This window comes from Lethenteron reissneri, chromosome 54, assembly GCF_015708825.2.
Source record: "Lethenteron reissneri isolate LAM-NWPU_2019-01 chromosome 54, ASM1570882v1, whole genome shotgun sequence".
NCBI classification, from domain to species: domain Eukaryota; kingdom Metazoa; phylum Chordata; class Hyperoartia; order Petromyzontiformes; family Petromyzontidae; genus Lethenteron; species Lethenteron reissneri.
This window is the reverse complement of record NC_083832.1, coordinates 2,867,129-2,938,617: the sequence shown is the minus strand read 5'-3', so window position 1 is coordinate 2,938,617 and position 71,489 is coordinate 2,867,129. Positions and strand designations below refer to the sequence as shown.

The window sequence follows — 71,489 nt, the reverse complement described above, 5'->3', positions numbered from 1 at the left end:
TAAGCGACCGATATCTTATTCTCGTTTGGCGTTGTCGCGTGCAGAGATGTCGGATTCGCGGAGAGGCGGAGGAGCCGATGCTGCCCACGCGGAGGTGAAGATGGAGGAAAACAGCGATGAGGGTCCGTTTTTCGCTCACCGGAGTATTTGCCCACAGCTGCTCAGGAGTACGGCCTTAGGTTGTTGCAAGAGGCCCATTTTTGAGTCTGTCACGTTCTCCACAGTAGACCACGGCCTAGGTCAGGGGTCGGCAACCAAAATAACAAGAAGAGCCATTTCTTTCCAATTCGGTACAAAATTCAGTATTTCAAGAGCCGCAATGCATCTGAGTACATACGTACTCATCGTCAAGAAGCAGCCCGTAAAGAGCCGCATGCGGCTCCGGAGCCGTAGGTTGCCGACCCTTGGCCTAGGTCAATAAAAACTATGCAGTATACTGTGGTGGCGTGAGGTGTTACCTAGCTTGCCTGGTATGCCGGATGTCATGGTTTCGATCCTGACCCGGACGCCTGCTGTATGTTTTGAGTTTGTATATTTTCCCCACGGTCGTGGGTTTTTTCTCCAGGTCCTCTGGTTATTCCCTCCATATTTAGAAACATGCATTTAAAGTATTTGGCTGCGATAGATTTCCACATGGTAAGCCACTTCGTTGAGCTGTGATTGGTGGCCAGGTTGCTTCTGCAAAAGAGCTACGTAGCTCAGTGGGCCTTACTTGGTAAAAAAAAAAATTTTGTTGAAGTAGATCCAACATTATACTGCTACCATCAGATCTTGGTAAAAATTAATCCCCGCCATCGAAAAACACAGATGCCAATTCCCAAACTGTCTTGGAGTTCATTAGGCCTTTTGTTGCCTTCATCCTAATTGTTCATAAAGTGAAAGAATGTTGTGATTTACCTGCAGGTAGTGATGAAGTTTTCAGTTTGGATGTTTCACCGGTACACAATGCCCTACGCTTACAAACGATGTTGTAGCATCTTTAAAGGTTGACGCAACTCAAAATAATAAATAATCATGTATACACATGGATTAATCAGAGGTGCGGGGGAAGGACAACAATCTAAACACAAAGTCGTTCTGAAGAGATGAGTTTTCAATCTATATTTACAAAGTATGACGTTAGACTTCTCACTTGTTTCCATAATCGAGATCACAGTTCTCATACCATTGTTTTCCCTGCACGGCAGACATGGGTGAGGTTAGCAGTGGAGCTCCAGCACAGCAGCATCGGTCACCATGGAGATGTGTGGGAAAAGAGGGACCTGGAGTTGGGGAAGAGCTCGAGGGAGGGGACGAGGGATGCGGTGGTGGCGAGGGCTGGCAGGAGGAACCCAGAAACGTCGCTCTCTCCTGCGTTGGTAGGCGAGCACTCACCTCTACACCCTCGCCTCTTACTGGCGACGTCACTGTTACAATCATGCGGCTATCTAGATGATCGATTGCACTACTAGTCGGTTCGATTACTCGACGAATCGGACAACATGAATATACGGGAAAATCCCCAGGTTGCGGAAGACCCAACTTACGGAAATGCTCCCAAAAATCATGTAAAAAAATGCAATACTGTATGCGTAAATGTTTGCATTAGTTACGTAAGCGCAAACAGTGCGACGCGGTGAGGTTGCAGATGAATCCAGCAGAGCGAGGCGTAAGACGGTATTCATAAACAATTGGACACAGTTCAATATATGTTCCATTAGTTTAATTATGGGTAGTGTTAGGGTAGATGTTCGATCAAATGAAAGAATCATAGGAAGTGCAGAGCGTATGTACAGCAATACGATACAGTACTGAGAGAAAACGGTAGGGGAGGCACAACCATTTCTGGATATGCGATTTAATTGTTGATTTTGGGGGGGAAATGTTCTGACATATGGTAAATTCGGGTTGCGATTATTTCTCGGGAACCTAACCCTTCCGTAACCCGGGGACTGCCTGAAGTCGGAAAGACAAAGTCTTCACTCTTTAGTTGAGAATACATTTTATCATTTTATCAACCAATCACGTTCTTCCCAATCCCGAGGGTGAGAGTCCAAGCCACGGTTGTTGCTGTTGCGGCTGCTTAGAGGTGGAGGACGACTGCCCGGGAGATGGAGCTGCTGTGGAGAACGGCAATGCGGAGGAGGAGGGGAGTGGCTGGAGTCATCGCGCACCCATGGTCAATGAGGGCGACGCAGAGGAGAGCAGCGACAGTAGCGATGGTGAGTAGCGGCGGCATTCTTCTCTCTCCCCACGTGTGCGATCAAAGCAGCGTCAAAATTCCATTACAGGTAGTCCTCTACTTACGATGGAGATGCGTTACGACGACCCCATCGTAATTCAAAAATATCGTAAGTCGAAGATGGCCTAGCCTACCCAGGAGTCTTAAAGAATGGTGATAATTTAGCAAAACGGAGCAATTTACAGTACCGTACTGTATATATACTGTATGTATGTATTTATTAATTACAATACTGTATTATTGCACAGTAAAATGTAAAGTAAAAAAACAAGGTAAATTCTGAGCCTACCTATATGAACTGAAATTTAATATAAAGTTTTTGCAGGAAACAATCCTATCTGCTATGAAATTTTTAAACATGCATTCAATGTATGTATCGTATCGTAGTAACCCTAAATGAAATCGCTAAAGCTACGTATCATACATACTTCCTCCAATGGCTCCCACTGCAATCGGATCCCGTTTCAAGATCAAAATCGTATTCATGGGCTCGCCCCTGCCTCTCCCTTCTCGTTCATTCTACTCTCCACACACTGTCTCATCTCTACTCTACTTCCTTCCACACATTTTCCCCTCTCAAATCACAAGACTCTCTGCCACGCACTATCCTACCTCTCACATCTCGTCTCAGTCTCCGAACTGTACAACACACTTCATTGACTGTGCAAATTATGTACGACCACAATCGCCGAGAGACATCGTCTGTGGTCGCGGTGGAATGTGTTTCCCAGATGAGGAGGACGAGGAAAAGGAAGTGAGGCTGCAAGTGTGCGGGGTTTGCTGGAAGGAGTTCCCCCGGCTGTCTTGCTTGAAGCGGCACCTGACGTCGCACACAGGTGAGAAGGCATTCCCATGCATCGCTTGCGGAAAGAACTTCTCCAGCACGTCGTCGCTCAACAGGCACCGCAAAACGCACGAGGAGGTGAAGCCATTCGTGTGCACTGTGTGCGAGAGGCAGTTCTCGCACTTGGACTACCTGAGGAGCCACCAGCGCACGCACACCAAGGAGAAGCCCTACGCGTGCAGCAAGTGCGGCAAGGCGTTCACACGGCTCACGTACGTGAGGGAGCACGAGCAAGCGCACACCGGCGCGAGGCCGTACGCGTGCGAGCTCTGCGGGAAGACGTTTCCCTACAAGACCAACATGAAGATACACATGAAGAAGCACGGCGAGAAGAAGGAGGTGTAACGCCCTTCAAGCCGGGGGCTGGGGAAATTTCTCCTCCCTCTCTTTTCCACTACGCAACCGGGCCGTGCCGTGGCCATGCCATCGCCGGTTGGGTCAAAAGGCGCCAGGTTGTTTTTGCGCTGCCGACGTTTGCGGCAATGGAAGAAGCCGAGACGTGTGTAGATACTAAAACTAAACTTTCTTTTTTTGTCCAGGTAAGGCCCCACTGAGCTATTTCACTCTTTTTAAGAAGCGACCTAGCCACAACTGATTGCTCAACGAAGTGGCTTTATCATGTGGACATTTATAGCAGCCAAATGCTTTAAACGCATGTTGATTCTAAATGTGGAGAGAAAAACCAGAGGACCTGGAGAAAAATACACGCGACTGTGGGGAGAACATGCAAACTCTAATTAAACAAACGTCAGGGTCTGGATCAAACCCATGTACTCCTGCATACCAGGCGAGGTAGCTAACATCTCGCCACTTCGGTGATGCCGTGTCCTCACAGTGTACCGATTGACGTTGCACGCAACCGACGTGTTATTAAACTTATCCCTGGCCTTGCTTGGCTCCGAGCAAGATACAGATGTCTTGTGAATCCAGTGTATCACAGTTTGGTGTCAGTTTGACTCGGAACATAGTGGAAAAGCACTGTATTGTGCTTTTCCACTAACTTGCCGTTAAATTTGGCTGGTCCATTTGTATTTGCCCATTCATCTCATCCGAGGCCTCGACCTGTTGTTTAACTTCCCCAAGAAAAAATCCCGGGTGTCCACCTCCGATATTTTATGGCTATAGAGGTCTGCATAATACTCTCGTGCAACCTCAACAACACCTTCCGTCTGTGTCTGCCTACCAAGGCTAGGGCTATCGAGCTCATGGATGACACTGTTGGGTTTCCTGCACTTTCTAAAAAAGAAACGCGTACACTTTTCTCCCTCTTCCACTGCCCTAACTCGTGCCCTAAAAACGAACTGGCCTGCCTGATTTTCAAGTGACAAGGAAATCTTGTCTTTTAAATCCCTTATTTCGTCAACCATAGGAAAGCCTAATTCCAGCAACCGGTATGCATTCTCCAGCTTGTCATTTAAGCCCTTCATCGCATTCCCAACACTCATCCTTTTGCTGTGTGCCTGATAGAAACCCCTAGTCCGACTTTTAACCATCTCCCACCATTCAGCCATGGTGCCGAAATAACACTGTAGGCTCCTCCATTCTTCATAATGTTGAATGAAGGCCCGCGCCAGCTTCTCATCTTCCAGGAAACTCGTGTTAATTTTCCAGATCCCTTTCCCTAACATTACTCCACCCGGGATTTGAATCCTCGCCATAACCAATTTGTTATCCGAAAAAGAGACTGGCACAGTCTCCACATGCTCTGCTGTAATCTTAGCAGAAACAAAAAGAAAATCAATTCTCGAATGCAAAGATCCTGAGCTACTGACCCAGGTGAAACCAGGAAGTGCTGGGTGCAAACACCTAAAAGTATTTCTAGATTTGAAGCTTTCGTGACTGCAAGGACTCATATTCTTGGGTTTATTCGGTAAAGTCACGTAGGTGAAAAATTTAAATTAATAAAAGTAAAATAAAATAAAAATCACGACGTTTCGGAGGCAACACAAGCTTCCGTCTTCAGGTGGAACCGTCACATCACGCTTGCTGTATCAAGTAAATGAGAAATTCCAAGAGATCCGACCCCGTATATATACTGGTTGAGGGGGGAGGAGCCAGGACAGGCCCCCTTTTTATTATTATGGTAAGGTTGGTGCGGCTGAAACTACAGCTAGTCTACATAACAAAGGACTGAGCCTTTGTTATGTAGACTGGCTGAGAGGGGGGGGTGCCAGAGTTGTTAAAGTGCAACTGCTGCTAATGGGACCGAGCCCCTGCCATGTAGATGGTAAAAGCAAAAAAGCAGGTCAGGAAGAAACAGCCTCCTGCTATGTTGCTTGGTGGGTAAAACTTAAAGCAGGAAACCAGCGTGTGAAAAAAGAAGCTAAACATGATAAAACAAAACTGGCTGTCTATCAGTAAACTGTACAGTAACTAAAGAATAGTCTGTCAAATAAGATGGTCCAAATATGTGTAGTTAAATCTTTTTTGCATGGTTAATAACATCTTTCCAATGATTACTCAGTTTGTACCCATCATCACGGTTGAAATTATGTCTGTGTTTGTAAATTTGTATGGCTTCGTGAACAAACCTTTGATGGTAGCCAGGAGGTTTGCAGAGCACCTTGGTTTCGGAAAAGACAATTTCATGAGAGCCCACAGCGTTGTAGCAATGATCGGAAATGGCGATCAGTCAAATCAAAATCCTTGACTAAAGCACTGAGCTGTCTAGAAGAAGGATCTATCCTCCGACTCCCAGTGGCAGGCAGAACGTCTGATAAGCTGAGTGGGCAGTTGAAATCTCCACCCAGAACAACATGTCTCTGTGTGACCAGCAGGGCAGATATATTTCCCCACAGCTCCACTCACTCCGAACACTGCGTAGGAGCATATACATTAATTAGACGTACTACAGTTCGTCTATATATGGCATCAACATAATGCAGTCGGCCAGTAACAACTTCCTGGGCCTTCTGTACTCCCACACTTCGGCTTCTTATGAGGATGGCAACCCAAGCATCTGTTAGCATTGCTCCCAGACCAAAAACATTGTCCATCCCAGGATTCAGTCAGTTTTGCCTGGTCGAGGGAATAAGGCAGGTGACATTCCTGAAATAAATAAATGTCTCTATTTAGAGTCCGCAAATAATTAACCGTTGCTTTACGTTTAGCTGCTCCCTAGATTCCCCGCATGTTGACCGATGCAACAGAGAGTGCCATAGCTAAGGGTGTTTAGTCCGGCTCAGCAGAAAAGTCTTCCATCAATGAATAGCAATTTTCATCAACAAGATCCAACAAACTCGGCATTCCCAGATTTCGGGAAAGACCCAATCTCTTGACTCAGCTTAGCTGTTATCTCTTCTTCGGATAAAGCCAAGTTTTCTGTTGAAGAGTCAGACAATTGGGGGAATTTCCCGGAAATAGACCATGATGAAGAAAGCACTCGGTGTTCTCCTCTTCCTATTTGCTTTCTGCCAGCCTGTCCTCACGAATGACACTCTCTTGTCAACTTTCTTCTGCCGTTCTCCATCGTCCTCTGCTGTCTCAACTTCCACTGCCCAGTCAGCCACAGTTGGCTCAGAGACTGCCTCCTCCATCACATTGGCCTTGGAGCTTCCTGCTGACTTTGGAGATGCTCCCCCATCCACAGCTCCTCTCTTTTCTCCTGCTCGAATAGTGGCGTTTTCTGGATGACTGTCGCTCCATCAACATCGTCAGTAGCCAAATTATGTGGAGTGTGCTCCAACAAAGGTTCAGCTTTCTCTCTGCACCCTCCATCAGCGGCCTGGTTTTTACACGCCCGGACCATATTTACATATGATTCAGGGCAGTTCCGGTATAAATGGTTTTTGCTTCCACAAATGTTGCATTGCGCTGGGGCTTGGCAATTATCCACTGCATGATCCAGAGACTTGCAGCGGTAGCACACTCGTGCTTCACATGCCGCTGCTAGATGACCCCGTCCACCGCACCTTCTGCAGAGCTTGGGTTGGCCTTCGTAGACAACGAAGCCTTTACTACCACCAATGTTGAGGGTGCTCGGAATGTATTGCAGGGCACCAACGGCAGCTCTTAGCCTCACCCGCCACTGTCTAGCACCAGTCCAGATGCCCAGTGAGTCCTGGACGCGTTTGCAGTTTGACAACAGATGGCAATGCTGTCGCAGCCAGACCTCCACATCATGATCCGGTAGCGATTAATTTTACAAAAAGACCGTCACCATTTTCGCGTCCAATTCTGACAGTAAATGCAGCTTGAGCAGAGACAGGGGCCTCTCGCCTGCTTTTTCCTCAAAACGTGTCAGAAAGCGTTGTAGTGAATTGCTCGTCTTAAAACTGACATCAAAGGCTCTGCCGCCCGGCAAAGCTATCAAACAAAATAGGTCCATGGGCTCAAATTGCAACATTCCCATAACCGTACGTTCGCACAAAAATCGAGCGGTCCATAGTCACCTCTTCCGTCACCTCCTCCTTGAAGGCAACCCGGACACAGTTGTGGCGTCTGGCACGACCCGGTGTGAAGCCTGCTCCCTGCCCACCGCGCCGACACCCTGCACGTTCCTGGTGCTGTTCCGCCGATGCAGGTTCTGCATTCACCTTAGCAGTCTGTGCCCCCTGGCCAGCAGACTCCCCAATGTCCGTAGCACTCCTGTCGAGGCCAGCAGGCACGTCCAGCCTCCCCAGCAGCTGCCTCCCCTCAGTCGAGACTGACCCTTGAGCTGTGGCAGCTTTCACCTCCGCAGCAGTCGACGTGGCTTGCTCATCCCGGATAATCTCCACAGCTTGGCAGTTCTCCATATCTATTGGCAAAGCACCCACTGGCCTGACGGCCAGGGTACCCGCCTCTCCACGGAAATTTTTAGTAAAGGTATTTAAAAGCTTTTATTTCAGTTATATACAGTCAACAGTTTAAAAATAACAACAACCCACGAGATGGACATTGCCACCAATACAGAATCGCCCACAGTTCCACAACACATGGAAAGTACTGACAACCACAACACTCTTTCCTGGTCTATCAGATATATAGCAAACAAGAATCCGCAATTGCCGACCCGAGTCTCACTCCTCAATTCCCAGTACTATGGCTATTTTTTATAAGTGCTGCCTGTATCAACATGTGCGGCATGGAAGCGGAGGCCACTGCCATTTCTTTTTTGCTGCCTCACTGCGCATTCTTACCCTATCCACCTCCACCACCCGCCAAAGCAGCCTGCAGGTTAGGCGGTAAACATCTGAAGGTGGCATACAGTGAGGGAAAAAAGTATTTGATCCCCTGCTGATTTTGTACGTTTGCCCACTGACAAAGAAATGATCAGTCCATAATTTTAATGGTAGGTTTATTTGTACAGTGAGAGACAGAATAACAAAAAAAAATCCAGAAAAACGCATGTCAAAAATGTTATAAATTTGTAATAAAGGTCGCGGAGGCAACTTCTGGAATCAGGTTTGTTTATTAGCTTTCTGGGCTGGGTGTAAACACCTAAAAGTATCAGTCAAATCTAAATTCTTGACTAAAGCACTGAGCTTTCTAAAGGAAGGATCTATCCTCCAACTCCCAGTGGCAGGCAGAACGTCTGATAAGCTGAGTGGGCAGTTAAAATCTCCACCCAGAACAACATGTCTCTGTGTGACCAGCAGGGCAGATATATTTCCCCACAGCTCCACTCACTCCGAAGACTGCGTAGGAGCATATACATTAATTAGACGTACTGCAGTTCCTCTATATATGGCATCGACATAATGCAGTCTGCAATGCTAACATTGCTCCCAGACCAAAAACATTGTCCATCCCAGGATTCAGCCAGTTTTGCCTGGTCGAGGGAATAAGGCAGGTGACATTCCTGCAAAAAATAAATGTCTCTCCTTTAGAGTCCGCAAATAATGAACCGTTGCTTTACGTTCAGCTGCTCCCCAGATTCCTCGCACGTTGACCGATACAACAGAGAGCGCCATGGCTCAGGGTGTTTAGTCCGGCTCAGCAAAAAAGTCATCCAACAATGAATAGCAATTTTCATCAACAAGGTCCAACAAACTCTCGGCATTCACAGATTTCGGGAAAGACCTTAGCTTAGCTGTTATCTCTTCTTCGGATAAAGCCAAGTTTTCTGTTGAAGAGTCAGACAATTGGGGGAATTTCCCGGAAATAGACCATGATGAGGCACTCGGTGCTCTCCTCGTCCTCTTTGCTTTCTGCCAGCCTGTCCTCTCGAATGACACTCTCTTGTCAACTTTCTTCTGCCATTCTCCATCGTCCTCTGTCGTCTCAGAGGACAGCAGCTCTGAGCCTCAGCCGCCACTGTCGAGCACCAGTCCAGATGCCCAGTGAGTCCTGGACGCGTTTACGGTTTGACAACAGATGGCAATGCTGTAGCGATTCATTGTACAACAAGACCGTCACCATTTTCGCATCCAATTCTGACAGCAAATGCAGTGGTATATACCCACGGGCTATATGCAGAAAAATACGGTATTCGCTCTGAAGAGAAACCAGAGTAAAGCTTAGGGCCACCACTCGTAGGTACTTCTATGAACACACTTTCTATTTATCCTATGGGGCCTTTACTTGGTGACCACCTTTTAATTAAATTTTACTTTCATAATATTAAATATTCGTATATTACATCTTTAAATTAGTGATCCTTTCATTATTATTCATCTGTCTACGCGAAGGTTATTGAAGTTAAAGAAATAGTATACATACTCTATTTAATTCTAGCTGTGCATAAATTATAGTATTTCACCAATGGGGAGCGGTTGGGCCTCTTCCAACCACCTGGCTCCTGGCCACTAGGGGGCGTTTGGGGCACCGTCCCAACCAAGTAACTGGAGATGAGAATTTATTTTTATAATAAAATGTCACAATTCTTTCAACGCGAATTGCGTAACGAAAATTAAATTTTAAGTTGTTCGTATTAGAAACCGCTGCTTGCAACGCCGCGGTCTGATTTGTGCCTCGAGGAGGTCTCGGGGCAGCTGTGATGGCGTCAGAGTGAGAGATATCCCCCTTCATCGTGGCGATCAGCTTCGCATTTTAGCCACGCCGTTTGAGACCCATTCAGGGCGTTGAAAAAGGCGCCCGTGGTTGCAATGAGACGATGTCACAACGCGAGGTTGCACCGTGCAAATATAGCAGCTCACGGTCTTCACGTCTAAGAGAAAACAACAGCAATGGCAGCAGGTGCAAGCAAACAAAGAATTAGCAAGGAACTCTGTGGTGTCACTTCTAAATATTCAAATGCAGTAGAACTTGAATGTCAAGCATTGGATTGGGTGGACGTGCTACGTGGTGCGCGCGCGCGTGGAGGAGGCCGCGATGGCGTGGAGGAGACCACGATGGCGGGGAGGATGCCGTGATACACTCGCACATCATACACTGACTCACTCACACATCATACACTGACTCGCAGATCATACACTCACACAACCACTGACCCATTCACTCAATACACTGACTCATTCACACATCATACACTGGGAGTGTCATGCTGCCAGATATGACTGCAAGTTTGGTCGTACATGTTATGTATATCGTTTATTGTTAAATTTGAATCAAAGTTCCTATGATTACTGTTGTTACATTGTATTTATAGCTTTATTTTGGTGATTTCGAAAACATATGGTTAAGCCATGTTTCTTGCAGAAGTGCGGAGTTGGCCTGATAACTTTAATCTAAATTGTCTTATGGTTCATCATTAGACCTCCTTTGCCAGTACCAAAATATAATAATAGGGGTTTTCCCTTTTTTTTTTTTGGCAACAAAACTTAAACCTTTTTACAAGGATTAATGTCTGCAATGCATATATTATCATAGTGTGTTTTTTGTTTGCATTTTGACTGCAAGTATTGTGGTTAATGCAGACATGAATCCTTGTAAAAAGGTTTCAGTTTTGTTGCCAGGAAAAAGGGGAAAAACCCTATGATTATGTCTTATGGTTGTTATTGTTTGACTTGCATCATATTGGGATTTTTGCACACAGCGTTGTAATAGTGTTTTTTTTTCTGGAAGATTTGCTGTTTTTTCCAGGATGTTTCTGTTGCGCGTCGTCGCTTTAAGATGTTCTCTGTTCATATTTTGTTTGTTGCGGTTGCACCCGACTCAAGAGCCGCATGGCTCACAGGGCTACACCTAATAAATGAAACTTGAAAACTTGAAAGCAACTGGGTCCTGATCAACCGATTAGAACACCACATTTTCACTTACAACAGCCCCGCCTAATGGAAATATCACGAACCACCACTGCTCCTGACCCTCTTTGTCTTCCCAACACAATGCATCATTACTCCCCCCCCCCCCCTCAAGTTTTCTATCGCCCCCCAGCTCGGACCAGGACTATCCCAACCCCTCCGTAACAATCCCTCCCGTGTGACTGACATTAAAACAACAGCACTTACAATAAGCCTATTCATTTACAATCATTATCATCTTACTTACAATGTTATAATTGCTGTACAGCGTGTTGGAAAAGGCGTTATATAAATCTAGCTAAGATAACGTGCCTCAATAACTTGGTCAACATCCGATAGCTTTTTACAAGGGAATATATTTTAACAAATCTTGTAATTTATTATCTCAAGAATGCTTAATAAAACACCAGTAGAAACCATGCGCATTTGAAATTGCTATCATTTTGTGCTGTACACTTTCGCTAAACTCTTCTTCATCATCTTTCTTATATATAAAAGTCTCTGCACGCTCGCGCTTGCGAGGGATTTGGCTCTCAAACGGCGCCCTAATCCCCGCGGTGGGAATAGGCTATTCCGATTTTCTATCCGTAAACTTTAAAGTAGTTTAATTAACACATTTGTGCCAATCTTTATTTATTGATTTACTTACTGCTGGACATCGACCCTACCAACTGACACCAATTGCGTGGGGGTGGCGGACCCTGCCAAGTGATGCGCCTTCGCTCGAACTCACGGGGACATTTCCTTTTACGCGTTTTACAGCCAACACGTACACACATGACGCTGTGGATATTTCTTCACAGTGTCATGTCCTCTTCGCCCCCCCCCCCCAACACGATGCGTTCAGTTTATACTACAGATTCCGTAGATAATAATATTTTAGTGCTTACATAGCATTATTCTTGCACGGGCGGGGGATGCTGAGTGGGGAGGTAGCGGCCCAGCCCCTAGCCTGGCAACGTGCCAACTCCGCCGCCTCGCCAATGTAGGCCAGGACGGGCTACGCATGGCACAAGGCCTCAACATGGCTATGGTAAGTACAAATTTCCTTGATTCTTACGCTAACAACTCAAGTCCATTGTTTAATATTAGTAAACACATTTGTTGACAAACATTACAATAATAAAGTTTGTGTGTAGATAAAAACTCACCTTCATTGCTTACTATTATGAAACAAATACGTTGCCAGATATTACAATAATTATCTTTGTGTGCACATAACTACTCTGGTTCATTGTTTACTATTATGAAACTAATCAGTTGGCAAATCTTACTATAATGTTTTTGTGCAGATAACAACTCACGTTCATTGCTTACTATTATGAAACAAATAAGTTGGCAGATATTACAATAATTATGTTTGTGTGCAGATAACAACTTAGGTTCATTGTTTACTATTATGAAAAAGGTTGGCACATATTACAATAATAATGTTTGTGTGCACAAAACTCTTTATTTTTAGGTTGCTAAATTTTCCTTTTTTCCCTGCGCTTTTATCACGCTGCGACAGTCTACTGCCATCTTCTTGGTTTTTTCGGTAAAGTCACGTAGAAGGGAAGTAATAAAATAATAAAAATAAAACATAATAAAATAATTCTCACGACGTTTCGGCTACAACGCAAGCAGCCGTCTTCAGGTGAAGAATGAGACACTGCCAAGCTAGGAGCTTATATATAAGCTGAGTTGGAGGTGGAAGAAGAGCGCCTTAACAAAAGAATGTGCATATCAAGAGGAATTTAGCATATTTATGGGAAATGCGTAGGAGGTGGGCGGGGGGGGGGGTTCAAAGTCATATTATGCCCATGCATTATGCAGGATCAGCAGTACCAAAGGGAGGGGGGTAGCATTAACAAAGGGAGGGTATGTTAATAGTATGTAGAAGCAATGAAACATGTGAATGGGAGAACGGTGGCAGGAGACCCGCAGCGGAGCAAATAATGCATTCCTTGTGGAGAACACAAGATACACATTTAATGCCAGTGAGTGGACTGCGGTCTGAAAGTCACCGTAAACGTGAACAACAATCAGTTAAAATCCGAAATGGTTTATTACGTCCTTCCAATGATTGCTGAGCCAGAATCCATCTTCTCGGTTGAAATTGTCTCTGTGTTTGTATATGTGGATCGCCTCATGAACGAATCTCTCATGGTAGCCAGATGGCTTGCAGAGAACCTCTGTCTTGGAGAAGTCAATGTCATGTGAGCCCACTGAATTGTAACAGTGATCTGCCACGGCTGAGGTGTTTGTCCTACCGTGTTTCAGGTCTGCTTTATGTTCGCGGATGCGGTCCGAGACATGTCGTTTGGTTTCTCCAATGTAACTGCTACCACAGAGGCAACTTAGTTTGTAGACGCCAGGGTACTGTATGTCTGGAACCACGTCTTTTACAGACGGGACCAGATCACGGATTTTATGTACTGTGTTGAATCGTACCTGAATCTTGTGTTTAATCAGGATTTTGGCAGTCTGTGATGTCGCCTGCTGCCTGCTGATTACTTAACGTCAGTGCACTGCCAACCTATTCTCTACACTGCTAATTTTCATTTTCACCATTATCAGTGTATGCCAGTCTATTATCTCCGTGCTCTCAACTGGCTACCCATCGCCAGTAGGGTCACATTCAAGACCGCCTGCCTCTGCCACAATGCCTTCATATCCGCCTGCCCGCCGTACCTTTCTTCATTATTGACAACTTGCAGCTCAGCACACGGCAGATGCCTGCGCAGCGCGACTCACTACCTCCTTTTGTTACCAAGATCCAGGATGGTCATGTCTATGCGCCGCTTCTCGGTGGCAGCCCCAACAGTCTGGAATAATATCCCTCTGCACATTCGCAGCATCACCTCAATCGCCTCCTTCAAGAGAGACTTAAAAACTCACCTCTACAATCATGCTTTTGAGCGACTCTGAGCTTGGCTCTGAGCCTCTGAGTTGCGGCCACTATATCTGCAAATTTGCGCGCGTTACAAATTGAACTATTATTATTATCTGTTGCTTGCTTCTTTACCTCACTCAGTGTACTGCCAGCCTTTCATGGCGATTGTAGCAATTCTTGTTATTGAGTCTGCGTACTGGCAGTCTATAATCTCGACTGTAGCCTGCTTCTCAACTTACGTGTGCGTACTGCTGCTCTTTAATATACACTCATTTCAACTTTTTTCTTCTATGCATTTCTATTTCGATTGCTCACGTCACGCTATTTACTCATACATTGTACTGCGATGCTGATAGCTGTGCCATCATCGGGGATTGCTGTGCACGTCCATGTGTGAGTGTGAGTCGATGTGTGCGTGTTTGAGTCGATATGTGTGTGCGTGTACGTCCATGCATGTGTTTAAGTCCATGTGTGTGTCGGTTTTTTTCGAACGGACAACGCCCAATGTGTGTGTCTACGTCTAAGTGTTTGCATGTCAGTCCATTTGTGTGCGTATCAGTCGCTCTGTGTGTGTTAGTCCATGTGTGCGTGTTCGTTGACGTGTGTGCATGGCTCCATCTGAGTGTGTAAGTCAATGTGCGTTGTGTGTCTGTGTGTCAGTCCATGTGTGTGTGTACGTCCATGTGTATGTGTGTGTCAGTCCATATGTGTGTGTTTGTTAGTCCACATGTGTGTGTAAGTCCATACATGTGTGCGTGTTACTCGATGTGTGTGTGTAACTCGATGCGTGTGTGCGAGTCGTTATGTGTGTGTTCATCCATGTGTGTCTATCTAAAGTAGATGTCTGTGTGTCACAGTCCATATGTGTATGTGTAGGGTAATGTGTGTCAGTCGATATATGTGTGTGTAAGTCCAAGTGTGTGTGTCTTAGTCGATATGTGTGTGTGTAAGTACATATGTTTGTTTACGTCAATGTGTGTGTGAGTCCACGCATGTCTGTGTGTGAGTCGGTGTGTGTGTACGTCGATATGTGTGTATGTAACTCCATGTGTGTGTATCTAAAGTGGATGCATATGTATGTGTGAGTCCATGTGTTTGTGTGTGTGAGTCGATATGTCTGTGTGTGTCAGTCCTTGGCCGTGTGTGTTAGTCGTTTTGGGTGCATTGCTCCATGTGCGTCAATGTAAGTCCATTTTTTTGCGTGTCTGTAGGTCCATGTGTGCGTGTGAGTGAATGTATGTGTTTTGTTGACCTGCTCAAGGCGTATGATACTATCAGTAGGCCTGGACTCTGGGTTGTTCTTCATGCTTTCGGAGTCCTTCGCCCTTTGCTCACGATCCTAAGGACCTTCATGATGGTGAGCGGCCCCACGTCAAACTACGTGCCCGTCAGTCAGAGCCATTCCCTCTCCACCTTGGGGTGTGACAGGGATGTCCTCTGGCTCCCACATTATTTAACATATTTTGACTACGTACTTCGTGAAGCCTTCGATGGCTGTACCGGAGGAATTACCATATGGTACAGATACAATGGGAGGCTGATCGATGCCCAGGTGCGGTCAAGGGATGGCTCCCTATTGCTCAACCATGCTATGTATGCCGATGATATGGTGATTTCTGCTCACTCAGAGGAGTTGGAGGCACTGCTGCTGAATCCGGAGCTTGCCACTAAGAGGTGGGCCTTACCATCAGCCCCACCAAAACTAAGCACCTGCCTGGGTATTTTGTACCATCGGATAATCCACCCCCACATCTCACAATTGGTGATGCGGCAGTTGTGGAGAGATTGGAGAGATTCCCACACCTGGCCAGTGTGCTTTTGACCGGCTCTGGTTTAACAGCAGAGGTCTCACTCCGAGTCAGTTGAGCGCCATTATCTTTTCATCGGCTGCGTTACGCTGTGTGGAAGCTACCTGGTCTCTCGCTCCGCATGAAGCTCCAGGTCTTCTCGGCCACGGTAAATCCCTCCCTTCTCTACGCTTGCGAAACATACACCCCCCTAATGGAACATCTTTGCCGGTTAGAAACATTTAGGCTGGCCTGCTAACGATCCATCCTGGGTTTAACCATATGTGTGCGTCTAAGTCAATGTGTTTCTATGTGTGTGGGTCGATGTCTGCCTTTTTCGCCCGGTACTTATATCTAGTGACTGTTAAAATCCCACATCACGAGCAGAAAATAAACTCCGCATATGGCTTGGTCTTCCAATGCAAAAAGTCGCATTCAACATCGTACTTGCTTGCAAGTACAGCATATGCGGCAGCAAAATATTGGTTCTATCTTTTTCAATGAAGGGAGTCCTGCCGAAGCAGGACGACGAAAAATTGTTTAAGACTCATTAGAGTGTTCCTCTCCACGGAAATCTTTAGTAAAAGGCGAAAGATTTATTCGCTCTGAAGAGAAACCAGAGTAAAGCGTCGTTGCTCACTTGCCCGGTACTTATATGAAGCAGATATACATTTACTTTATGGGGGCTCTGGCGTGTACATTACGGTGATTATAATATTAGCTATTCTCGCACGTCAAATGCTACACGAACATTTATATTATACTATTATAACGTTTGTAGTTTCATTGAGTCGAAGGGTAATCGTTTTAGTTACTCTTCCCGAGCGTTTTATGCGTGCTCATTACATATGCACAAATGACGTAAAATAGCGGACACGCCTTCCTTACATCCGGCCGTTCGCCTCTCCAAGCACCCACATTCCATTCTTCTTTGTCTGTTGAATAACAATACTGTACACAGCTTTTTGTCGGTCTGTAAATACGCGACTCGGACAAATAAAATGAAGCTGAAATAAGTATATATTTACATCAAAGCAATGTACAAAGTTTAATGAATAATAAACGACCGCAAATCAACACAATGTATGCAATGTTGAGCTTCTGGCCTGCTATGCTCATCGGAGTTTCTGGGTGGAGTAACAAACTAAACACCGAATAATTCCACTGCATGTTGATTCACTGTGAATAACCCTACTAATAATTATAGGTGCAGTTGATCGTCGATTATCCGGCGGTCACGGAAAACCCGCTCAAGAGGTTGTTTACATCAGTCCGGCGAACGTCACACATGTTGAAACAAGAGCGTACTAGCTAACATGTTTTTCGAGATTGGAGTGGTAAGTGTGGTACAATGTATGCAGTGCATTTTTACAGTAGGTTATTTTGTTTATTTGTATGTTAATTTATATCAATTTCTTAAAGTGAACAAATGTTTTAAACATAATATATACACAAACCCTAAAACATGTTATGCAATAATGCGCAAACAATAAGATTGTTTAAACAATGATGTTAAGTGATTATCCGGCGTTTTTGAAAATGCGACGTCCCCTTCTCCCCTTGATAATCAATGATCCACTGTACTGCATATTCTGAAACGAACATGATCCATTGTAATTTATATCATATACAGCAGGGGCGGTTTCTTCATTAGGGCGATTGGGCGACGCACCACCAATGTCATTCAACCACAGTCACGCTAGCCGTCACTGTCAGCCTCTGGATATAGTCCAATCAGCGTCATGTCACGTTCTGTGGAGTACCGCCTCTTTTGGGGCGATTTCACTCCGGCTGAGAATCGCCCCGAGTGGCCCCATAGACTTACATTCAAAGATGTTTTTTTTCGAACGGGGGCGCTCCAATGCATTCTCTATGGCTCCGGGAGGGCAAGCCCTAACGTGCTTACGTCATCATACGTGCTTACGTCATCATACGTGCTAACGTCATCATACGTAAGCACGTTTCATCCAACAATATAATTTATCGCTACCTAGTGGAATCTTTAATAAAATAAACTTGAGTGGTTTGTTTTAATAGTGAGTATATAAACAAACAAGATGTATTGTAAGAGTCACTTTATTTTTCATTAATATTAAAGAAGTGAAGTTGCCTTTACATGCTTAAGCTGTTAATTTATTCATTGCATGGGTAGACCTTATCCTTATCAATCATCCAGACATTTGCCCCCCCTGAGAGATTTTGCAGGAGCCGCCACTGATATACAGTATACATTAACTCTCCAATTGGTCTTAGCACCTGATCAGCTCACAATGATTTGACATCACCTTTCCACTATTTAAGACCAAAACAGGAAGACTTCTTCACAATCGCCCGATGAAGATGGTTGTAATCACCAGCGAAATGTCATACTCGAATTGTAAAAGTTGTGGATTTGCTCTCCAACACACCGGTGTGCTGTACTAGTAAACAATTGGCAAGTTTTGTTTACGTAACAAACCTTAAATTTTTATTTAAAGCTTTCGTGACTGCAGGGATTCATATTCTTGGTTCTTAAGGTAAAGTCACGTAGAAGGGAAATAAAATAAGAAGAATAACAAAATAATAATAATTTTATTATTTCCCTTCTACGTGACTTTACTGAAAGAACCAAGAATATGTGACAAACCTTCCTAATTGGCTGTACGGGTGGTGGCGGGTTTAACGACACATTTAGTGATTATGGGGGTTCCAGCTGCGGTCTTCTTGTGCGACATCTGTCCTGCAAGGTAGCCACCACCAGAGGTCGCAACCGGGTACCCGATACCCGTACCCTACCCGATACCCGGCTACCTGTACCCGGCCGGGTACGGGTACCCGTTTGCGACCCTGGTGCGGCCGGGTACGGGTAGACCGTGAGTCACTGGTGAGTAATTGTTTGTCACTCATTTCCCAACGTCTAGTCTCTTCTCACAATTCAAGTTCCTAGAATCAACCCACCCGCGCCTGCAACATGGCTTCATCCCAGAGGTCGCAATCAGGTACCCGATACCCGTACCCTACCCGTACCCGGCCGGGTAGGGTACGGGTACGGCCGGGTACGGGTACCCATTTGCGACCCTGGTGCGGCCGGGTACGGGTAAGGAATCAAAACCCGTTTGCGACCTCTGGCCACCACCTTCCAAATGCCATGCAGAAACTACGCTTTGACTCCCAAAGAAGGGACTGCACAGGGAGACGTTCAAGCCTTGTCGGCGTTCACCTTCATCTGGGTCCCCGTGTGCTCCAGATCGTCACGAAGAGCTTTCTTGATGGCGCTGCGCAACTGTCCACTATCGCGTCAAATTCACAGTGCGACCCGAGGCCGTAATTAGAATATTTATTTGGGGGGGGACACACCCCCCCCCCAATAGTGGGGGACACACATCCCTCCTCAATATTCAAATATGCTCAAAATGTCCCCCCCAATATATTGCTATAAAATAGATTTCTGTTTACATGATTGTGGTTATGGTTGTACTTTATTCATCCCTAATCTCTGACATTACATACAATGAAACAAGAAAAGGTGAAAAAGAAAAAAACAGCAATGTAATACAATACACTATTAGACATTATTGTAAAAAATAAATAAAAAGTCCATCCTATGTGTTGCTGATATTTTTTATATTTTAGGAAGGAAATGGCAGGAAATTAGTTTTCACATTTAGATTTTTTTTCTGGGGGGGGGGGGACCCCCAGACTCCATGGAAGATTTGGTCCCCCCCCAATGTTGACTCCATGGCTACGGTCTTGGTGCAACCTACTCCTGCTATAGTTGAAGTGGGCATCGCACGCGACTTTCACCACCATTGTCGCCACCATCGCAGTTGCAGAGGCGGCAGGGGTCTCTCAACTCGTCTATACCAAGCCTCGCATTCTCTTAATTCACATATGGTTTCTTGAAGTGAGGTCCCAATACGAATCGATCAGGTAAAACACACCTCACGTTATAAACTATCCTCCGGTGGTGTCAATTTCAGCAATTTAGCCGACATTCCACTAATAGTTTGACCCATCAAAAAGCCTTAACAGCCACTTAACGCTAAAATTTGAATTATTCAATTTCCGTTCACTTAACAATAAATAATTTGTTATAAATAAAATAATCACCGATAACAAACTCGATTGCATGTTTTTAACAGAAACCTGGCTAAATAGTAATGGATCCACTGTGCTGATTGAAGCTTCACCCCTGTGCTACAGTTTTGCAAATTCATTCAGGCAAGGAAAAAAGGGTGGTGGTACAGCAGCAATTTACTACGATAATGAGCCAAGAATGTCTCTGTGTCCCGCGCGTGATGTCACTCCACATGAGGCCAACCCCCCCCAAATGCGTTCCAGATTTGACGTCTCTTTATAGAAAGTGAGGGAAATAAATATTTCTACGCAGCATCACAGTGCATTATTTGTCTTCACTTATTTATTACGTTCTTGAAACAACAGGCAAATCTCATCTATGCTTCGAAGTTATGCTAAAAAAGAAATTTTCTCGGTTATTTTCCACATAGTGCATCTAATTCACGTTTATACTGGTAGGAACCTCCTGGTTACACCAGCCCACAGGAGATTATTGTGTCCGTCGTGCAGGGAGGGGCTGGGTGGGGAGGGTGGGGGCTGGGTGGGGAGGGTGGGGGCTGGGTGGGGAGGGGCTGGGGGGGAGAGTGGGGCTGGGTGGGGCTGGGTGGGGGGTGGGAGGGGTGGGGCTGATCACCCCGTGGTGCCCTTATAAAACTCAACGTTTAACCTACTCACGCCGCCTTGTGCCTGCCCTCACAGTCGGGCATATTTGCGGAATACACCACGCCGCCGTTGATCCTGGCCATTGACCGAGCAACCCAACGTTTCTACCAGCTCCCTCTACAGGAATGTGTTTTAAAGCCCAGCGAGTGACAGAAGAAGATAATAAAGTATAAGAGCCGTTAATTTGAACAAATATAAGGTCACTTAGATGCAGTGATACAGTCACATTAAGTGAGCTGCTGTTTTATGCCATAAATTCGCACTAGAATATCTGCCATTCATACAGTGCTACAGTGAGATGCAGTGAGGTGTTTTATGACTTAGTTTCGTGCAAAATTCACTGCCATTAATTCAACGCTACAGTGTAATGCAGTCAAGTGTTTTCTGACATACTTTTGTGCAATATTCACTGCCATTTAATTTCCACATACAAGTATACTCTGGTCAATTTTGTCCGACCTTTAATGCTCCTGTTTGCTCTTTGTTAATTGCAAAGTTACTTCCGGCAGTATCAGCGGCCTACTTTCTTCACTCATCGCTATCAATCGTCCTTCAGGGATGAAAAAAGTATCAGTTCAAACTGCAGGTCAGTTAAAAACAGTGTTAAAGTGAAGTCAAGTGTTTGTTCTAATTATAAAGTGACAGAGATTGCTTGCCTTTGCACTTGCACAAGAAACAGAACAGTCCCTGGTCAAAACATTCACCAATTTTCATGCATTTTGCTCATTTAATGCAAAATTTGGCGACTCTGTCGATCACACTGCCCATGTATAGTGTCTAAAACGCGCAAGGCAACATTCAACCCCAGCGAGCTAAAGCATAAAATAATGACGGATGAGAGCAGTCAATTTTTTAAATGTTAAGGTTAATCTTAAACATCATCGTGGGACCTCCTTTGCCAGTACCAAAAGATGAGAATAGCTTTTCGCTTTTTTTCTGGCAACAAAACAGTTGTGTTAAGATTTACGCTATGAGACCTCCTTTACCAGTGGCAAAATATAATAGTAGGTTTTTACCCTTTCAACTGGTACAAAACTGACACCTTTATACAAGGGATCATGTTTGCAATAACCACAACACAAGCAGTCAAAATGCAAACAAAAAGAGTTGTACGCCTTTTGGCGTCATCTGGTCCAACACCAATGGAGACTAGGCTCTAAGAAAAGCTGTCTCGGGTGTGGACCAATCAACTTCAAGGACAGTGCATATCATTATCAGAGTTGTTTCTTTTTGTTTGCATTTTGACTGCTTGTGTTGTGGTTATTGCAAACATGATCCCTTTTATAAAGGTGTCAGTTTTATACCAGTTGAAAGGGTAAAAACCTACTATTATAGGTGTTAAGATGTTAAAACACCAAACTGAAACGTTTTACAAGGAATCATGTCTGCATTAACCACAATACTTGTGGTCAGAATGCAAACATACATGAATCCAAGTCCCGGGCGAAGCCGGGTAGTAAAGCTTGTATCGGTATAAACGCGAGGGTAATAGGTATTCTTAGATAACCATAATATTTATTTTATTTCAACTGTCAACCCGTGGTCAGTCCCAAGGTTGTCGTCAGCCCTCACTGCTCTGCGTGGCACCCCGCACCGCACGCGACCTGAACACTCTGAGGATCAGCGAGCGCGTGGGTCGTCAAAGTTTCTGACGCGTGGTGGGTGGAGGATCGCTTGGGGTTGGGTTCATGTTTGCGGTGGTTGGTGGGAACACGCTTGCCCCCTACTGCTAAAGTGGGATCTTTCTTTGGTTGGAGTAATGTTTAAAGAAAACATGCAGCGCCGTATGTAGATAATAGATGACAGTTGGTATGCATAATACATATAATAAACATCAATACAGTATACTTATTAAAATATATTTGTAAAAATATTCAGTATTTTTAAAAGCTAACGGATGCTGACCAATTTATTGGGCCATGTTTACGGGTCCGCCATTGGTCCAATACTGTAATTATGTACTATGAACACAATGCGAAGTAAACTGTGCAGTATACTATTACCTTTACTTGAGTAACCCTCGTTTTAAAACATTAATGGAAATTAAATAATCACTGATTTACAGTTGTATCAAAGGACGTTTTCATTTTACTAAAGTCGCGAAGAAGAGGTCCCATAGGATAAATGTACAGAGTGCTCATACAAGTAGTTACGAGTGGTGGCGCTAAGCTTTACTCTGGTTTCTCTTCAGAGCGAATAAATCTTTCGCCTTTTACTAAAGATTTCCGTGGAGAGGAACACTCTAATGAGTCTTAAACAATTTTTCGTAACCCTGCTTCGGCAGGGTTCCATTCGTTTAAACAAGACAGAATCAACATGTTCCTGCTGTTTATGCTGTGCTTGCAGGAGTGCTATGTTGAATGCGACTTTTCGTATTGGGAGACCAAACCATATGGGGGGGGGGGGAGGGGTTGAGTTTCCTTTCTGCTCGTGATGTGGGATTTTAACAGTCATAAAGAAGAGTTTAACGAAGTGGACAGCACAAAATGATTAGCCATTTCAAATGCGCAAGCTTCCTACTGGTGTCTCATTAAACATTCTGGAGATAATAAATTACAAAATTTGTTCAAATGTATTCCCTTGTAAAAAGATATCGGATGTTGACCAAATTATTTGGCCACGTCATCTTAGCAATATTTAGCTCCGACAGTCCTCCTGCTGTGTTTAAAAGCAAATAAAAGATTGAGGTTTTAGCTGGGTCCGGGTGCTTCACGTTATGGAAAGAGTGGGGGGGGGACACTGTGTGTTCATGGCGACAAAGTTATGCAGCTATTTTACTGGGAGGAAGCTCCTGGTTACACCAGCCCACAGGGGATTATTCTGTCCGTCCGTCGTGCATCCAATTTTTTTTTTCAGTGGAGACAGTCACAGAGGTGGAATTTGCACTGGGGGAGGCTGGGGAGGGGCTGGGTGGGGAGGGTGGGGGGTGGGAGGGGTGGGGATCGGGCTGGTCACCCCGTGGTGCCCTTATAAAACTAAACTTTTAACCTACTCACGCCGGCTTGTGCCCGCCCTCACAGTCGGGCATATTTGCGGAATACACCACGCCGCCGTTGACACTGGCCATTGACCGAGCAACCCAACGTTCCTACCAGCTCCCTCCGCAGGAATGTGTTTTAAAGCCCAGCGAGTGGCAGAAGAAGATAATAAAGTATAAGAGCCGTTAATTTGAACAAATATAAGGTCACTTAGATGCAGTGCTACAGTCACATTAAGTGAGCTGCTGTTTTATGCCATAATTTCGCGCTAGAATATCTGCCATTCATACAGTGCTACAGTGAGATGCAGTGGGGTGTTTTATGACTTAGTTTCGTGCAAAATTCACTGCCATTAATTCAGCGCTACAGTGTAATGCAGTCAAGTGTTTGCTGACATACTTTTGTGCAATATTCACTGCCATTTAATTTCCACATACAAGTATACTCTGGTCAATTTTGTCCGACCTTTAATGCTCCTGTTTGCTCTTTGTTAATTGCAAAGTTACTTCCGGCAGTATCAGCAGCCTACTTTCTTCACTCTTCGCTATCAATCGTCCTTCGGGGATGAAAAAAGTGTCAGTTCAAAGCTGCAGGTCAGTTGAAAACGGTGCTAAAGTGAAGTCAAGTGTTTGTTCTAATTATAAAGTGACAGAGATTGCTTGCCTTTGCACTTGCACAAGAAACAGAACAGTCCCTCGTCAAAACATTCACCAATTTTCATGCTTTTTGCTAATTTAATGCAAAATTTGGCGACTCTGTCGATCACACTGCCCATGTATAGTGTCTAAAACGTGCAAGGCAACCTTCAACCCCAGCGAGCTAAAGCATAAAATAATAACGGATGAGAGCAGTCAATTTTTTAAATGTTAAGGTCAATCTTAAACATCATCGTGGGACCTCCTTTGCCAGTACCAAAAGATGAGAATAGCTTTTTGCTTTTTTTCTGGCAACAAAACAGGTGTTAAGATTTACGCTATGAGACCTCCTTTACCAGTGGCAAAATATAATAGTAGGTTTTTACCCTTTCAACTGGTACAAAACTGACACCTTTATACAAGGGATCATGTTTGCAATAACCACAACACAAGCAGTCAAAATGCAAACAAAAAGAGTTGTACGCCTTTTGGCGTCATCTGGTCCAACACCAATGGAGACTAGGCTCTAAGAAAAGCTGTCTCGGGTGTGGACCAATCAACTTCAAGGACAGTGCATATCATTATCAGAGTTGTTTCTTTTTGTTTGCATTTTGACTGCTTGTGTTGTGGTTATTGCAAACATTATCCCTTTTATAAAGGTGTCAGTTTTATACCAGTTGAAAGGGTAAAACCCTACTATTATAGGTGTTAAGATGTTAAAGCACCAAACTGAAACGTTTTACAAGGAATCATGTCTGCATTAACCACAATACTTGTGGTCAGAATGCAAACATCCAAGTCCCGGGCGAAGCCGGGTAGTAAAGCTAGTATCGGTATAAACGCGAGGGCAAAAGGTACTCTTAGAGAACCATCTATATATATAAAATCGTGCATGTCTGTCTGTCTGTCTGTGTATGTGTGTGTGGATTTCGGACCATACGCACTTTCATTGGACGGCGGTTGCCCCTGGCAACAGCTAACGACGCCTTCGCCGCTTTCATTGGACGGCGGTTGCCCCTGGCAACGAGTAGCAACTTTTCGCCGCGGGGTGGACGCCATTTTTAATAGCGCGGGGGGGGGGGGGGACCGGCACCCGTACCCAGCGTTCGCCGGGTGGGAAAATCAGGCAAGGCGGGAGGCTCTGCACGGTGCTAGGCCTCGACACCCAACACGCCACTCTGAGGTAAATTCATACAAATTTCACGTCCTCTACAGAGTGGCGAGGGAGGCAGAGTGGCGAGGGAGGGACTCAGCCTCAAAACGAGTAACTGGTGTGGCGTATTAACATCGCCACTGGGGAGACAAAGGCGGCCGGGCGTGGTGGATACAAGTCCCGGGCAAAGCCAGGTCATGACTATGTGTGTATGTGTTTATGTGTATGTCTGTGTGTCTGTATGTATGTGTGTATGTATGTGTCTGTATGTGTTTGTGTGTATGTATGTGTGTGTCTGTATGTATGTGTGTGTGTATTGTGTATGTGTTTGTGTGTATGTATGTGTGTGTTTGTATGTATGTGTATGTCTGTGTGTATGTGTGTGTGTATTGTGTGTGTGTCTGTGTGTGTGCGCGTGTGTTGTGTAGGGGGAACGGTAGTGTAGTGCTTAGCGTGCTGCCTGTGTGTGTGTGTGTGTCTGTGTGTGTGCGTGTGTGGTGTGTGGGGAGCGGTAGTGTAGTGGTTAGCGTGCTGTCTGTGTGTGTGTGTCTGTCTGTGTGTCTGTGTGTGTGTGTGTCTGTGTGTGTGTCTGTGTGTGTGCGCGTGTGTTGTGTAGGGGGAACGGTAGTGTAGTGCTTAGCGTGCTGCCTGTGTGTGTGTCTGTGTGTGTGTGTCTGTGTGTGTGTCTGTGTGTGTGGTGTGTGGGGAGCGGTAGTGTAGTGGTTAGCGTGCTGTCTGTGTGTCTGTGTGTGTGTGTCTGTGTGTGTGTGTGTCTGTGTGTGTGTCTGTGTGTGTGCGTGTGTGGTGTGTGGGGAGCGGTAGTGTAGTGGTTAGCGTGCTGTCTGTGTGTCTGTGTGTGTGTGTCTGTGTGTGTGCGTGTGTGGTGTGTAGGGGGAACGGTAGTGTAGTGCTTAGCGTGCTGCCTGTGTGTGTGTCTGTGTGTGTGTGTCTGTGTGTGTGTGTCTGTGTGTGTGTCTGTGTGTGTGCGTGTGTGGTGTGTGGGGAGCGGTAGTGTAGTGGTTAGCGTGCTGTCTGTGTGTCTGTGTGTGTGTGTCTGTATGTGTGTGTCTGTGTGTGTGTGTCTGTGTGTGTGTCTGTGTGTGTGTCTGTCTGTGTGTCTGTGTGTGTGTGTCTGTGTGTGTGTCTGTGTGTGTGCGCGTGTGTTGTGTAGGGGGAACGATAATGTAGTGCTTAGCGTGCTGCCTGTGTGTGTGTGTGTCTGTGTGTGTGTCTGTGTGTGTGCGTGTGTGGTGTGTGGGGAGCTGTAGTGTAGTGGTTAGCGTGCTGTCTGTGTGTCTGTGTGTGTGTGTCTGTCTGTGTGTGTCTGTGTGTGTGTCTGTGTGTGTGCGCGTGTGTTGTGTAGGGGGAACGGTAGTGTAGTGCTTAGCGTGCTGCCTGTGTGTGTGTCTGTGTGTGTGTGTCTGTGTGTGTGTCTGTGTGTGTGTGTGTGGTGTGTGGGGAGCGGTAGTGTAGTGGTTAGCGTGCTGTCTGTGTCTGTGTGTGTGTCTGTGTGTGTGTCTGTGTGTGTGCGTGTGTGGTGTGTGGGGAGCGGTAGTGTAGTGGTTAGCGTGCTGTCTGTGTGTCTGTGTGTGTGTGTCTGTGTGTGTGTCTGTGTGTGTGCGTGTGTGGTGTGTAGGGGGAACGGTAGTGTAGTGCTTAGCGTGCTGTCTGTGTGTGTGTCTGTGTGTGTGTGTCTGTGTGTGTGTGTCTGTGTGTGTGTCTGTGTGTGTGTCTGTGTGTGTGCGTGTGTGGTGTGTGGGGAGCGGTAGTGTAGTGGTTAGCGTGCTGTCTGTGTGTCTGTGTGTCTGTCTGTGTCTGTCTGTGTGTGTCTGCGTGTGTCTGTGTGTGTGTCTGTGCGTCTGTGTGTGTGAGGAGCGGTGGGTGTAGTGGTTAACGCTACGCTGCGCTACCAACCCGGCGAACCCAGTTCGATTCCCGCTCATGGCCACCACCGGTCAAGATTATTTGAACCTCCCCTAGGTCGACTCAGCCTCAAACGAGTAACTGGTGTGGCGTATTAACATCGCCACTGGGGAGACAAAGGCGGCCGGCCGTGGTGGATACAAGTCCCGGGCGAAGCCGGGTAGTACAGCTAGTAATATGTATTTTATTTCAACTGTCAACCCGTGGTCAGTCCCAAGGTTGTCGTCAGCACTCACTGCTCTGCGTGGCACCCCGCACCGCAAGCGACCTGAACACTCTGGGCATCAGCGAGCGCGTGGGTCGTCAAAGTTTCTGACGCGTGGTGGGTGGAGGATCGCTTGGGGTTGGGTTCATGTTTGCGGTGGCTGGTGGGGACACGCTTGCCCCCTACTGCTAAAGTGGGATCTTTCTTTGGTTGGAGTAATGTTTAAAGAAAACATGCAGCGCCGTATGTAGATAATAGATGACAGTTGGTATGCATAATACATATAATAAACATCAATACAGTATACTTATTAAAATATATTTGTAAAAATATTCAGTATTTTTAAAAGCTAACGGATGCTGACGAAGTTATTGGGCAACGTTTACGGGTCCGCCATTGGTCCAATACTGTAATTATGTACAATGAACACAATGCAAAGTAAACTATGTGCAGTATACTATTACCTTTACTTTAATAACCCTCGTGTAAAAACATGAATGGGAATTAAATAATTACTGATTTTAAGTTGTATTAAAGCACGTTTTAATTTCACTAAAGTCGCGAAAATGAGGTCCCATAGGATAAATGCACAGAGTGATCATACAAGTAGTTACGAGTGGTGGCGCTAAACTTTACTCTGGTTTCTCTTCAGAGCGAATAAATCTTTCGCCTTTTACTAAAGATTTCCGTGGAGAGGAACACTCTAATGAGTCTTAAACAATTTTTCGTAACCCTGCTCTGGCAGGGTTTCCTTTACAATAAAAAGAAGATTGAGGTTGCTGTGTACGGGTGCTTCAAGTCATGGAAAAAGAGGGGGGAGGAGGGGGGGACACTTTGTGTTCATAGCGACAAAGTTATGCAGCTATTTATTATCTGACTAGCCTATAGCCCGTCCAAGGACCGGATGTATTGCAGTTAAAAGTTCATCCCCTTTCACTGTGTTCATATGCAGCTATGTATTATCTGATCATTATTTTAACTGCTAGATTGCTAGTACGACTTTTTGGCAAGACCCTTTCCAAAGCCGTGGATTGCTCTTCGTGCCATGTGATGGAGCAATCGAATGCTCAGTTTTCGTTTTTGGAGATACAAGTACGCAAGTAGACAGTTTTGTTCAAGCGGACAAAGCGAATTCAGCTCCTGCTGGGTGAATACAACTGGAGCTGAACTTGATTGATATGCCTAAGACTAAAGCGTTCATAGTTTGAATAACCGTCCTGTTTAAATTAGCAACAAGTTTGATACATGTCTGTTACACCAAAGTTATACAGCTATTTTGTACTGAGGTGGAAAAAAACGCTGTTATATTTTAAGAACTATATTTTAATGTTGGGTGGTGATAGCACGATCCACAAACTACACAGTCGAGTTTCCCGTATTTGGGGAAATCGCAGGTCAATGAACATTCTCCCTGGGAGGATCACCTTTTTGCATAACGTGTTTAACAAGGACTTTTTGGAGATTTTCGTAACGAGAGCCCCCTCTGTTAACATCTGACAAAGGTAGCGATCTACTAAATGGATTGTTTGCACAAATCTGATAAGGGAAAGTTAACACGTTTACAATGTGCGTAAATGTTTTATTCGGTGCGTATTATTTGGTCACTACCAAAAAAATAAAAATAGAAAAACTGTAAAATGCATCATGAAGCATGGAGAGAGATGCATAAATAAGGATTACATTATCTACGATCAGGAGAAACTAAATGCTGTTTAACCTTGATTTGAAGCTTTCGTGACTGCAGGAATCCATACTTTTTGGTTCTTTCGGTAAAGTCACGTAGGTATAAAATAAAACAAAATACGTTACCGAAAGAACCAGAGTATAAAAGCTGTTGGTTCAGCCTAAAATGTAGGAAAGACGGGCAAATGATTAACAATAGCCACCACCGCCGCTACATTGCAACACGAATCAATTTTCTTTTGTATGAGGCCCGTCGCATACGCGGAACGTACAAATCATCTTAAAAAAAACCTTTAAGCAACGTCAAAGAAAAATGACTACAGCTTCCAGTCATGATGTAGTGTGAACAAACCCAACAACTGTGAACCGCACGCAGCACGCACTTTCTAATATTTGTTTGTGGATGGAACCCTGCCGAAGCAGGGTTACGAAAAATTGTTTAAGACTCATTAGAGTGTTCCTCTCCACGGAAATCTTTAGTAAAAGGCGAAAGATTTATTCGCTCTGAAGAGAAACCAGAGTAAAACATCCAGCTCACTCGCCCAGTACTTATACGCCGCAGACATACATTTACCTTATGGGTGATTTTGCATACTTTACTGTAGTTAAATATTAACTATTCTCAAACGTCAATACAGCTTTTATATTATGCTATCGTAACATTTTTAATTGTATCGACTCGTTTAATTGTATTGACTCGTTTAAATTCTTCTTTAAGCGTTTCAGTCGTGTTCATTACGTATGCACAAATGACGTAACCATGACGTCCAAGTCACGCCTTCGTTACATCCGGCTCTCCCAAGCGCCGACATTTCCGCCTCTCCCAAGCGCCGACATTTCAGTGTTTTACTCTGCGCTTGTCGTCCAGCGGGGTTGTGGCCCTTGCCTCACGAGATGATCGGGGTGGTTCGGGGTAAATGGAGACTTGACCAGTGTCGAGTGGGCCCAGGAAGCTCAAGCCACGGCCTTCGAAGGAGCGTTGGGAGTGTCCCCCTGCTCAACCTTGGGCTGCTGCTGATGTACGACGGCTTGTGGTGAGGTAGAGCGCCCGTAGCTCAACCAGCGTTTACTTTCGCGCCGAAACTCGGCCTTATACGACCATTAAACATTGTCCTCTACATTTCATTGCCGTTTGTAATTGACACAAGGACCGGAAATAAACTAGTTTGCAGCTTGTTTGGGCTGCTTATGTATGCTTAACAAAATGCAAACTTTAGACAGTAAATCTCAATTTTTGAGCTTTCGTGACTGCAGGAATTATTCTTTGGTTCTTTCGGTTAAGTCACGTATAAAGATAAAATAATTAATTAAATAGTTGCATGCTACCACGTTTCGACTGCAACACAAGCAATCATCATCAGGCATAAAAGAAAGAAATAGCAACAAAAATCTAACCAGAAAACTATAGACAGACACACAAGCAGACAGACATCACAAAGACACACAGAGAGAGAACACGTATCGGCAGAAAGAGCGACAGTTACTGACCACGGTTAAATCAAACACCGCACGTTAAACCTGATATTTTTTTACAAAGGGAGCCCTACAAAAGCAGGACGACGAAAAATTGTTTAAGACTCATTAGAGTGTTCCTCTCCACGGAAATCTTTAGTAAAAGGCGAAAGATTTATTCGCTCTGAAGAGAAACCAGAGTAAAGTTTAACGCTCCACTCCTAGGCACTTATATGGGCACTGACTACATTTATCCTATGGGACCTTTCTTTCGCGGACTTGGTTACATTTAAATTTCTTCGAGTATGTACAACTTGTTCGATACATCTGAATAATAAACTTCCATAAAACTTTATACATATAGTAATTATTATAGTAATTACAGTAAAGGAAATAGTATATTTGCACTCCATTGTGTTATTTGCATAATTACAGCATTCGACCAATGGCGGACACGTGACGTAGCCGATATCTTTATCAGCAACTAATGGCTCAGGAAATAGACGTCTGAAAGTTCTTAAATGTTATAAATTTCAAACAATATATCGTCATCTATTATGTACACACACAATTTGCATTAATTATTAAAACGCCAGTTTTGACAGCCGGTTTGAGCTTCTATTAGGTTCGTTCGACATACAATAAAAACTTGTAGCAATTACACGGTCAATAAAATTAAGGGAGGGTAGTCGTGAATTTATAAATACCGCATGCAAACAAAAACACAGAGCTCTTGTATTGTTTTTGCGATGAGAGCCCTGCCGGAGCAAAGACAACAAAATATGCTAAGGGACCGTCCATAAATGACGTCACGCACCTAGGGGGGGGAGGGTCAGACATTTCTGACGATGTGACGAGGGGGGGAGGGGGTGAGAAATGTGACGTCACATCAAAATGCGCAACTTTCAATAAATATAGACAACACGTTCTACTTAATTAAACATACTTTTTAATGTTTTCTCCTACAACATCAGAGTGCAGCGTCACATTAAATATGCACTACAATGACAATAGTTTAAAGCGATATTTTTTTGGGGGGGGGGGGCAGAGCTTTTTGACGTCATATTTGAGGGAGGGCGTCTGACTTTTTGTGACGTCGTGTTACAAAGGGGGGGGGGCAAAAATCGTCCAAAATCGCGTAACGTCATTTATGGACGGCCCCTTTGAAGAGAAACCAGAGTAGAATTTACTACGGCCACTCGTATCGGCTTATACGAACTGTAATTTACATTATGCCCCCCCCCGCCCAAAGTTGCATTTTATACAGGGCTACTTTTCATACCCTCATTTGTTTGCGAATACAAAATCATGTTTTGATAATTCGGTACCGTCGTCATTATTAAGATATTTCGTTTATACGCCAAACAATTAAAAAGCCCAAACAAATGTTATACTCCAAGCCATTATTAGGCGGGCACCTCCTCCACCACATTTCAGAACAGCATTGCCCCGGAAGTTGAATGTGGGCGGAAGCAGCAGCAGCAAGCAAAGCAAGAAGCATCAGCAGCAATAGAAGCATCAGCAGCAATAGATGCAGCAGGAGCAGCAATATATGCATCAGCAGCAATAGATGCATCAGCAGCAATAGATGCAGCAGGAGCAGCAATATATGCATCAGCAGCAATAGATGCATCAGCAGCAATAGATGCATCAGCAGCAATAGATGCATCAGCAGCAATAGATGCAGCAGCAGCAATAGATGCAGCAGGAGCAGCAATATATGCATCAGCAGCAATAGATGCATCAGCAGCAATAGAAGCAGCAGCAGCAATAGATGCAGCAGCAGCAATAGATGCAGCAGCAGCAATAGATGCAGCAGCAGCAGCAATAGATGCATCAGCAGCAATAGATGCATCAGCAGCAATAGATGCATCAGCAGCAATAGAAGCAGCAATATGTGCATCAGCAGCAATAGATGCAGCAGGAGCAGCAATAGATGCAGCAGGAGCAGCAATAGATGCAGCAGGAGCAGCAATATATGCAGCAGGAGCAGCAATATATGCATCAGCAGCAATAGATGCATCAGCAGCAATAGAAGCAGCAGCAGCAATAGAAGCAGCAGCAATAGATGCAGCAGCAATAGATGCATCAGCAGCAATAGATGCATCAGCAGCAATAGATGCAGCAGGAGCAGCAATAGATGCATCAGCAGCAATAGAAGCAGCAGGATCAGCAATAGATGCATCAGCAGCAATAGAAGCAGCAGGAGCAGCAATAGAAGCATCAGCAGCAATAGATGCAGCAGGAGCAGCGATAGATGCATCAGCAGCAATATAATCAGCAGCAATAGATGCATCAGCAGCAATAGAAGCAGCAGGAGCAGCAATAGAAGTAACGGGAGCAGTAGAAGCGGCAGCAATATAAGTTTATGTGCTGAACTTGACGCGGACAACTTCTTTCTTTTCTGTCGTCACTTTATTGTATCCAACACAGCACATTTCGCCATCATTCTCCAGCGTGTTCTCCGCTAGCTCGCCGCGCTCCGCTGGCCTCGCTCGCTCCGTTCCTCCCTCTCTCTCTCCGTCTCTCCCGACTTCCCTCTCTGCTTTTCCGTCCCACTCCAGCCGTCGCTCTCTTTCGGCTTCTCCGTCTCACTCCGACTGTCGCTCTCTCTCGGCTTCTCCCTCTCACTCCGACTGTCTCTCCCGTTCAGCTTCTCCATCTCTACTGCTACCCTATACCTCTTCTTCTACTCCACTACTACTCTACACTTTTTCTACTTCTACCCCATTGCTCCTCTACGCTTCTTCTTCTGCTCCGACCGACTCCGTCCAGCTCCCCGCACAACTCCCCGTCTCACTCTGACGCTCTCCTATTTATCCCCCCTCCTCATTAATTTCCAATTAACCAGCGTCTCCCCCCCACGCCCCGCGCCCGGCCAATCACTGCCCTGCATCCCATAATCGCCTAACGGGCCGTCTCCGTCTCCTCCGTTGTCCCCCAGCAACACCAGCCTGTCCCCGGTACGACCCCACTGTTCCCAGCCCGCACGTGTTTACAATTACCCCCCTTGGCGCGCGTTAAACCACTACAGCAGTATTAGCAGCCGAACCAGATGCAGCAGCTGCAGATGTAGACACAGCACTGCACTTCTTTATTTCGTATGACCTACGTAGACGCAGAGCAACAACTAAAATCTCACATCCAGGTGGTGAGGTACAGATAACCCGCACGAACATACGACAACGAACACGGACCACTTAAAGCTGCTGCAGTGACAGCAGCAGGAGCATAAAACACAGCAGCAACAGCTGAAATGCGCAGCAGAAGCATCGGCAGAGATGCCGACAACAACAGCACCAGCAGCACCCTTCAGTTGCAGCAGCAAATAGCCTGCAGCAGCAGTTGAAGCACTCATACGGGGCCGTCCATAAATTACGTCACGCGAGTTTGGACGATTTTTTTAATCCTTTATATTAAGTTCACTTGCTTGCGTGCTTGCGCGCTTGCTTGCTTGCGCGCTTACGACTGTGCAAATCTTTCAGTCGTTTTTTAACCCACTTCCCGTGATCCAATCGAGATGACATTTTCCACACAGACTCGTTGTGCGTGACAATTAATTTTCGTGAAATTTTTTCCCCAAAATTTTACACTTTTTAGGACAAAAATATATTTAATTACCAATTGCTTAATGGTGGCATGCAATCATCTGACCCATAGGTGGCAGCCATCTCAAGCCAGAGGACGAGAGGACTCTAGCCGCCACGCATATAAAGGATTTATAGTGAAAAACTTTGTTTTTACGGGTTAACTTTTTACCCCCTCCCCTTGTCACACGGCGTCACAAAAAGTAAGACCCCCCTCAAATATTACGTCACAAAGCTCTGCCCCCCCTCCCCCCCAAAAAATAATTAATGTGCCGCTGCACTCTGATGTTGTAGGAGAAAACATTTATTAACAAGTCTATTTAATTAAGTAGAACGTGTTGTCTATATTTATTTAAAGTTGCGCATTTCGATGTGACGTTACATTTTTCAAACTCCCCCCCCCCCTCGTCACACATCGTCACAAATGTCTGAACCCCCCCCCCCCCTCGGTGCGTGACGTCATTTATGGACGGCCCCAAGAAAGAAAAACATTATACATTTTTGCCCCTATTGAAACGTCTGTACGCCGTATGGACCTGAAAAGTAAATTTCCCTGTACACGGGATGGTCACGGTAGAGAACGGGCGTCCGTTCACAGCAGAGTTGAATGTGGGTGCTTGGAGAGGGGAACCGCCGGATTTTTCGATTTAAAGCTTTCGTGACTGCAGGGATTCATCTTCTTGGTTCTTTCGGTAAAGTCACGTAGAAGGGAAGTAATAAAATAATAAAAATAAAACATAATAAAACAATTCTCACGACGTTTCGGCCACAACGCAAGCAGCCGTCCTCAGGTGAAAACCAGGTCCGTCGAGGCGACAGAGTCTGAATGAAACAGCACACGAGCTTGGAGCATATATATAAGCTGGGCGCATTGACAAAGGAATTTGCATATCAAAAGGAATTTAGCATATTTATGGGAAATGCAGGAATGTGATTAGTACTGCATATGCATGTGCATTATGCAGGATTAACAGTGTAATAAAAAGGACTCGAACACTTCTTGCTGACTCCGTGTCCTTTATTTGGGGTTCGCGTTCTCCTTCCCACACGGCACTCCTCCTGAGACTCTCTCCCTGGCAGCCCCACATCTGCCTTCGCTCCCGTAGCCTTCCACGCTCCTGCAGCTCCGCTGCAGGCTCTTGGTGCAGCCCTCTGGCTGCTCCCCCAGCAGCTCCATCGCTGCTCCCTGTTCCTCCGTGCGTGGCGATCTCGCCACTTCCCAATGTCAGCCCTTCGTGGCCTCTATGGCTATCTCGCCATTTCCAACCTCAATCCTCCACTCTCTCTTCCACCCCGCTGGCTGGCGCCGTCATGAGCCCCTCAGCCACCAGGCTGAGGCACGGCGACCACCCAACGTGTTCACCACCCTTCACTCCCCCGACTGCCCCAGATGGCTTCCTGTCTCCCCACTATAACTTCTCCCCCACGTCACCCTGACTCCTCCCTCTTGGATCGTCATATCCGCCCCGCCCATTTACGCCCGCATTACAACAGCATCAAAGGGAGCTGCAGTTACTGCTGCTGCTGCAGTTGCTGCTGCTGCAGTTTCTGCTGCTGCTGCAGTTGCTGCTGCTGCTGCAGTTGCTGCTGCTGCTGTTACTGCTGCTGCTGCACTTGCTGCTGCTGCTGCAGTTGCTGCTTTATCCATTTTAATATAACACTATGTATTATTCTACCCACCCTAATGTGTATCACACTGCTATATATTTACTATACAATTACGACACCATACATTACTCTGCACACTGCACCATGCCAGTGAGTGGAACGCGGTCTGAAAGTCACCGTAAACGTGAACACAATCAGTTAAGATCCGAAATGGTTTATTACGTCTTTCCAATGATTGCTAAGCCAGAATCCATCTTCTCGGTTGAAATTGTCTCTGTGTTTGTATATGTGGATCGCCTCATGAACGAATCTCTCATGATAGCCAGATGGCTTGCAGAGAACCTCTGTCTTGGAGAAGTCAATATCATGTGAGCCCACTGAGTTGTAACAGTGATCTGCCACGGCTGAGGTGTTTGTCCTACCGTGTTTCAGGTCTGCCTTATGTTCACGGATGCGGTCCGAGACATGTCGTTTGGTTTCTCCAATGTAACTGCTACCACAGAGGAAACTTAGTTTGTAGACGCCAGGGTACTGTATGTCTGGAACCACATCTTTTACAGACGGGACCAGATCACGGATTTTATGTACTGTGTTGAATCGGACCTGGATCTTGTGTTTAATCAGGATTTTGGAGATCTTTTTTGTGACCCCAGCAATGTAGGGTAAGGTGATGGTCTTGAAAGGCTCCTCAACAGGATCCTTCTTGATGGTTGGAGTGATGGCTTTGCGGATTGTGTAGTCGGAGTAACCATTAGCCTTAAGAGCTTGGCGTACGTGTTTGAGTTCACTGGAAATGTGTTCATGGTCGGAGATGCATTGGGCTCTATGATATAGAGTCTTGATGAGGGAATTCTTCTGGGATGGATGGTGGTGGGAATCCGGTTTTAGATAAGCATCCGTGTGGGTGGCTTTCCTGTAGACAGAGTGGCTCATTGAACCATCAGGTCTCCTTTTGATTAGGACATCCAAAAAGGGTAGCTTGCCATCATTTTCGACTTCCATGGTGAATCTGATGGCTGGGTGTATGGAATTGATGTGGTCGAGAAATTGGTCTAGAGCAGGCCGGCCATGTGGCCAGATGACAAAAGTGTCGTCTACGTACCTCTTCCATAAGGTCGGGCGTAGAGTGGCAGTCTGGATGGCGTCCGTCTCAAATTTCTCCATGAAGATGTTGGCTACAACCGGAGATAGGGGGGAGCCCATTGGGGTGCCCTCAATTTGCTTGTAGAAGGTTCCATTCCAGGTGAAGTATGTATTGGTTAAGCAGTGTCTCACCAGGGGGGGTACCCCAGCATTCAGTCCTTGATGAACCAAGTCTTCAATGATTGCGATGGTGTCAGGCACAGGCACCTTGGTGAACAAGGAAACCACATCAAAACTGACAAGCAGGTCGTCTGGGGACAGGGCAATCCCCTTGATTGTCGATACCAGGTCAGTAGAGTTTAGTACTGCAGAGGTGGTTTTTCCAGTGAAAGGCCGTAGGATTTCGGACAAAAAACGAGCCAGTTTGTAAGTGGGGGAGTTGATAGTAGAAACAATGGGACGAAGAGGTGTATCTTCTTTATGTATCTTTGGCAAGCCGTACAATCTTGGTGGCCTGGCTGCAGAAGGTTTCAACGAGAACTGTTTGGTCTGATCAATTAATGCGGTTGAAGCAGAAATGATGTTGTTGGTTTTGGAGACGAGGCTGTTGGTGGGGTCTCTTTTTATTTTTGTATAGCTGCCATCGTTGAGTAGTTCTTGAATTTTGTTGTTGTATTCTATTTTGTCCATGATGACAGTGGCATTGCCTTTGTCGGCTGAGAGGATGACAATGTCATCCCTCTTTTTTAATTGAGCTAATTCAAAACGCTCATCTTTGCTGATGTTGCTAGCTGGCATCTTAGCGTTTTTGAGGGTTACAGAGATTTCAGATCTTGCTACGTCTGCGATGGTGTCAGGCGATGCCTGACACCATCGCAATCATTGAAGACTTGGTTCATCAAGGACTGAATGCTGGGGTACCCCCCCTGGTGAGACACTGCTTAACCAATACATACTTCACCTGGAATGGAACCTTCTACAAGCAAATTGAGGGCACCCCAATGGGCTCCCCCCTATCTCCGGTTGTAGCCAACATCTTCATGGAGAAATTTGAGATGGACGCCATCCAGACTGCCACTCTACGCCCGACCTTATGGAAGAGGTACGTAGACGACACTTTTGTCATCTGGCCACATGGCCGGCCTGCTCTAGACCAATTTCTCGACCACATCAATTCCATACACCCAGCCATCAGATTCACCATGGAAGTCGAAAATGATGGCAAGCTACCCTTTTTGGATGTCCTAATCAAAAGGAGACCTGATGGTTCAATGAGCCACTCTGTCTACAGGAAAGCCACCCACACGGATGCTTATCTAAAACCGGATTCCCACCACCATCCATCCCAGAAGAATTCCCTCATCAAGACTCTATATCATAGAGCCCAATGCATCTCCGACCATGAACACATTTCCAGTGAACTCAAACACGTACGCCAAGCTCTTAAGGCTAATGGTTACTCCGACTACACAATCCGCAAAGCCATCACTCCAACCATCAAGAAGGATCCTGTTGAGGAGCCTTTCAAGACCATCACCTTACCCTACATTGCTGGGGTCACAAAAAAGATCTCCAAAATCCTGATTAAACACAAGATCCAGGTCCGATTCAACACAGTACATAAAATCTGTGATCTGGTCCCGTCTGTAAAAGATGTGGTTCCAGACATACAGTACCCTGGCGTCTACAAACTAAGTTGCCTCTGTGGTAGCAGTTACATTGGAGAAACCAAACGACATGTCTCGGACCGCATCCGTGAACATAAGGCAGACCTGAAACACGGTAGGACAAACACCTCAGCCGTGGCAGATCACTGTTACAACTCAGTGGGCTCACATGATATTGACTTCTCCAAGACAGAGGTTCTCTGCAAGCCATCTGGCTATCATGAGAGATTCGTTCATGAGGCGATCCACATATACAAACACAGAGACAATTTCAACCGAGAAGATGGATTCTGGCTTAGCAATCATTGGAAGGACGTAATAAACCATTTCGGATCTTAACTGATTGTGTTCACGTTTACGGTGACTTTCAGACCGCGTTCCACTCACTGGCATGGTGCAGTGTGCAGAGTAATGTATGGTGTCGTAATTGTATAGTAAATATATAGCAGTGTGATACACATTAGGGTGGGTAGAATAATACATAGTGTTATATTAAAATGGATAAGGCAGCAACTGCAGCAGCAGCAGCAAGTGCAGCAGCAGCAGTAACAGCAGCAGCAGCAACTGCAGCAGCAGCAGCAACTGCAGCAGCAGCAGAAACTGCAGCAGCAGCAGCAACTGCAGCAGCAGCAGTAACTGCAGCTCCCTTTGATGCTGTTAATCCTGCATAATGCACATGCATATGCAGTACTAATCACATTCCTGCATTTCCCATAAATATGCTAAATTCATTTTGATATGCAAATTCCTTTGTCAATGCGCCCAGCTTATATATATGCTCCAAGCTCGTGTGCTGTTTCATTCAGACTCTGTCGCCTCGACGGACCTGGTTTTCACCTGAGGACGGCTGCTTGCGTTGTGGCCGAAACGTCGTGAGAATTGTTTTATTATGTTTTATTTTTATTATTTTATTACTTCCCTTCTACGTGACTTTACCGAAAGAACCAAGAAGATGAACCGCCGGATATCAATAAAGAAGGCGTGTCTGACGGGCCGCCATGTGATGTCATTCGTGCATATGTAATGAGCACTGTTAAAAACAAGTGCGGAAGACTAATTCAAACGATTCACTCTAACGAAATAATTAGTTTTTACTTTTGATTATATAATATAAATGGTAGTTTAATATTTGACGTGCGAGAATAGTTAATATTTAACTACAGTAAACTATGCAAAACGACCCATAAGGTAAATGTATACGTGCTTTGTATAAGTAACGGGAGAGTGGGTAACGATTCTTTACTCTGGTTTCTCTTCAGAGCGAATAAATCTTTCGCCTTTTACTAAAGATTTCCGTGGAGAGGAACACTCTAATGAGTCTTAAACAATTTTTCGTAACCCTGCTTCTGCAGGGTTCCATTCGTTCAAACAAAACAGAATCAACACTGTGCTGCCATTGATGCTGTACTTGCAGCAAGTGCTGTTATGTGTTCAATGCGACTTTTCGTGTTGGGAGACCAAACCATATGGGAGGAGTTTATTTTCCGCTCGTGATTGGTGTGTTGTCGCAGTCATAAACGAAAGTTTGCAGATAGCCATTTCAAATGCGCATGTTTCCTACTTGTGTTTGATTAAAATTCTGGAGAGTATAAATTACAAGTTTTGTTAAAATGTTTTCCCTTCCAAAAAGCTTTCGGATGTTGACCAAGTTATTGGGCCACGTCATCTTAACTAGATTTATATAACACATTTTACAACGCACTGTACACCAATTATAACATTGTACGTAAGATGATAATGATTGTAAATGAATATTCGGCTGATTGTAAGTGCTCTTGTTGTAATGTCAGTCGAACGGGAGGGATTGTTACAGAGGAGTTGGAAAGTCCTGGTCCTAGCTAGGGGGCGACAGGAAGCTTGGGGGGGAGGAGGGGAGTAATGAGGCATTGTGTTGGGAAGACAAAGGGGGTCAGGAGCAGTGGCGGCTCGTTATATTTCCTTTAAGTGGGGCTGTTGTAGGTGACTTCTGAAAATATGGGGCCATCCATAAATGACGTCACGCGATTTTTGACGATTTTTGACCCCCCCCCCTCGTCACACGGCGTCACAAAAAGTCAGACCCCCCCCTCAAATATGACGTCACAAAGTTCTGCCCCCCCCCCCCCCCAAAAAATAAAACATTGTAGTGCGTATTTAATGTGGCGCTGCACTCTGATGTTGTAGGAGAAAACATTTATTAAAAAGTCTATTTAATTAAGTAGAACGTGTTGTCTATATTTATTTAAAGTTGCGCATTTTGATTTGACGTCACATTTCTGAAACCCCCCTCGTCACACATCGTCACAAATGTCTGAGCCCCCTCCTCCCTAGGTGCGTGACGTCATTTATGGACGGCCCCTATGGTGTTCTAATCGGTTGATCAGGACCCAGTTGTTTGACATTCAACTTCTCCTGCATAGTCAACCTTTCAAATTTAATATTTAGAAGTGACTCCACATTGTGCCTTGCTATTTCTTCGTTTGCTTGCACCTGCTGCCATCGCCATCGCTGTTGTTTCTTCCTGGAGCGTGTCGGCCATGAGCTGCTATATTTGCACAGTGCAACCTCGCGTTGTGACATCGTCTCATTTACAGCCACGGGCGCCTTTTTCACTGCCCTGAATGGGTCTCAAACGGCGTGGCTAAAATGCGAAGCTGATCGCAACGATGAAGGGGGATATCTCTCACTCGGACGCCTTCACAGCTGCCCCGAGACCTCCCTGAGACACAAATCAAACCGCGGCGTTGCAAGCAGCGGTTTCTAATACGAACAACTTAAAATGTTATCTTCGTTTGGCAATTCGCGTTGAAAGAATTGTGACATCTATATATGTTGCACCATAACAAGGTGCTGTAAGCAGCTTACCTGCCACCACGCTCACGGGCCGACAGGGGGCAGCCGAGAGAGAGCGAGGTGCGTAGGGGTTGACCAAAGGTCAAACCCCCTCCCCCCTGGGAGGCCCGTGCCCGGGCTTTGACACCCCAGAACCCCAGGGGCTGGATGATGAGGGGGATGGGCTCCCCCACCCCTTCCTAAGACTCCTTAAGATTTAAGACCCTCTAAGACCTTCCAGAAGGTTCTTGAGGGGGGGGGGTCATGAGGGGAGGGGTAAGCCCGATCTGGGGACAATAAGTAATGTTTAAAAATATTATTTTTTAAACACGCTTTAATGAAATGTTTCCTACTCGTAATGGCAGAACTCCACGACTCTAGGAAGTGGCCGCAAAGCTTGCCATAACGTAAGGGGCCGTGGGTGATTTACAGCCAACGTCAGTTGAGCATGGTCAATTAGACCCAAGCCGAAACATAACATGTAAAAAATATTTTAAAATATGTTTATTTTTTTATGACATAATATAGTATTGTCATCAGTATGACATAAGTATACAAAGTTTGCAGTCGATACCATATTGGGAAGTGGGTTAAAATTTAGTTACAATATTTGAGGATACGACAACAATAACAGAGTGAGTTAATATAAAGCGTGTAAAAAGATAGTTTACATGTTTTGTTTATTTTTTATGATAGAATATGGTATTGTCATCAGTATGACATAAGTATACCAAGTTTGCAGTCGATACCACATTGGGAAGTGGGTTAAAATTGAGTTACAAGATTTGAGGATATGACAACGACAACAACGACAACAGACAGAGTGAGTTAAATAAAAGTGTGTAAAAAAGCCGACCCTCTGAACGGGTCCAGCAGTGTTCGCCAACTCAATCTTGAAGACATCTGAAGCTCTCGTTAGAGCCGGGTTGTAGCGGACCAGAGGTGAGCTCAAACCCCCTGGGACCCTCCCCGAGGCTCTGGTCAGAGCCGGGGTGTAGCGGACCAGAGGTGAGCTTGAACCCCCTGGGACCCTCCCCGAGGCTCTGGTCAGAGCCGGGGTGTAGCGGACCAGAGGTGAGCTTGAACCCCCTGGGACCCTCCCCGAGGTTCTGGTCAGAGCCGGGTTGTAGCGGACCAGAGGTGAGCTCAAACCCCCTGGGACCCTCCCCGAGGCTCTGGTCAGAGCCGGGGTGTAGCGGACCAGGGGTGAGCTTGAACCCCCTGGGACCCTCCCCGAGGCTCTGGTCAGAGCCGGGGTGTAGCGGACCAGGGGTGAGCCCCGTACCCTGCCTGGGACGGGTCAGTCCAGTCTCCCCTTAGCCGCCGTGTGTAGAGTAGCCCGGAGTGTGTAGGACGCGCTAGAAGGGCTATCGGGTTGAAGGGGCCGTACCCCTTCGTGTTACAGCTGCGATTAACAGAGTTGTTATAATAAAAGCGTTGCCTCCAGCAGTCTCCGTGTGGTTAGTTATCGACACAACGTATATATAACAGGACCCTGCGGGGTGGGCTGGTAGGAATAATACTAATACCGGTACAGGGATATCGACCGGGTATAGAGGAGTTAAAAAGAAAATAATTTGTGCATGGGGGGTCAGCGATGACGTCCACACCCCCCTCCCCACTGTCTCGCGCGCACACAGAGCAATGACGTCAACACCCCCCTCCCCACTGACTCGCGCGCACACAGAGCAATGACGTCAACACCCCGCTCCCCACTGACTCGCGAGCACACAGAGCAATGACGTCAACACCCCCCTCCCCACTGACTCGCGAGCCCACAGAGCGATGACGTCAACACCCCCCTCCCCACTGACTCGCGCGCACACAGAGCAATGACGTCAACACCCCGCTCCCCACTGACTCGCGAGCACACAGAGCAATGACGTCAACACCCCCCTCCCCACTGACTCGCGAGCCCACAGAGCGATGACGTCAACACCCCCCTCCCCACTGACTCGCGCGCCCACAGAGCGATGACGTCCATACCCCCCTCCTCACTGACTCGCGCGCCCACAGCAAGGATTGCAACAGGCGATGTCATTGGCTGCGCCGGATGCGACGGCCATCTTGTTTAGTTCATTTAGTTCACGGATCGCAGGGGGAGCGGGCGGCCATCTTGTCAGAGAGACGGACGGCCTCGCGAAGCCTGTCGCAGTAGGCCTCGCGAAGCCTCCTGCACTAGGCCTCGCGAAGCCTCCTGCAGTAGGCCTCATGAAGCCTTCTGCACTAGGCCTCGCGAAGCCTCCTGCAGTAGGCCTCATGAAGCCTTCTGCACTAGGCCTCGCGAAGCCTTCCCTGCAGTAGGCCTCGCGAAGCCTTCTCTGCAGTAGGCCTCGCGAAGCCTTCTCTGCAGTAGGCCTCGCAATGCCTTCTCTGCAGTAGGCCTCGCGAAGCCTTTTCCGCAGTAGGCCTCGCAAAGCCTGCCGCACTAGGCCTCGCGAAGCCTGCCGCACTAGGCCTCGCGCCGTGCTTTTCGTGCACAATTCAGGCAATTAAATGTATCTCGTCTCTGTGTTAATAAATGCATCTTGTCTCTGTGTTAAAAAAACGTGCTGCGTTTTAGTAAAGTAAATTTGAAGCGAAGTTTATTATTACACTTGTTAAGCCAGGAAAGCCCCACTGAGTCAAAAGGTTTTTTTAGGGTCCTGCCAAGTGTTTGCAGTAGGGGGCGATGTTGCTACACCAAATCGAACGATACGAAGGGAGAGATTGAGGCCTAGTTCTCGGCTTTAGGCCTAGCTGTAGGCTTTAGGGCGCTGTGAGTTAATTTTTAATTTAAATGTTTTAATGATTTATGTAAAAGCTTTAAATTTAAATGTTTCTATTTAAAAACATGAGGGAATGTAACATTGTTAAACATAACTCCCTTTCACACACGAGGGGGTACGATACGAAGGGAGAGTTTCAGGCCTAGTTCTAGGCTTTAGGCCTAGCTGTAGGCTTTAGGGCGCTGTGAGTTTTTTTTAATTTCAAAGTTTTAATAAAAGCTATCTCAGGGAATAAGGGAATGTTACACGTGTCATGCCAAGTGTTTGCAGTAGGGGGCGATGTTGCTACCAGGATAGCGTCACTGAGTCTTAAGGTTTTTGTAGGGTCATGCCAAGTGTTTGCAGTAGGGGGCGATGTTGACACACGGACGGACGGACGGACACATTAATCTATTGGTGGTCTGGTCCACTTCGTTCCTACCAGTAAAAGGGAAACGTGTCATTGTGTGTCTGTTCAAAATGATTAGCGTACTTCCCGACATGCAACAAACTTGAAATTTGCCATGTGGGTACTTTCCAGACTGTATACCATGCAAAAAATATAAAAATAGACTTTTGCATTTTTTTGGGGGGGCGGGGGAGGCAATAATGGATATATTTTGCACGCAAGTGAACGGTAACGTCATAACTCTGTCATGTCACTCGCATGTGGCAGCGTGACGCAGTGTGCCTGGTGACGTCACGCACCCCCCCCCCCAACCCTCCGCGTCGGCCCTGTATCCCGCACAAATGCGCGGCTGGGGGGGGAAATAGAAAAAAACTTTTAACTAGCCACGTGGCTAGCTCCCATACTGTACACAATGTAAAACGTATCAAAATTTACTTTTGTATTTGGGGGGGAGGGGAATGACCATGAAGTGTGTGGCCAGAATCGATATCTGGTAAACGTTTGTGGTATCGATTAAATGGGAATAGGCCGATTCTAAAGAAATCTACAACCTTCGATTTCTTTGCTCGATTTAAAGAATTGAATCTTGGCCCGCGAGCGTAAGTTTTTTTTCCACCGGGCGTTGGGTTTTATAAAAAATTTGAGGTAATGATCAAAGTTTTTTTTCATTTGTTTATGTTTTTTTCTAAGTTTTGAGAAGTTTTTCAAAAACATTTTCCCCCGGGCAACGCCGGGTGCTTCCCGCTAGTTTTTTCTTGGATTTTATGTTTGCACATAGTCACTTAAGATGTTTTCTTGTTCATGTTTTTGTTTTTTGTTTGTTGCGATTGCACCCGATTCAAGAGCCGAATGGCTCACAGGGCTATACCTAATAAATGAACTTGAAACTTGAATGATAAAATAATTTCTCATCTCCAGTTGCTTGGTTGGTGCGGTGCCCCAACGCCCTCTAGTGGACGAACCGCACCTGGCCAGGAGCCAGGAGAGCAGAAGAGGCCCAACCGCTCCCCATTGGTCAAATACTATAATTTATGCATAGCGTAAAGTAAATTTGAGTATGTTTCCTATTTCTTTTTCTTAAATAACCCTCGCGTAGACATATAAATGAGAACTAAACAATCACTAATTTAAAGATGGGTTATACAAATATTTAATATTATTAAAGTAAAATTAAATAAAAATGTAGTTACGAGGTAAAGATCCCATAGGGTAAATAGAGCGGGTGTTCATATAAGTACCTACAAGTGGTGGCGTTAAACTTTACTCTGGTTTCTCTTCAGAGCGAATAAATCTTTCGCCTTTTACTAAAGATTTCCGTGGAGAGGAACACTCTAATGAGTCTTAAACAATTTTTCGTAACCCTGCTTCGGCAGGGTTCCATTCGTTTAAACAAAACAGAATCAACAATTTGCTGCAGTACTTGCAGCGAGTGCTGTGTTCAAAACGACTTTTCGTATTGGGAGACCGATACCATATGGGGGGATACTCTTAGGTTTTTGTCGGTAAAAATTAAAATTAATACAAGTAATAATAGAAATAAAATAATAAATCACGACGTTTCGGAGGCAACACAAGCTTCCGTCTTCATGTGGAACAGTCACAGGACGATAGCTGTATCAAGTAAAGAGAAATCCCAAGAGACCCGGACCTTGTATATATACTGGTTGAGGGGGGGAGGAGCCAGGGTAGGCTCCTGGAAAGGAGTTTTTATGTTAAGGTTGGCACGGCTGTGGCTACTGCCGGGACTGAGCCTTTGTTATGTAGACTGGTTAAGCGTAGAGGAGTCAGGGTGGGCCGCGGGAGAGGAGTTGTTATATGGTTGGTGCGGCTACGGCTGCTGCTACTGGGAATGAGCATTTGTTAAGTAGATGGCAGAAGCAGAAAAGCAAGTCAGGACAAAGCAGCCCCGTGCAATGTAGCTGGGTGGGTAAAACTCAAAGCAGGTAACCAGCGTGTGAAAAAAGGAAGAAGCTAAACATGTAGATTTCGATTTAAAGCTTTCGTGACTGCAGGGATTCATCTTCTCCAGGTCTGTCGGGGTCTTCACCTGAGGACCGCTGCTTGCGTTGTGGCCGAAACGTCGTGAGAATTATTTAATTATGTTTTATTTTTATTATTTTATTATTTCCCTTCTACGTGACTTTACCGAAAGAACCAAGAAGAAGCTAAACATGATAAAACAAATCTAGCTGTCTATCAGTAAACTGTACGGTAACTAAAGAATAGTGCCTGTCAAATAAGATGGTCCAAATATGTGTAGATAAATCTGTGTTGCTCTCTCTATGTATCTTTGTGATATCTGTCTGCTTATATGTCTGTTTGTGGTTTTCTGGTTAGATTTTGTGTCGCTATTTCATTATACCTGATGATGATTGCTTGTGTTGCAATCGAAATGTCGTATGCTATTATTTAATTTATTATTTTATCTTTATACGTGACTTTACCAAAAGAACCAAAGAATAATTCCTGCAGTCACGAAAGCTCCAAAATTAAGATAGATACATCTTTTTTGCATGGTTATTTTATTTCTATTATTACTTTTATTAATTATATTTTTTACATACGTGACTTTACCGAAAAAAACCTAAGAGTATGAATCCTTGTAGTCACGAAAGCTTCAAATCTAGAATACATATGGGGGGAGTTTATTTTCCGCTCGTGATGTGGGATTTTAACAGTCATAAAGGAGAGATTAACGAAAGTGTACAGCACAAAATGATAGCCATTTCAAATGCGCAAGCTTCCTACTGGTTCATCATTACTTCTTACTGGTGTTTGATTAAACATTCTGGAGATAATAAATTACACGATTTGTTCAAATGTATTCCCTTGTAAAAAGCTATCGGATGTTGACCAAAATATTGGGCCACGTCATCCTAGCTCGATTTAGCTACGACAGTCCTCCTGCTGTGTTTGTTTTACACCTGATGACGGTTGCTTGTGTTGCGATCGAAACGTCGTGATCTATTATTTTTTCTACCTACGTGACTTTACGGAAAGAACCAAAGAGTATGGATTTATAAAACACCTTTTCCAACGCACTGTACAGCAATTATAACATTGTACGTAAGATGATAATGATTGTAAATGAATAATAGGCTTGTTGTAAGTGGTGTTGTTGTTTAATGGAAGTCGAACGGGAGGGATTGTTAATGGGAAGGTCCTGGTCCAGGCTGGGGGGAGACAGAAAACTTGGGTGGGGGAGGGGGGGAGGGGGGGAGTAATGAGGCATTGTGTTGGGAAGACAAAGGGGGTCAGGAGCAGTGGCGGCTTGTGATATTTCCTTTAAGTGGGGCTGTTGTAAGTGACTTCTGAAAATATGGGGCCGTCCATAAATGACGTCACGCGATTTTTGACGATTTTTGACCCCCCCCCCCTCGTCACACGGCGTCACAAAAAGTCAGACCCCCCCTCAAATATGACGTCACAAAGCTCTGCCCCCCCCCTCAAAATAAAACATGCTTCAAATCGCAAACAACTACGCTGGTTTGGTCGTCTGCGTGCGTATCTGGACGTTAATTTATTAACGGACCCGCCCAAACAGCTCGCTCTGATTCGATGAAAATAAAACAGCCGGCAAAAAGCCACAGCTCACTTTGATTCGATAAAAATAAATAATTAACACGCCCCGAAGAGAGCGATAGCTTAGGTTTGGCAAGGTCTGTGCCGCAGTGGTGCAGTGCACTGTGGGCGCAGACCCTGCGCTGTGTGAGTGTGGTGTGTATGCAAGTGTGCGAATGGTAATTACGCTAATATTACGTATATTTATGTAAAAAATGGGTGCTGCGTGCTGCGATTAGTGGAGTCCCCAAACAACTTTACCTTACGAGTAGGCAGGGCTCGCTATACAGTAAGTCTTAGCGGACTGAGCTGGCAGCTTCACCTGCCGGGACCACGGCCAGTTGCGTAGCGCCCCCTACAGTTTCGCCCATGGGTCAATACCCCCATCATGGGGCAACCGAGCTGACTGTTTGATGGATACAATGGGTACTATCCGGCTTATTACCATTATTATGTATTGACGTTCATCACGTCTCCATGGACGGCATGCTGCTGCTGGTAAGGGCATGTGTTGCATAATATGCAGCATGTGTCCGCGTATCATGTTTGCCACGGATGCAGTTGGCGTTACTGTACATTTATGATGTTTTGGAGTGGCAATCCCATGCACTTTGAAATGTAATAAACTGTCAATAAGTTGCATTCTATTGTTGAATAAGTTGCATTCTTGAATATTGTCGATTGAGCGTCTCATAAAAATTCATATAACCTCACAAAAATAAACATAAAACAATCACCAAAACATGTCTATTGTGTCCAGCCACTTTCAACTCCCCACCAACCAAGCATATACACACCGCCCGCGAAGCGGGCGGCAACTGCTAGTCGCTTTAAACTATTGTCATTGCAATGTGTATTTAATGTGGCGCTGCACTCTGATGTTGTAGGAGAAAACATTTATTAAAAATCTATTTAAGTAAATAGAACCTGTTGTCTATATTTATTTAAAGCTGCGCATTTTGATGTGACGTCACATTTCTCAAACCCCCCCTCGTCACACATCGTCACAAATGTCTGACCCCCCCCCCCCGAGGTGCGTGACGTCATTTATGGACGGCCCCTATGGTGTTCTAATCGGTTGATCAAGACCCAGTTGCTTGACATTCAACGTCTTTCAAATGTAATATTTAGAAGACTTCACTGTGTTCCTTGCTAATTCTTCGTTTGCTTGCACCTGCTGCCATCGCCATCGCTATACTCTTTGGTTCTTTCGGTAAAGTCACGCCGGTGAAAAATAAAAAAAAGAAAAAATTATAATAATTTAATAATTAACTCGCGACGTTTCGGGCGCAACACAAGCGCGGCCGTCATCAGGTGGGACACAACAGTTAGACACAACTGCTGAACTGGGCAAGAAATCTGCAGTGAAACAAGACGCTTTATAAATAAGAGAGGGGTGGTAGGAGCCAAGGAGGAGATACAGAGTGGGGGGTGGGGGTGCGTGGGGCGGGGCGCAGGGAGATTAAAGATAGAAAAGGGAAGACACTAAACATGCAGCAATGGACAACAACATCATGTAGTTATGGTGTCACCTGATTAATAACTTATTTCAAATGATTGCTCAATTTGTTTATTTATTATTTTATTTATATTTTTCACCTACGTGACTTTACCGAAAGAACCGAAGAGTATGGATTCTTGCAGTCACGAAAACTTCAAATCTAGAATAAATCGCCATTGCTGTTGTTTCCTCCTAGAACGTCCATTGGTGGGGAACCTTTTATCTGGCAAGGGCCATTTGGATATTTATATAACATCATTCGCGGGCCATACAAAATTTTCAACTTAATAATTAGCCTGTTATATTTGGTCAAACATTTAATTAACTCACCCCTAATGCGATGGGCTGCAACTGCTTCTCTTTGGCGAGGCGTGTGATGTTAGCGGGTATTTATGATGTTGCGACTCGCAACTGCTTTTCCAGGTTTGCTCCTAGATTTATTGAATTTCGAGTCCTGCCTGCGCTTGCCTTGGCAGGGCCACCAAATTATTTCGCGGGCCTCATACGGCCCGCGGGCCGGACGTTCCCCACCCCTGATGTAGACCGTTGCACAGTGCAACCTCGCGTTGTGACATCGTCTCATTGCAGCCACGGGCGCCTTTTTCACTGCCCTGAATGGGTCTCAAACGGCGTGGCTAAAATGCGAAGCTGATCGCCACGATGAAGGGGGATATCTCTCATTCGGACGGACGCCTTCACAGCTGCCCCGAGACCTCCCCGAGACACAAATCAAACCGCGGCGTTGCAAGCAGCGGTTTCTAATACGAACAACTTAAAATGTTATCTTCGTTCGGCAATTCGCGTTGAAAGAATTGTGACATTTTATGATAAAATAATTTCTCATCTCCAGTTGCTTGGTTGGGGCGGTGTCCCAAACGCCCCCTAGTGGACGAACCGCGCCTGGCCAGGAGCCAGGAGAGCGGAAGAGGGCCAACCGCTTCCCATTGGTCAATTACTATAATTTATGCACAGAGTGTAGCAAATATAGTATGTTTCCTATTTCTTTTACTTAAATAACTCTCGCGTAGGCATATGAATAAGAATGAAACAATCAGTAAGTTTAAAAATGCATTATACAAATATTTAATATTATTAAAGTAAAATTAAATGAAAATGTGCTCACGAAGTGAAGGTCCCATAGGATAAATATAGTGTGTGCTCATATAAGTACCTACGAGCGGTGGCGTTAAGCTTTACTCTGGTTTCTCTTCAGAGCGAATAAATCTTTCGCCTTTTACTAAAGATTTCCGTGGAGAGGAACACTCTAATGAGTCTTAAACAATTTTTCGTAACCCTGCTTCTGCAGGGTTCCATTCGTTCAACCAAGACAGAATCAACATTGTGCTGCTATTGATGCTGTGCTTGCAGCAAGTGCTATGTTCAATGCGACTTTTCGTGTTGGGAGACCAAACCATACGGTGGGGGGGGGGGGGCCTTATTTTCCGCTCGTGATGTGGGGTTTGAACAATCATAAAGAAGAGTTTTACGAAAGTGGACAATACAAAATGATAGCCTTTTCAAATGCACCAGCTTCTTACTGGTGTCTCATTAAACATTCTGTCTCTACGTGGAATTACACTTTCACAATTTCTAAGACATAAGAAGTGAGACTACTCACACCCCACAATGTGTTAAAATAGTGAACCGTTGGTACATGCTGAATGCACCGAGCGTGGTATTTTGATTTAACTCCTATTTTGTAGTACTTTCAATTATAACGAGCTCTATTTCATCTCGAGAGGCTGTCGCAATGCGATCGGACACCTGTCGATAGACGAACTAGTGAACGCAGTTACAACTCAAAACCATCATTTGCGCCGTTGTCGAGAGTATAAATAGCTAAATAAATAGCAGCAATAAAGGAGATGTTGAGCGAGAATAGTCTGTGATGGTTCGGACACGTGGCCAAGAAGGCCACAAGAACACGTTAAGAAAGATGATAAAAAATGGGAAGATAGAAAATAGTGGGATTTTGCGAGAAGTTGCCCCACGAAGAACACGAAAGCCACGTCGTGGAAATGCAGAATCACTGAACCGGAATTGATAGCTTGAAAGCATTTAGCGCGGGGCCGTTGAAACTGCGGGGCCCGTAGCATATGTAGCTACTTGTGCTACTCGGATAATCCGGCACTGCTCACACGAGGTCGTCTTTTACCAAGTACCTTTTGCAAGCCCTTCCTCAGGAACTGTCTACACTGATCATCTCTGAGTCCGTAGATAAAAGAGCCCAGAAACCTGGGAATGACAAACATAACCACGTACATGCTCGTTTGACCGATTGCATATTGCATGCTCTCATCTGAGCCGTCCCAGATTTCGTAGATGGGAATGGCCAAAAAGGTGCTCAGGTAGAGAATCAGCTGCAGCGCGTGGAGCTGGATGGTCTTGCGGGCCTTAACGAAATTCGACTGCTGCACCGAGGCGTTCTTGGCAGCGCGGATCACCCGCACGTAGCTTGCGATGGTGATGGCGCCGGCGACGATGAGCAGCACCCCTGACTCGGTGAGCCGCAAGCAGATGAATGTGTAAGCGTTTCCGAAGAGTTTTCCCAGGTACATATTGTTGCAGTTCGACACGGTGGAGAATAACGAGAGGTCGTTCATGAAGAAGAAACTGGCCTCGATGACCACGGAGATGCTCGGAATGATCCAGATGACAACCAGACACCTGGGAAGAATTACAACAATGGGAATAAGGATACGGGGGGTTGGAGGGGGGCAGAAGTTTCTGCATTTGTATCATGCTAAGATACCTCAACATCTCAAAAGGCCTTACATTTCATATAATCTAAAACATTACTATTCCCTGCGGCAATCTAGCCAAGGGGACCCCCAGTGGGGGCCACCACAAATGAGGTCGTCTTACTCAGAGACCCATAGAAAAAGATTAATAATTCACGTTTATAGAACACTTAGCATCTTAAAGTACTTTACAGGTCATCTCAACCATTCCATCGTGCCGCATAGGAAAGTTCGAGAGAGGGTGCTCAAGGAGCATAAAAAGGTAGAGCATGAAGTTACGAGCCGCCGAATGAAGATCCGAGCCTAGTACAGTCACCGTGTCTTAAATAAAGAGGCTCCAAGAATACCGTCGTCGGGGACATTTCACATGTACATGTCTGCATAACTTATTTCGCACGGTACGTAGCCAACCGTGCTAATTGGAGGTGCGGGGGAAGGACAAAAAACTGAACGCAAAAAATCAGTAAATGGATCTCGTCTATTAGTAGGGGCGATGTTGCAATGGGGGGTTTTTTGTTCCCCCCAACGAAGCAAATTGTGGGTAATTTGAAAAAATGATCGGGATTGTGACATCGGCACACATGGTTACCTCATTTTCAAATCAAGTCATGGGATCTCTCATATCCACTGTCAAGCAGACGGCACGTATATATGTTTGTTGCAACACATGCAGTCTTAAACCAGGGAATCTGTGCACCTCTGCAACATACCGTAAAGGCGGTATTCAATCTTCCACGTAACCACGCACAAAATAGGTTTTGCACCTCCGCTCAATAAAAGGTAACTCATTTTTACACGCTTTTTTTTTATTTAACTCTGTTGTTGTTGTTGTCGTATCCTCAAATCTTGTAACTAAATTTGAACCTACTTCCTAATGTGGTATCGACTGCAAACTTCGTATACTTATGTCTTACTGATGACAATACTATATTCAATCATAAAAAACAATATTTTTAAACAATCTTTTTTATATGTTATGTTTCGGCTTGGGTCTAATTGTCCATGCTCAACTGACGTTGGCTGTAAATCACCACGGCCCCTTACGTTATGGCAAGCTTCGGGGACACTTCCTGGAGTCGTGGAGTTCTGCCATTACTCGTACGGTACATTTCATTAAAGCGTGTTTTAAAAAAAGTATTTTTTAATATTACTTATAACACTTGCATTCACGGCCTGGAACTCCCTCTGTCCATTGGCACTGTCCAAATGTGCTAAACTTGATAAATTACCCACACATTGCTTCTTTGGGAAAACCACATCGCAACATCTGCCCCCTACTTAGTAGGTGATGCCCAGTTACAGTCTGGTTGCTGTATTATACATCTTGAGCCGTGTAGGGATATTTACCTCTGGAGATCCCCGATGCAGTATACACTGCCACAGGTCAAAGAATGGTTGAGATGAGATGTGATGAAGGGAGCCTTTTGAGAACCCTTTGAATGAAAATCATTGTCTTCATACGAAGACAAATATGTATTCTAAATTTGACATCAACGGCGCGAAATTCATGTGATAACATTTCTCATGACAATAACATTGCTTTATTGCACTGTACTGACACACGGGTCTGAATGTAGGTAACAGCAGATGTTGTACACCGCAGAAATTAGGATGACAAAATCCATTTCAGGGACCACAATACTCGATCTGAAGATGAAGAGACGAACAGGCAAGAGCGGTGGTACCAATTCAAAGATAAACTAAACTGAAAGGTGATTTAGACGGCTAAGACATGTGGTACTAAGAGGGGAAACCCAGAATTAGAACGGAAGGTGATGACCATTAAAGGGCCAAGATGGAGACCGAGAGGCAGACGTTGATGGAGGAGGTTCTAAGTAATTAACCAGAATATGAAGGACTGTGGAGTGGACATGGAGATGGCCCAATACATGGGATAACCGGGAATATTCCCCACACGAGTGGGATAAATGCCAGGAAGAAGAATGTTGAAAACAGCAATTTCGTTTGCCATGTAAACACCAGCAGCAGACAACGCTAAATAATGGAGGGGAGAAATTAAATTCCTCAAATCACTTCCTGGAGAAGCTCACAGCACGGGGAATAAAACGTTGGACCTCCTGCTGACCAACGTGCGATACAACCCTAAAATACATAAGAAGTGCTCAGTTTAGGGGCCGTCCATAAATGACGTCACGCCATTTTGGACGATTTTTGCCCCCCCCCTCATCACACGGCGTCACAAAAAGTCATTTTATTATTTCCCTTCTACGTGACTTTACCGAAAGAACCAAGAAGATGAATCCCTGCAGTCACGAAAGCTTTAAATCGAAATCTGGTAGAATCATTAAAATAAAAATGTTGAATAACTAAATGTTTGCTTCTTCATTCTCCGATGAAGAAGCAAAATGCTCCTTCATGGAATAAAAGGTGACCTTAGTAAATTTAAATAATCAAATAGTTTGTAATGAAAATTAATCAAAATTAGTGTTGTTATAACAATTATATTTCATTAAGTAGAACGTGTTGTATATACTTAAAGTTGCGCATTTTGATGTGACGTCACATTTCTCAACCCCCCCCCCTCGTTACACATCGTCACAAATGTCTGACCCCCCCCCACCCTAGGTGCGTGACGTCATTTATGGACGGGCCCTTATAGCAAGGTAACTTTATACTCACATTGTGTTTTATATTAGATCACATTTACGGGAGTCAGCGCGACCCTCCATTACAGAAAGGCGGACAGAGCGGATGCCATTCATGAAGTCAACCCCTTCGTGGAAACGAGTTCTTATAACTGGCACCTGCGAATTGCAGCCCTGTTGATGAGGCTGTGGTATCGAAGCGGGTGGCAGATGGCGACGTAGCGCTCCACGGCCATAACGGTGATACACCCAACGCCGTTGACGATGCACATTATGGAAACGGTGGCGAAGATGATGCACTCGGTGATAGCGATGCTGTGAGCACTGTTGAGCTCACGGAACGCCTGCAATCCGACAGCGACGATGAAGAAGACGTCCACAACGACGAGGTTGAGGAAGAAGATGTGGCGGGCGCTGTCGCGTAGGCGTGGTTCGCACCAGAAGAAGAACAAGACGAAGAACATGAGCAGAAGAGACGGCAACACGGCGGAGAACGTGACGATCTGGGTGACGTGTTTCACATATAACAACCAATTTTCGGAATCGGTGGCATTGGTGGTCGCTGTGGCCAGCGAGGCGTTTGCTGTCGACATGTTTCTCAACTGTGGAGAGAGGGAATGGGAATCGTTTAGAATACTTTCCAGCTGAGATTCAAAGCGTGTAGTAATAATAATAGTAATTAACATTTATGAAGCGCCCTCAAACGAATTGTTCTCGGGGTGCTTATGCGTGGCAAGGCGAAAAATAGTTTAACAACAACGAAGGAAATAAGAAGTGAAAAAGACGTTGAAAATAACCAACGAGAGAGAGACATTTTAAACAGATACGTTTTTCGTCAAGATTTGAAGACTTGTAAAGTGTCTCTGAAGTCCGAACCTCGAAGGGCAACGAGTTACAGAGTTTAGGTGCGGCAATTGCAAAGGCAACGATCACCCAACGTGTAGTTTATGCATCAGAGTGCTCTTCGTGCGTCTGTAAGTAACAGGTAGAAGGAGGAGGTCCATGATAGTACTTCTAAACTATTAAGGAATTACCGCAGAGAAAACTGGTCACGTCGATTACGTAATCCGTGCGTAGGCATGGTTTAGCCAAACTTGTTAATTCAGCGAATTGAACTCCAAAATAAGGTGTTATGCTAATCTAGTTTGGATTATAAATGTTGTGGCTTTGCTCTCCAACACAACGATGTGCTGTACTAGTAACGAATTGGCACGTTCTGTTTACGTGACAGCCCTTACTAATTGGCTGTGTCGGGTGGTGGCGGGTTTAGCGACACATTTATATTTACGCGATCTAACCCAAAAAAACCTATATCATGTATGCTAATCTACTCCTCACTAACTGACAGTGCCGGATTAAGCTAGTGCGGGGCCTGTCGTATATGTTATAAAGGGGCCCTAAAAAAACCACATAAATATGAAAACACAAATTTGTAACTTGCATAGTAAAGTAATTGTATTTTTTTTTCTATACAGCCAGATAATACGACAAATCGCTAAACTTAGACACCCAGTCGTTCATAAAAGTTGAAGGCAGTATAGTACTATAGTAATAAAGCAAGTGCAGAATCACTGAACCGGAATTGATAGTTTCAAAACATTTAGTGCGGGGCCCTTGAAAGTGCGGGGCCTGTAGCATATGTAGCTACTTTTGCTACTCGGATAATCCGGCACTGACAATTGATCGATACTGAACTGCATCAGTGCCGCGGCAATGTCTCAGGTCTGCCGGCGATATTAGATCAACAAACGACACACATGGCAATGAAATGAAACAACAAAGACGCACAACAATTAAACAGACAAAACCCACAAGCCGTTGAAATGAGCACAATAGACAGACAGAGATCCAAATAAAAACATGGAACAGATGGCAGAACGGGCGCGCCATCCTCACAATTGCCAATTAAACGCACAGGCAGACGACAGTCGCACACACAAGGCGCATAGCCTTAACAGACTTGTAGGGGCAAGCGCTGTTAGCGTGCACCGGCTGACACAGACAAACACGCAACACCCCCCCACCTACTTAGTTAATTAGCTGAGCCGTATGCACCCCCCTCCACCCCTGATGAGTAATTAAACCCGAGCCTGACGCTTATGCCGTTATAATTGTTGAGTCGTGAGCGGGACCTTGGGAACCGACGCACGGCGATCGAGGGGAGAGTCGCGCCCAGTGCCGGATTAAGCTAATGCGGGGCCTGTAGCATATGTTATAAAGGGGCCCTAAATAAAATAAAAACCCGTAAAATGTCTTGCTGTGGCTGTCCTACCTAATGACGGAGGCTTGTGTTGCTTCCGAAACGTCGTGATTTAATTTAGTTATTTTTATTTTTTATATTTTTTATTTTCACCTACGTGACTTTACAGAAAGAACCAAAGAGTATGGATCCATGCAGTCACGAAAACTTTAAATCTAGAAGAAACCCATAAATGTTAAAACACGTCCATTTTGAATTTACATAGTAAAGTAATTGTATTTTTTTTTCTATACAACCAGATAATACGACAAATCGCTGACCTTAAACACCCAGTCAATGTTGAAGGCGGTATAGTACTATAGTAATAGAGCAAGTGCAGAATCACTGAACCGGAATTGATAACTTGAAAGCATTTAGCGCGGGACCCTTGAAAGTGCGGTGCCCGGAGCATTTGTAGCTACTTTTTGCTACGAGGATAATACGGCATTGGTCGCGACGCTCATATTTTGTTTGTTGCAGTTGCACCCGACTTAAGAGCCGCATGGCTCACAGGGCTATATACCAAATAAATTAAACTTGAACGTACGCCATTTCCACATTAGCGTGACGGCACAAAGTGCGTCTCGAAGCAAGCGTGTATCGCTCGAGACGCATGCCCGCACACACACACACACCATCGTGATCATCATCAGCCATGATTAATCCACCGCTGGATGAAAGGTCCGCAATGACTGTTGTCGATGGTGCAGTGCGGTCGCGATGATGGCGCATGCTGCGACGTTCATAATAAAGGGGGTTTCTTGCAGGTGGATCTCTTCACTCTTCTGGCAAAAATCGCCCGATGAAGCTGGATGTAATTACCAGCGAAACGACTGCTCAAATCGTAAATGTTGTGGATTTACTTTCCAACACACCGGTGTGCTGAACTAGTAACTAATTGGCACACTTTGTTTACGTGACAACCCTTACGAACTGGCTGTGTCCGGTGGTGGTGGGTTAGAGAGACAAAGGCGGTCGGGCGCGGTCCTGACCACCCACCCCCTCGTGTGCCAGGGATTTACCCGTACAGGCTTAACAGACTATTGGAGCAAGTGCTGTTGGCGAGCATCTATGGAGGCCGGCACGGCACACGAGGCGATGTGTGTGCAGCATATAGGGCAGCGGACCGCATCCTGCCAACCGCTTGGTGGAGTTATTAAGGGCCCACTTTCTCGTATTCACCACGTGCATCGCGGCTCTCGTCCCATGATGTAGCTGCTCACCCCGAGCTCTCAATGTTCCGACAGTGGCATTGTCTTTGTGCTCTTCGCCTTTTGGCGTCCTCTGGCTTAACGCTGCTTTTTCTCTCCTGATGACGATCGCTTGTGTTGTGATCAAAACGTCGCAGTTTTTATTTTATTTACTTATATTGTTTCTATCTACGTGACTTTACCGAAAGAACCAAGAATATGAATTCCTGCGGACACGGTAGTTTTAAGCCAAGATTTGGTCTCACACTGATTGAGCCGAGGCTCAAAGAAAGCTGTCTCTGGTGTGGACCGATCATTTTCAAAGACAATGCATTTATTATCAGAGCATCTGTTTAGTTTGTTCACAAGTATATGTGGTTAATGCAGACACGATTGCTTGCAAAAGGTTTCAGTTTGGTGTTTTAATATCTTAACACAGCTGTATTATTGCCAGAAAAGGCCAAACTTATTCGTATACTCTTATGGCTCTTCTTGTTACTTTTTAGTTGCACTCCCCTGATATAGGGCATCATCACGCCCGCATCTCGCTGCCATCATTGGCGTTTCTGGCGTATCGGTGCGTCTGTGTTTAAAGGCGGGCGGGTGTGGCGTTAGCCACCCAATTCCTTGTGGGTCGTGTGGGCCTTCATTCGAGTTTATTCGATGTGGTACATGGATAGGTGCTTGCTTAACAGCGTTTACTTGACCCAGCGGCCTTGTTAATGTCTATACGAGAGACCTGCGTATACGTAATGTTTGTGAGCGGTGGCGCAGTGGTTAGCGCACTGTGCTACTAACCCAGCGGCCCGGGTTCGATTTCTGCTCACGGTCAACCACAGTCGCGAATATTTGGACCTGTTGACTCAGCCTCAAGTTCGTATCTGATGTGGTGTGTTAAAAACACCAGCACTGGCGAGACAAAGGTACATTTTCCATCCAGGCGGCGCTGCAATTCAATAAGCACATCACTGTTGTTAATTATATCGTCGTAAATACCGTTAACAGATGTTATAAAAGGTTACCAAACGTTTATATAGTAGAATGCGATGTTAATGTTACGATCGTTTGAAAGGTTATCGGTTTGCTATAGTACAATGCCATGTTGTCAATATTTTAATAATATGTCGTGTAGTTATAAGTAACCAACCATAAAGTATCACAACCCTAAACCACTCAACAACAATATCATACATCGCGACAAGCGCGCCAACGCATCCCACACGTGCAAACACAACTGCTCAAACGCAATTACAAACGACACAACCACCACCACGACACATCACGCGAACTTCGACCATCCTCACAGCAGCAGCAGCAGCAGCGGCTGCTTTTGGCTGCTAAACCGTCGAACAAAGTCGGTGGTCACCGCATCGCGTGGCGCTTTCAGATGCGCTTTTGCGGCCCGCCTGGAACGCTGGAGCTATGCACTTTTAAATAATCATCTACATTGACAAACTCATCTCTTAGAACTTGATTTTTGTGTGCTGAGTTTGTTATCCTTACCGTCGATTGGCACGGCTGGCTGCGTGCGAAAGAAGCTCGACACACGAGTACACATTATCACATCTTAGCGGAATGTATGTAGCGGATTTACGAATAATTAACAGCGGTACAACAACGTATGCGTGTAATGGTGGAGACGAAATGAACAAAAGAGAAGAGGGGACGCGATGGGGGCAAATCTGCGATGCGTGAATTGGGTGAAAGCGAAATTGATGACAGTGAATGATGGTGGACGGATTGAATGAATTAATGAATGGGGGTGAATGAGTGATCGCCATAAAATGAAAATACGAAAACGGGAAGAGTAACGGTGGCGGTTATGAGGGGGTGATTAAGGGGGTCGTGGGGTGATCTAGGGAAACATTAACCCGTAAAAACAAAGTTTTTCACTATAAATCCTTTATATGCGTGTTCAATGGGCCACACCCCAGCCCACATTGGTCTTTGAAACGGGCGGCTAGAGTCCTCTCGTCCTCTGGCTTGAGATGGCTGCCACCTATGGGTCAGATGATTGCCTGCCACCATTAAGCAATTGGTAATTAAATAGAAAAAAATTTTACCTAAAAAGTGTTAAAGTTTTGAACAAAAATTTCACGAAAAGAAATTGTCACGCACAACGAGTCTGTGTGCAAAATGTCAGCTCGATTGGATCATGGGAAGTGGGTTAAAAAACGACCGAAAGATTTGCACGGTCGTAAGCGCGCAAGCAAGCAAGCAAGTGAACTTAATATAAAGGATTTAACAATGAGTGTGAGTTTTGAGTGAGGAGCGGAAACTTCGCGAGCGAAGGTGGCCGCTTAATGTGGATGGGGAAGTTTGTGTCGGTGAAGAGGGTCGAGAAGAGACGAAGAGCGAATGCGTGATTGAGCACATTCATGCAAAGAAGACAAAGACAAAGATCCCCCGTATAGCCTGACACAGACTGTTGGGGCAAGTGCTGTGAGCGAGCACCTATGAAGGCCGGGACGCGACACGACGGGGTGGCGATGTTTACTACAAAACCGCACCAGGTACTCATTTGAGTCCGAGTCGATCTAGGGGAGGCCCAGGACCGGTTCAGATAATCGTCACTGGCCTTGATGGCCGTGAGCGGGAATCGAACTCGGTTCGTCGGGTTCGTAGCGCAGCGCTACGCGTGTGAATATGAGACGTTGGTTCCTTCATAAATAACGAGGATGCCGACCGCTGCCCTACATGCTGCGCACGCTCCCTCGTGTTGCGTGCCGGCCTTCATAGGCGCTCGCAAACAGCACTTGCCCCAACAGTCTGTTAAAGCTATGCGGAGGATCTTTGTCTTTGAGTTATAAGTATAACAATTTATTTTATTTTACACCTATACGTGACTTTATCAAAGGATCCAAAGAGTACGTATAACAAAGACAAAGAAAGACAAACACGCGCGCGCGCACACAACAGCTCGAACGCAACTACAAACACGGGGATGGCTCTCGTTTCTCACAATAGCCGTGTCGGGGTGACGGTGGACTTGGGTCCGCTCAGTATCATTTGGTGTATTCTTGCAGAAACTTAAGACCATAAAATCTCGTGGAGAATCGGAAAATATAGTTTTTGAACTTGCGTAAAGCCGTTCGATGCCCAGGTCCCCAGAGCAGGTAAATGTTTCACGAAAGAAAATTGTCTCGCAAATTGATTAAATACCAAATTATTTAGCCCACCGTTTTCCAACGTGAAATGGATTAAAAAAAATCATGACGCGTTAATTAATCACATTTTAAATGTGCCACTTGAAGTGTAAATGTTCTGTTTTTAATCAGAATTGTATATATATATTTAACATTTTGCTATGCGTGTGTTTTTGTTGTTGTCAGGCCTGCCAGTAGTAATGCGACGTTTCGGCTCATTAACCGTACATCGCGTGTGTGAACATAACTAACATTCCAAAATAATAAAACACTTCGGTGATTCTAGATTTGAAGCTTTCGTGACTGCAAGGATTCATACTCTTAGTTCTTTCGGTAAAGTCACGTAGATAAAAAATGAAATTAAAATTAATAAAAATAAAAACTTCGGTGATGCTGCTGCCGGTGCGTTGACAGTAGTGCACAAGCAGAATGAACAAACTAAATACACAAAACATTCGTCAATAACACTATCTGGCCCGAAAATAAAAAAAAAATAGATAATATGCGACGTCAAAGAAACTGGTTATCAGAATCACGTGACCTCCTTTGCCAGTATCAAAATGTAAGAATATGTTTTTACCCTTTCTGGCAATAAACCAATTGTGTGAAGATGCTAAAACAGCAAACTAAACCTTTTTTCAAAGAATCATGTTTACATTAACCACATATTATTGTGGTCAACATGCAATAAAAAAAGAACATGCTCTGCTAGTATATGATCCTTATGGCGGTACCAAATAATACCGTATGGCGGAGGAAATTAAATATTGTATTTCTGGGACACAATTTTTTTCCAGGGGTGTACTTAACTCCACGACTGGGATACCAATCAATCCGAAATCGGTGCCACTCCGCGATGTCGAAGCGCCAAGCATCAGTATAAAAAATCCGATATCGAAACATTCTACTTTGAATAGTGCATCGTGTACAGCTCGTCGAGATGAGTCGATTGCCGCATCGCCGACTATCAACAGACTAAAGATGACTGCATCACGGACATTGTACGAGAGCCGGGGTACTATGGGACCCTGGGGACAGCCATGAGGTTCATTTGATGCCTTTTACACCATTGGAACCTCATTTGCCAGTAGAAAAAATATGATAATTGTTTTTTTACCCTTTTATCTGGCAACAAAACTGACACCTTTTTTTTACAAGGAGTCATGTTTGCATAGACCACAATACCTGCAGTCGTAATGCATTGTCTTTGAAACGGATTGGTCCACACCAGAGACAGCTTTCTTTAGAGCCTAGTCTCAAACAGTGTTAGACCAGACATGATTCCTTGCAAAAGGTTTCAGTTTGGTGTTTTAACATCTTAACACCTGTTTTATTGCCAGAAAGGGTAAAACCTATTCTTATATGGTTATCGTAAATATATATGTATTTTTTGAAAAAAACATTCTCATCAGGCCCCATGGTGTAAAATGCATATTTTATTATCCACTCCATCTGTCTTCTGGCCGTTGTATGAATGTCCTATGAAAAAGGTGCAATTTCCCAAAACGTCACCTCATATATATATATGATTTTCTTTTAAGGCCACACAATAATATTTATGACGAACGAGTTCAGTTTTTTTTATGTTGTTATTGTAGAAAGAACACGGGTCCGGTACAACACACAGATGGTTTCTGGGGGGGAGGAGGGGGGTAAGCCTCGATGTCAGACTCTTTGTTAATGCGCTAAAACATTTCGCAAATTAGCTGACTGGCATGCTATTAGCATATCGGCTAAGTATGATTTTAAATGTCAAAATAGAGTGGCAGTTTACAGCGACTAAGGATCAGCGGCTACTGGGTCAATATATTTACCGTCCAAATTTGCGTAGCATGTTCGGTAACTCAATACTGCCACACTGCTATAACCTTTGCTGGGATATTAGTTGCTGGATATATTTGACTTTCTTCAAACGTTCGCTGACTTAGCAGTTTCGGTACAAACTACTGCACCTCTGCCACCATTGTCAAGGACAAATAAAACGCATAAACGTTGCCGAGTGTTATTTAGTTGTTAAGTATTTATGGCCCGATAAAGATTATGGCCATGATAGCGGTCATCTAACTTTTCAGTTGAGATGAAACTTTGGGGTCCAGTCTGGGTTTTTTTGGATGGGAATGGTAGTAGCAGCAGCAGGCTTAAGGGAACGGTAGCGGATGAGATGGAGACATTGAAATTGTGGTAGGGTGTGTACACAAGCGAGGAATGAGGTTTGTGGGTAACGGATCGAGGATGGAAAACTTTTTTTAGCTGTGAGGTTTTTTGTATTTTGCGGATGTTCATGGTGGCAGGCATGTGTAAGTGATCGGGGAGACAGACGCATAAGGCAAGAGGATGAGGAGCGTTTGACACCAGAGAACTGTTGTCAACCAGGGTGAGCTGGGGCGCTTCGAGAAGAGGTGCAAAGTTATCTGAGAGGCGAGGCCATGCACAGTGGTGGATGATGTGGTATTGCAAGCGCTCAACAGAAACATTATTGGGTCCACGAAGCATGGGATTGAGAGAATGTGGGAGCAGAGGAGGGCAGTAGACAGATGTATAGTTGGAGGCAAGGAGATTAGGGCAAATCTTGATTTGAAGCTTTCGTGACTGCAGGAATCCATACTCTTTGGTTCTTTCGGTAAAGTCACGTAGTTAGAAATAAAATAAAACAGATCACGACGTTTCTATCGCAACACAAGCAATCGTCAGCAGTTGTTTCTTGCTGTAGTTGTCTCACCTGATGACGATTACTTGTGTTGCGATCGAAACGTCGTTAGATTTAGGCACTAGCTTGGGGAGGGAGAAGACGTTCATGAGGTGTTCGTTAAAATTGATGGCTGAAAGAGCGGTTGAGAGCGATGGACATGGCGGTGGAGATTACAGGGTTGAAAGTGTGACCGTGGGAGTGAACGGGAGATGTTGGGAAGGGATCGATCGCTTTCAAGAGTGACTGGAAGGTGGTTGAGATTCGTTGAGACGTATTGTCATTGTGGGTATTACAATCACCAGTAATTCAGCGGAGGCCTGGCGTTGAGGTGAAATAGTAAAGGTGAGACGCGACGTTAGAATTCGGCTTCGGATGATGTTGTACGGCGAAGAGTTTGAGGGTTGAAGCGCCGTCATCATGGGTGAGAGAATAAAAAATCAAGTTTATAGTTTACAGCAATACCTCAAGCCCTTGCTAGAGGGGCGACTGGTCTCAGAGAGGGTGAGTAAAGTGCACAAGATGCGTGCCAAGCCTCAGCGAGACAAAATATATCAGTGGTGCACTTCTGCGGGACATTACGGATGAGAAGTGCCCGAATTTCACCGGACATTTTGCAGGGTGGGATGAATTTCAAGGAGGTGGTGTCTCTGCTACGACACGGATCATACGCTTGGACACAGACAGCATGGAAGACATTCTGTAAAGTGCGCAGATAAGCGCAGGGGAGATGGATGATTTGTATTACACCGAGACGCAGGGACAGATGGGTTAGATCGCTGCAGAACATACGCAAGTTGGAGACATGAAAGAGTGGGCTGAGGCAGGATGCGGCACTGGAGGGAACGACGGCGGGTGGTCGAGACCATGCACGGAGTGGCAGCCAAGCGGGGCAATAAAAAACACCGCGGGAGAGGGGCGTCGTTCCCATCTCCTGGATCGTCGCATCGCGAGACCGTGAGTCCCAGCAATATGGCTTGCATCCAGCAGTGGATAGATCAAGGCTCATAACGACGATGATGAGCGTCTGGGCCCTGCATGGATAGTCACTATTTACATAGCCGATCGTGAGCGTGCGAGTGGCCGATTATAAATTTGAACGACGTGTTAAAAGGTCGAGAGAGTTGACGTTTTTGTTGTTGTAATAAACAGCGGCGAGTGGCGTAAACGCTAACGACACGATAAAGGGGCTACAGGGAGGGAATATTTCACCACAAATTTAGTGCGTGCGCGAACAATTTCGATTCTAATGGTGCACTCTGCAACGGCTAAAGGGCGAAACATTGTTCACACATGCCGGAGCGTCTACGAATATAACGAGAAAAATCCGAAATTATGGTCACTGCGGCAAACCTCGTCTTTACTTCAAGGAGGGGTGGGGGGGGGTGAGACCTACATACAACAAGAACAACAACAAAACTCCCACTAACACGGCACTACGGATGAACAGCGGGGGCCGGGATTCGAACCTGGCTGGGATCTGGAAGCTCAGCGCGGGCGGCGGGGGGATAAAATAAAAGAAACCAAACCGACCAGCAGTGTCTCACCTGGCAAACAAACACAAGAGGCGAGCGGCGCGGGTCTGGGGGTCGCGGTGGAAACGTCGCTTTTTATGAGCCACTTAAATAATAAATGAAACGCAAACTGGCGCGTGCGAGTTTCTCCAGAGCATTAGAGGGTGATGTGGGGAGGTGGGGGGTACGACTGTGTGTGCAGTGTGTAGCCGTCAGCATTGGGGAGACAAAGGCGGCCTGACGTGGGTGGTGTTGGCCAAACCCCCCACGCCCCCCCCCGACCGCCCACTCCATCGTGAGCCATCCCAGCCTTCGTAAGCTGCTCGCTATCAGCACTTGCCCCGACAACGCGTAAAAAAAACAAAGTATGCAGGCGGAACCTTTGTCTTTGTGCGTGCAACTTTAATTTTTTCAGAGCGTCTTGATGTTTACACACCCGTACCGGGTGTTCATTTAAGGCTGAGTCGACCTAGGGGGGAGGCCGAACATAGGTTCAGATATTCGTCACGGTGAGCGGCTACTGAACTCAAATCGTCCCGGTTCGTGGTGCAGCACACAGCACTGCAGCTCTCCACTAACACGCTCACCCGTGCAAAGTTATCTCGTTAGCCTAATGATGGTCTCGGGGGGGTGGGGGCGAGGGAGGCGAAAGTGCTGTCAGCGAGCACCGATTCAGGCTGTCAACTCAAAACTCTAAACACATGGGAGATGTCCCTCGCACCAGCCCGCCTCGCTAATTAAGCACGCGCATCGCCATCTCATTAAGCGAGCACACGTGACAACAGTGTTGCATAACGCGAGGCTTGCTTTGAGCGGAGACCTGCCGACCGGGATCGACGCCAAGACACAGCCCAGCCAATTGTGGCTGCGAATGACAATTTTCGTCTGCCGACTGTGATTAGCGTGGCTGACGTGCATTTAGGCTGGCACTTTGCAGTTTTTTCCTGGATTTTTCTGTTTGCGCATAGTCACTTTAAGATGTTTTCTTGTTCATGTTTTTTTGTTTGTTGCGGTTGCACCCGATTCAAGAGCCGAATGGCACACAGGGCTATACCTAATAAATGAAACTGAAAGCTCTGTGAGCCTCTATCGTAGACGGTGCAGGCCACGGCCGCTGGTGGGTTGATCGTAATTCATCATCACGATCAATCCACTGCTGGATGAAGGCCGCCATCTCACGTGATGACTACCTTGGTGGTCAACTTGCAACGAAGTGGTCCCCGATTCGAACTTCCAACGCCGCCACGGTCAAACGGGCACGTTGCGTGCGGTGGTGCAAAGGGCGCTTACTCTAGCATCTCTTCATTTAAACGTACGTGGCCACCGTGGACGAGTAGGCCAAATACATGGTGGCCGTCCATAAATGACGTCACGCGTTTTTGGACTATTTTTGACCCCCCCCCCCATTCGTCACACGGCGTCACAAAAAGTGAGACCCCCCCTCAAATATGACGTCACAAACCTCTCCCCCCCCCCAAAAAAAAATGCTTCAAATCGCTTTAAACTATTGTCATTGTAGTGCGTAATTAATGTGGCGCTGCACTCTGATGTTGTAGGAGAAAACATTCCTTAAAAAGTCTATTGAATTAAGTAGAACGTGTTGTCTATTTAAAGTTGCGTATTTTGGTGTGACGTCACATTTATCCCCCCCCCCCCTCGTCACACATCGTCACAAATGTCTGACCCCCCCCCCCCACCCTAGGTGCGTGACGTCATTTATGGACGGCCCCTTGTCCAGTTTGAAAGCTTTTGCACCGGCAGCGGAGCGGGCGCGACTTTGCGGGGCTGCACCCTCAACTCTTACGTCACTTCGTTACTTGCAAACAAACACTCGTTAGTTCCTAAGACGTTGTCCACGTCTGCAACGAAGGCCACCTCCGCCCTCTCACGTCACCACCAATTAGCCTAATTGGTGCCTTTGAGACATTACAGCGTCGCGATTGCGCAGCGTTAGGAAATTACGCAAACAACGCGGCTCGTTAGGTGACGCGTCTGGCAGCTTAGGGGCGCAAGGAGGCCATGACCACCCAGGACGGTGGACCAGTGCCGGATTAAGCGCTTGTCAGTCGATGTGTGTGTGGGTCGACGTCTGTGTGTGTGTGTACGTCTATGTGTGTGTGAGTCCATATCTGTGTGTGTAAGTCAATGTGTGTGTGTGTAAGTCAATGTGTGTGTGTACGTCTATGTGTGCGTGAGTCCATATCTGTGTGTGTAAGTCAATGTGTGTGTACGTCTATGTGTGCGTGAGTCCATATCTGTGTGTGTGTAAGTCAATGTGTGTGTGTGTAAGTCAATGTGTGTGTGTAAGTCAATGTGTGTGTGTACGTCTATGTGTGCGTGAGTCCATATCTGTGTGTGTAAGTCAATGTGTGTGTAATTCGACGTCTGTGTGTGTGTCTAAGTCGATGTGTGTGTGTCTTTTTGGCCTGGGCAACGCCGGGTACTTTCCGCTAGTATATTATAAAGGGGCCCTAAATATTAAAAAACACATGAATATTAAAACACAAATTTTAAACTTGCATAGTAAAGTAATTGCATTTTTTCATTTTCTATACAGCCAGATAATACGACCAATAGCTAACCTTAAACACCCAGTCGTTCATAAAAGTTTAAGACAGTATAGTACTATAGTAAGAGCAAGTGCACTCACTGAAAGTGCGGGGCCCGTAGTATATGCTACTTTTGCTACTAGGATAATCCGGCTCTGCGGTGAACTCGCACAGAGACCTCCCCCACCACAGACCAAATTGTGATTCAGCATCGTGAGTTGATGGCCCCAGTCCGATCACCCAATGACAAAGATCCCCCGTGTAGCATTAACAGACTGTAGGCGCAAGTGCTGTTAGCGAGCACCTATGAAGGCCTGCACGGCACACGAGGGGGGTGGGTTGGTCAGCACCAGGCTCGGCCGCCTTTGTCTCTCTGAGTGGCGATGTTTACACACCGCACCAGGTACTCATTTGAGGCCGAGTCGACCTAGGGGAGTCCCAGGACCGGTTCAGATAATCGTCACCGGTGTTGGCCGTGAGCGGGAATCGAACTCGGGTCGCCGGGTTTGTAGCGCAGTAGCGCTAAAAGTCACACTACCCAATGCCACTCACACAGTCACATAAAATGTAGTTCTGCTGAGAAAGTTACATCCCCCATTGTGTGTGCGTACACCGGTGTGAACTTAAGAGCTAACTCCGTGATATTAACTTATTTTAAGCTCTTCTCTAACACGAAGAGTTGCGATTGCTATGACGTGACGCCGACAGTGCAATCAGGATACAATTGTTGGATTTAAAAAAATATATAAGAGCTAAATATTTGTATTGAGTTTTCCCCCCCAACAGTTTTTTTTGGGGGGGGGTGGGTAGCAGGGGGGCCCAAAATTTAGAACGTCGATTTTTCTTTACCGTAGGTTTGTTGACGCATGATTCTACACGGTTGGATTTCGCGACCGTTTTTATGATTCACATTGTTTGTTGCGGTTGCACCCGACTTAAGAGCCGCATGGCTCACGGGGCTATACCAAACAAATGAAACTTGAAACTTTGCTAACATGACAACTTAAGTAATTGGCGGCGTCGGATGGAGTACGACACATTTTACTTACGCTACCTAACCCAAAAAATAAATTATAAATGCATAATTACAGCTTGGCATCGAGTTTTAAAATGGGGAAAATATATTTTAGATTTGGGTAGTAAAATTTGTCAGAAAAAGAATTGTGAATGTTTTTGTGCTTGCGCCAGACTAGGTGCACCTTGAGGCCACGTGGAGTGTGAAAGGCCCGCTGGCAGGTCACGGAACAGACCCAAGTGCCAGGGGTTGATTGAGATAATTGCAGATACATCAGCTGTGATCCCTACTGTGTTTTAGCTTCCCGGCGCTCCGCTTGTTGTGAGCGTCGCTCCTTTGCCCTCCGCTGTTGCTGGAGTGCGACTGCCTCCAACTACCAAGTAGCATCCCCTTCACGAGCCTCCTCCATCGAGGCCGATCTTGAACCATTCAGCCAAAGGCAAGTCTACTCAGCTCCTTATCCTCCATCTCTTCTCAAGCCCGTGCCGCAAACGTTTAGCCCTCTATCCGGCCAAACAAAATCTGCTTGGGCAGCGTGCGGTGGCTGGGCATGCGGGCTACATAACCCAGCAAGCGCAGCCTTGCCTGCCGGAGCTCACAAACCATTGGAAGATTTGAACACATGTGTAATAAAAGGACTCGAACACTTCTTGCTGACTCCGTGTCCTTTATTTGGGGTTCGCGTTCTCCTTCCCACACGGCACTCCTCCTGAGACTCTCTCCCTGGCAGCCCCACATCTGCCTTCGCTCCCGTAGCCTTCCACGCTCCTGCAGCTCCGCTGCAGGCTCTTTGTACAGCCCTCTGGCTGCTCCCCCAGCAGCTCCATCTCTGCTCCCTGTTCCTCCGTGCGTGGCGATCTCGCCACCTCCCAATGTCAGCCCTTCGTGGCCTCTATGGCTATCTCGCCATTTCCTACCTCAATCCTCCACTCTCTCTTCCACCCCGCTGGCTGGCGCCGTCATGAGCCCCTCAGCCACCAGGCTGAGGCACGGCGACCACCCAACGTGTTCACCACCCTTCACTCCCCCGACTGACCCAGATAGCTTCCTGTCTCCCCGCTATAACTTCTCCCCCACGTCACCCTGACTCCTCCCTCTCGGATCGTCATATCCGCCCCGCCCATTTACGCCCGCATTACACTACCCTCCCCCGTAGAGAAAATCCCAGCCGTCCTCGGCTGAAACAGAACAAAATAATGCGGGCGAAGGCATCACAATCAGGAGTCCCCCAGACACAACGGAGATTATAACAACAACAACACAAGCAACGAAAGGGGAGGTATCAGGAACTGGAACAGAACACCGGCCTGTCCTCCGCACAACAACAACAAGAATAAGAATGGCACAATGAACAAAAACGGCAACTGACACGCAAGAACGGCCAACGCGCACAACCCAGAAATGTGATGTTTTAGTGCGTGTCCATGTTGCAGTTCCATCCGCTCGGCTCAAGTCCAACGTCAAAGAGCAAGTGGTAGAGCAGAACGACGAACGGTGCTCAATTGCTCCTTCAAGTCCTCATCCAGCTAGCACACCAGGTAACACCCAGTGCGACGGGAGCTGAAGAATCTGTGACGAGAAGGAGAATCCAATCCCCTGAGGCACAGCACAACAACGCACATCCGCATGTCGTACACGACAGCCACCCGGCCTCAGGGTAGTGGAGATGATGTAAATCCAGCCCGCTTAAAAAAAACTCCCCATAAATACCCAAAATAACGCAATGGATGCCCCAGTATTTACATTTTAACAACAATATTATTTACACGTGACAACAACAACAACAACATTTTCTGCTCTTACCCACCAGCAGTCCTCCCTTGAGGACCAGCACAGACATCGCACGTACACAGCATGTACCCACGGTCACTCTCAGCAACCCAACAAAACGCCTAATCGCACACCCTCGCGTGGAGAGAGCCACGCTCCCCAGCGGTAATGTTTAACTCGCCCTAACCCCCACCGTGGTCGTCAACCCACAGCAACACCCACTGACCATACTCTCAGCTAGTGCAATTTCGGGGATGAGCAGCAACTCGGCCACGCTCCTCCCTTACTATCCCATCAGAGATGGACACACACCAGCCTCGTATAGTCCGATGCTTTATAGCCCAGGGAAGGTTCATCCCCCAGCAATGCCAGACCCCCTGTACTCCCCCCACGGGGCAATGTTCTCTTATAGAGACAATAACACCCTAACCCAGATCCCGTGAGCCCCCGGCACACCA

At 45.8% G+C, this 71,489-nt stretch overlaps 2 protein-coding genes and 8 non-coding genes across 10 annotated transcripts in view; 6 read left to right on the top strand and 4 right to left on the bottom strand.

Annotated features, from left to right (window-relative positions):
* LOC133356422 (gastrula zinc finger protein XlCGF7.1-like) overlaps positions 1 to 9,706 on the top strand; it is an 11,651-nt gene extending 1,945 nt beyond the window's left edge. Inside the window, exons 2-5 of the mRNA XM_061573940.1 lie at positions 45 to 122; positions 1,188 to 1,358; positions 2,067 to 2,201; positions 2,953 to 9,706. Of these exons, the coding sequence (XP_061429924.1) occupies positions 47 to 122; positions 1,188 to 1,358; positions 2,067 to 2,201; positions 2,953 to 3,410 (840 nt within the window). The 5' untranslated portion in view covers positions 45 to 46 and the 3' untranslated portion in view covers positions 3,411 to 9,706. The remainder of the gene's footprint in view (positions 1 to 44; positions 123 to 1,187; positions 1,359 to 2,066; positions 2,202 to 2,952) is intronic.
* A 6,655-nt stretch (positions 9,707 to 16,361) lies between these two features.
* LOC133356624 (U5 spliceosomal RNA) lies at positions 16,362 to 16,478 on the bottom strand. Its single transcript, XR_009756874.1, has one exon. It is a non-coding gene; the product is annotated as a U5 spliceosomal RNA (small nuclear RNA).
* Positions 16,479 to 22,743: 6,265 nt separating this feature from the next.
* On the top strand, positions 22,744 to 22,860 carry LOC133356620 (U5 spliceosomal RNA). Its single transcript, XR_009756870.1, has one exon. It is a non-coding gene; the product is annotated as a U5 spliceosomal RNA (small nuclear RNA).
* A 5,238-nt stretch (positions 22,861 to 28,098) lies between these two features.
* Positions 28,099 to 28,215, top strand: LOC133356621 (U5 spliceosomal RNA). Its single transcript, XR_009756871.1, has one exon. It is a non-coding gene; the product is annotated as a U5 spliceosomal RNA (small nuclear RNA).
* Positions 28,216 to 29,556: 1,341 nt separating this feature from the next.
* LOC133356619 (U5 spliceosomal RNA) lies at positions 29,557 to 29,673 on the bottom strand. The gene has a single exon (XR_009756869.1). It is a non-coding gene; the product is annotated as a U5 spliceosomal RNA (small nuclear RNA).
* A 1,015-nt stretch (positions 29,674 to 30,688) lies between these two features.
* Positions 30,689 to 30,805, bottom strand: LOC133356626 (U5 spliceosomal RNA). The gene has a single exon (XR_009756876.1). It is a non-coding gene; the product is annotated as a U5 spliceosomal RNA (small nuclear RNA).
* Positions 30,806 to 39,785: 8,980 nt separating this feature from the next.
* LOC133356615 (U5 spliceosomal RNA) lies at positions 39,786 to 39,902 on the top strand. The gene has a single exon (XR_009756865.1). It is a non-coding gene; the product is annotated as a U5 spliceosomal RNA (small nuclear RNA).
* Positions 39,903 to 42,244: 2,342 nt separating this feature from the next.
* On the bottom strand, positions 42,245 to 55,515 carry LOC133356604 (odorant receptor 131-2-like). Its single transcript, XM_061574228.1, has 3 exons — positions 55,082 to 55,515; positions 51,738 to 52,242; positions 42,245 to 42,598 (listed from the first exon to the last, which is right to left on the bottom strand). The coding sequence occupies exons 1-3, from the start codon at positions 55,513 to 55,515 to the stop codon at positions 42,245 to 42,247; spliced, it is 1,293 nt and encodes a 430-aa protein (XP_061430212.1).
* LOC133356618 (U5 spliceosomal RNA) lies at positions 45,774 to 45,890 on the top strand. Its single transcript, XR_009756868.1, has one exon. It is a non-coding gene; the product is annotated as a U5 spliceosomal RNA (small nuclear RNA).
* LOC133356627 (U5 spliceosomal RNA) lies at positions 50,769 to 50,885 on the top strand. The gene has a single exon (XR_009756877.1). It is a non-coding gene; the product is annotated as a U5 spliceosomal RNA (small nuclear RNA).
* Positions 55,516 to 71,489: the final 15,974 nt, after the last annotated feature.

Coding starts and splice junctions, on each gene's coding strand:
- LOC133356604 (XM_061574228.1), bottom strand. CDS start 55,515: ATGTCGACAGCAAACGCCTCGCTGGCCACAGCGACCACCAATGCCACC. Junction 52,243..55,081: donor AACAGGGCTGCAATTCGCAG/GTGCCAGTTATA, acceptor AATTCTTCCCAG/GTGTCTGGTTGTCATCTGGA. Junction 42,599..51,737: donor TGAGGAAGGGCTTGCAAAAG/GTACTTGGTAAA, acceptor GGCTCTGACCAG/AGCCTCGGGGAGGGTCCCAG.